General features: G+C 37.1%; 1 long non-coding RNA gene across 1 annotated transcript; it reads left to right on the top strand.

The window, feature by feature from the left end:
- The first annotated feature begins 21,685 nt into the window (after positions 1-21,685).
- On the top strand, positions 21,686-67,879 carry LOC129508957 (uncharacterized). The gene is made up of 3 exons (XR_008664252.1): positions 21,686-21,857; positions 66,551-66,609; positions 67,820-67,879. It is a non-coding gene; the product is annotated as an uncharacterized LOC129508957 (long non-coding RNA).
- The last annotated feature ends 4,210 nt before the right edge of the window (positions 67,880-72,089 follow it).

The following is a 72,089-nucleotide window of genomic DNA, read 5'->3' as shown; positions in this document are numbered from 1 at the left end:
ATGTATGGTGACAGAAAGTATATCAGTGGTTTTCTCAGGAAGGAGGGGAGAGAGTATGGGGTGGGGCAGAAAGGAGGGATAGAATGGGTTTTAGAGGCCTAAGGAAGCTTTTGGGGAGTGATGGAGATATTTATTATTTCCATTGTGGTAACTGTTTGCAACATATCCACTTATACAATTCAAATATCTATTTCCTGTCAATTGTGCCTCAGTGAAGCTGTTAAAATAAACTAGTTTCATAAAACTGCAATTATTATTAAACAAAAAATATATGAATTAATCAATCAGCTCAACAGGTTAGAAAGTGAGGCATTAATTTAGTGCTGTCAAAATAAATGAAAGAAAGAAGTATGAAAGCTGAAATGAAAGAATTATACATTTTTGAAAAATGAAGTTGATAAATAAACCAGAAAGAGAGTCTTTGTATTAGGGAAAAAATACTTCCAATATGCATAACAAAGAAAATGTTGGGATCCCTGGGTGGTGCAGTGGTTTAGTGCCTGCCTTTGGCCCAGGGCACGATCCTGGAGACCCGGGATCGAATCCCACGTCGGGCTCCCGGTGCATGGAGCCTGCTTCTCCCTCTGCCTATGTCTCTGCCTCTCTCTCTCTCTCTGTGACTATCATAAATAAATAAAAATTAAAAAAAAGAAAATGTTAAAAAGTAGCAATACATACGTTTAAGAATTAACAAAAAGGAAGACAGCATAGTTTTAATAAATTAGTCATAAGAAAAAAATTTATCAAACCCTTTAAAAATCATGTTGGAAATGTAAATCACTAAGATAATATTCTAGGAAAGTTAAAAACAACAAAATTGACTTCAAAAATGATTTTTAAAATGAAAAAGCAAAATTCAACCATGGGGAAACAAATCTCATAAAGAGTACATTTTTTTTTAAATTAGGGCTAGTTTGTTTTATTAGTGATTTTTTTCAAACCTTTATAAAACATGCATTTCCTATGAAATTTTTACTTTTTCTAAATATATGATAAAACCATAATAATTTTAAAACTATAAGATTGGCCAGGAGAAAATAACATATCAGTGGAAGCAAATACTGAAGGTACTCCTATAGACAAAGAAAATAAGTCAGTTGCAAAAGGAGAAAGTTATATGGACAAAATATACTTAAGAGATTAAATAAATATTTTCACTCTTTGAGGAAACTATATACTATTATTTCGTATTCACTGAATTAATACATAATAAAAAGATTGACCAGGTTTTGTGCTGTGTGTGACAATACAGGATGGGATACCACCTACACTCTTAGTTTCTTGTACTCTTTATGGGACAGTGAATTAGTACATTACTAGAAGAAAACTTGGCAAAATGAATGTGTTAAAATCTATGTATATCTTTGAATCTTAATTTCACTATTAGCAATTAATCTTAAAAAATATTGTTAGTAAGGTGCAGATATAAGGGTACACATTTGTTCATGGCATCATAGTGTATATTTGCAAAAGTTTAGCAAAAGACTAAATACCTTCTAATGGGCATTGGTATAAATTACAGGAATCCACAAACATTGGGATGCTATATAGCCATTAAATCATGATATAGATATGCATTTTATGGGCATGGTTAGATGTCTTTCGATAATAGCAACTGAGGGTGCCTGGGTGGCTCAATTGGTTAAGCCTATGCCTTTGGCTCAAGTCCATGATCTTGGGGTCCTGGGATCGATCTCCACATCCGACTCCCTGCTCAGTAGGGAGCCTGCTTCTTCCTCTCTCTCTCTTCCCCTCCTCTCTCTCTCTCTCAAATAAATAAACAAATTTAAATAAAAAAATATTTTAGTGAGAAAGGGTATATTTCTATTTTTAAATATTATATGAGATGTGTACACACATACTTGCTGATCATCTTAAATTTCTAATATGTTTTAGAACAATAGGAAGGTGGTTGTAAAATATTTTCAAAAAAGTTAACAGCGTTATAATAATTGATAAGGTTCAGGTAATACTTCTCATTTCCTTTTTTTATACTTTTTAGTCCTTTAAAAAAATAATGACTTAAAATACTTCGTATTGTCATGGGAAAACTACTTTATTTGGGGAACCATTAAATGATATATTTGAATAACCTCTTACTCTCTGAATAAACTGGAGTAGTCATTTCTGAGTTCTGCCCACAGGGGTAAATAAGTCTGATTTGATTTTGTGCGTCTTGTTAACCCATCCGTGGAATTAGCAAGCCAGCACTGAGGAAAGGGAGCTGCTAGGTGTGGAGGCAGCAGTCAGGGGTGAGAGTTTGGTGGAGATTGCTACTTGCTGAAAGGCACTAATGCTACACTGCTGAATCCTCCAAAAGCATTTGAGAGAAAATGAGAAAAAAAATAAAGTTTAAAAAAATTTCTCTCCAAACCATGAATTTATCTAGGTTTGTGAGTATATGGTGTTTACAGAAATTAAAGTTTCCAAGCCACTATTGATTATGAGTTATTTCTTCTTCCTTTGAAATCCAGTGAACCTACAAGTATGGGAATTGGTAGAAACATGTTAAGAAGTCACTGTGACATGCGGAATAGGGTCTACTTGAAGGTCCATTAAAAAAGACTTTGAAAGCTACTAACAGATTCTGATCCCATGGTTAAAAGATTGCCATTTTATTAACCAATAATCACACATTCTAAACCCAAGCTCTAATTGAAATCAGACAGTCATTGAATGATCATGTGCTTCAGTTATAAAAACAGCCATACAGGTGAGCACAGGGAGAGGATCATTCTTTGTTAGCCTATAGATGTGGAAACATGACCCACTTACCTGAAACAATTAGAGAATAATGCAAAATAGCGTGGTAAGTGTTCAGTGGCACAATTTAGTTAAGATATGAATTCAAAAAGTTAATAGTATTTTTTTTTAAATTTATTTATGATAGTCACAGAGAGAGAGAGAGGAAGAGACATAGGCAGAGGGAGAAGCAGGCTCCATGCACCGGGAGCCCGATATGGGATTCGATCCCGGGTCTCCAGGATCGCGCCCCGGGCCAAAGGCAGGCGCCAAACCGCTGCGCCACCCAGGGATCCCAAAAGTTAATAGTATTAAGCACAGTAGACTCCATCCAAAACTTGGGTCCTCTAGAAGGCCTGTAGTCTCATATTTCCAAGAGAAAAGCACCAACATTCACCCAGAGAATGGCCTGATGGGGAATCCAGGACTTTATTGGTGACTGCCTACCGCTTATGTACCAGAGTTCATTGGCAACAACCCAAAACTCCATGTGTCTCAACACCTTAACTAGTCTTCATCACCACTGGTGGTATTCGTGTTTAGTTCTCTCTGAACTTCTGCTTGAACTATTGACACTGTTGCCTAACTGGTATACTTGCCTCTTGTTTTGTCCTGTCCAAATCAGTGGATCCAGTGTGACCTTTCTAAAATGTAGCTCAGACCCAACCAATCTCCTCCCTAAAATATTTCAATGACTTTCCATTTCCAACAGCATGAAATTTAAACCTCTTAAGATGACACACAAATTTCTTTGTAATCGATCCTCTGCTTGTCTCTGCAGGCTCATCTCTGTTGGTCCCCTGACACTTCACACTTCATCTCTTCATCCTGAATGATTTGTTATTCCAGGCATGTACCAAGGCCTTGTCACCTTGAGGCACTTCACACATCAACTCCCTCCTCCTCCCACTGCCATCAGCTATCCCCATGCTGCCTTTATTACCTGGCTAACTTCAATTCATCCTTTAGGATTCAGCCCAGACGCCACCTCTCCCCAGAAGATGTTTTGTCTGACCTCACATCTCAGGGGTTGATAGCCTTCCATCTCTCCTGTAACACCACATGTGTACTCTATTTTAGGTTTCATCTACGTAACAGTTTACCTGTTACCTCACGTGCACTATCAACTCCCTGAAGTTGGGAATTACATCTTATTCATCACTGTATCTTTTTTTTTATCTTTTTATTTTTATTTATTTATGATAGGCACACAGTGAGAGAGAGAGAGAGAGAGAGAGAGAGGCAGAGACACAGGCAGAGGGAGAAGCAGGCTCCATGCACCGGGAGCCTGATGTGGGATTCGATCCAGGGTCTCCAGGATCGCGCCCTGGGCCAAAGGCAGGCGCCAAACCGCTGCGCCACCCAGGGATCCCTCATCACTGTATCTTAAGCAGATTGTCACCCTGTGTCCAGTATATGGTGAGTACCCAAAATATCCAAACTGAATGAATACCCAATTCCAAACTGAATGAATGAGTAGTGAAGAGATTACTTTACTGTGTGAACAAAATCATTAAAATGTGCATGCCATCATGAATATGAAATGACTATGAAAAGGAATAGTAGGGATACCTCAGTGGCTCAGTGGTTGAGTGTCTGCCTTCTGCTCAGGTTGTGATCCCAGGGTCCTGGGATTGAGTCCACATCAGGCTCCCCGCAGGGAGCCTGCTTCTCCCTCTGCCTCTGTCTCTGCCTTTCTCTCTCTGTGTCTCTCATGAACAAATAAGAAAACTAAAATTAAATAGAATAATAAAAAGCTAAAATTAAAAATTTTTTAAAATGAAAGGGAATAGCAAGTGATAAGAAAAATAAGACTGTGAATTGAACACCAATAAAAAATAAATTTATTATTAAAAAAAATAAGACTGTGAGATCGAACTTTTTCAAAATTAGGTTTTATATAGTGTTCAATCCACACAAATTAATACTCCTATTTGCTTATGTGAACATATAGGCATATTTTATATATACATATACAAACATATATATACACATACACTTCCCATCTTCTTAATGTACCTTGGACTGGGTGCCCATCAGAATGATAACTCAATATACCAAGGAAACTTGTAGTTTAAAGAGCAGTCCATATTGTTCATTAATGTTCTCTTATGTTTAAGTCATTTCAAGATTCTTGAGGTTAGAATCTGTTATTATTCTATGTAGTGTCAAGCACTGTGTTAAACCCTCAGTAGTTACATTTATTTCAGGAAATTGACTTGATCTCATGGGTAAAGGAGTGATTTCGTTTTCGAGAAGCAGAAGTGTGGCTACATGGAATGCAGAGAAGGTCCAAAACACAGAACCTGGTATTTCATGAATTTAGGAAAGTTTTTCGAGAGAAGCTTAACACACAGGAGTTGACGTTTTATTAATAATTCCTTTCGTGAGAGACTCATGCAGCTTGGGCTGTTTTCAGCTCTTTCAAGTCCTCTCTTCTGCTGATGTAGGGAGAAGCAGCAAATTCAAAGTAAAGCTAAAAGAAGCCTGGAAGCTCAGCCTCTGGGCAGTCATTTTCAGTATTTATGAGTGCCTGTAAATGGCTAGTGAGCTGGTGGTAGCACCATTGATTCTATTTTTAACAGTTGACTTCCTCACAATCAATGGGATTGACCAAACCAACTGTCAAGTCAGCAGCAACCAGGCGATGGCCACACTGTGGTCCATTAATGTGGCCTGTGGTTCCAGGTGGGTGTACACCTCTAATAAAGCCTTGAGCCACGGAACACATCCCCTGGCACCAGCGTGCACAACCTCTTTTCTCAGTGCCAGCAGGCCCCATTACCATAGAAACTTGTTGGGGAGAGACCCAGAAGTAAATTATGCAGCTCTTTAGCACCCTCTGGTGTCCAGTCTTCCAAAAACCCAAAGTTCTCCTGGGTTTTTAAAAATTGGGCAATGATTATTCCTCCCCAAAACTGTGTACTTCCTTATGATGTTCAGCATCCCAGAGTGAGAAATTCTTTTATCACATGACATCGCCATTCTTGTTGGCTGAAGAATACTCCTCATGGGAAAAATTTCCTCTCTATTATCTAATTAAGGGGAACTAGGATTGCCTAGACAGTACATTTTGGAATAGGTAATATGAAAACTGCCTGCTTTAAAATCTGAAATTAATTTTAGGTTATAAAAAGTAAAATTTTCTAGAAAATAGTTTCTTTATGTAGAAGTCATTTACTATTCAAATTACTTCAACAAGAGGATGGAAGATGCGCATAAGGAGATACTCACCAAAATGACATTGATTTTCCTCTTAGGACTTTTTCTACCATCCTTATCTATGGTCACATGTCATAAAGGAGAAATACTTTGGAGTGGGCATCAGGTCAGGGCCCTAGGATTGATGAATCCTTCAGGTTGAAATGTGACTTTGCATAAGTCACAATATCTATGAACCTCAGCTTTCTCAAATATAAAACAAGAATATAAGTACAGGATGTTTTTCACATCTTGAGGAGGAAATATGGAACTCTCAGATGCTATAAGGTTGTTAGGGCTCAGGTGTCTGCACTATCTGAAGATGGCTGATGGATACCTAGATTTCATTATCTACTCGTGCGTAAGTTTGAATCTTTTCATAATAAAAAAGCTAAATGACTTGCGGTTGGAATCAATTTTCCATGTTCTCCTGAATATCAAGTTAATGAGACTCTATACCAATCCTGACAACATAGGAAGAATGGTTGATTCTCATTTTAGACTCTCTCGTGATTATATATTTTAAAATCAGTGTTGGTGATTCAATAAAATCTCTCCTTTTGTAGAGTGGCCTTAAGCAATGTATGAAAAGAAGCAAATTAGAAAGAAGGATTTCTGCAAGAAAGTGCCAAGTGTTCTTCATGTGTTTTTATCATAACTGTGCTCACTTATTAAGATCCTACTAGGTACCAAGAGTTTTAGATACCTCATTTTATTTAATCCTCCTAACATTCTTGCAAGGTAGATTTTATTATTCTCATTTTATAGAAAAGGAAGCTAAGCCTCAGAGATGCAAAGCAATTTGTCCCAGTTATCACGCTACCTGTAGAGCTAATATTCAGACCGAGTTTTTTTTCTGAAGACAAGCCACATTTGGTTTTTGGTTTTGCCCTCCACCCCCAATAGAAGTAGCCTCTTTTCATTTACAAAATAAAGTGGGAAAGGGAAGGAATTCCTGAGCCCATTGCGTAGAGCTCTTCAAAATTTCTTTTCCTAAAAATGGATGGTTGTAAGAAGTCCCAGAGGCAGGCAATCCAATGGTCCTGCTCTGTGTCCTTGGCAGTGAGAGACATGCAGGCTGATGAGGGGTCCTCCCTGTTTAGCAAGGCATAGTCGTCAGGGGAGCAACTCCATTGATTCACCTTTCCTCAGGTTTTAATTGAGCATCTACAACATGCCAGATATTTCCAGGACAGTAAATGAAACTCACGTTGTTTCTTTAAAATTCTTCACAGCAGAAGAAATATCACAGGTGCCTCCAAGGAAATAAGGGAGGACTTGCTAATTGCTCCCCGCCTTAAAAGAATGCACCACATTATGGATCCAGAGATCAGCAGAGTCACAGGAATTTGTGTTCACATCCATCTGTTCTTCCTCTACTACAGATAAGTTAGCTCTTTGGTCCCACACTGCCAACAGGTGAGCTCCAGTTAGGGTAAGAAAGAGTTGCAAGGTACATCTTATAGAGAATGAGAGGAATCCTGTGAGCAAAGCGTACATAATTACTGTTCAGTTATAGTGATTCATTACTGAGAAGTTTGAACACCTGCTTGGGTTTCAGATTGTCCCTCTGTTCTACGTCCTGTACCAGCACGCCTCACTCGAACTCACCCGATGGGCCTAAAGAGCCAGATGGTCTCAGACCAAAGATGGCTCACTTTATATGCCATCTCTGTGGTTTGGCTGGTGAAGAGAAAATTAGATAGATACCTGTTACCTAAGATTTCTTTCCTCCCTGGACCAACACATTTCCCTTTCTGGTCGTTTAAAAGATTCATCTCAATAGCCCAGAAAATAAGAAGTCAAAGGCATTCTCCACAGTCTTCTGGAGCCAGGGCTGCTATTGTGCCTTACTACTGGCCGTTTGGAAAAGAAGCCACTTTGTTGTCAGGAGTGCTGATAACCACAGGAGGAAGTAAACCCTGGAAAGAGAAAGCCACTTTCCCTGGACGATGGGTTAGAAATTCTTGGCACAGTGGGTCTTTAGCATTTCCAGAGTTGGAAATTCTCTCATCACTCTCATCATTACAGACCTAGAACTCAGAGATAAGAAGATAAAGAAGGAAACAAAGATGACGGAAAAAGGAGAAATGGACACTCTAGCAGGAAAAACACAACTAGGAAATTGAGAATGGAATGCACAAATGCGGGGATGTACAGACATTCTTCCTGTGAAGCTCTGGAGACATTGAGAATTCTAGCTTTTAGTAAAGCAAACCGTGTTATATTTAATTTTTTTCTTTCATTTTTTTTCTTAGCTTATACTGTCCCTCCTTTTCCCTTATAGTTCTTTATTTCAGGATCACTGGATTCTACTGTGTTTGAGGGGGGAAAAAAAAGGAACTATAAACCTAAATTATAGCCAATCAGACTGTACTCACAGCTCAACTACTAGACAAATTGCAGCTCATGAAATTTGCTATGGGTCAGGAGACTGAGTAATTTTATTTTAATCAGTCTTATTTGAAGCTGGAATGTCATTGCAGCAAATCCTCTGAACAGGATTTCAGAGGGGATATAGACTGGTCTTTTTTCCTCTCATCCCCCTTTTTTTCTTTCTTCTCAGTAAACTGTTTCAGGTCTCTGGGAGATAATGAGAAATAAAAGTTGAAGATAGTCAAAGTTTATTCCGGCTCTGAATGAAAGCGTGTCTGGAACTTATATTGGCCCCAGCCTTTCTTATAATGCAGGATTAAGCTGTCCAAATCCTGTCCCCAGCATTCATTTACATGGAGATGTCCCAGGCGGACCTTAGGTCCGGCCCCAAGAACTGCAAACACTGTGCTGATCTGTGCACCTCGCTGGCGGTTTGGATTTCTGGGACATTATTCCATGTCACAGGAGGCCTCGCAGGCTGCTGTAAAGTCGGATGGGCCGATATCGCTACAACACAGCTGCCTCCTCAGCAAGGGGGAGCAAATAAGACCCTTTCAGAGTCACCGGAGTATGGGATAGAGAAAGCATTAGCACTTCTCAGCAATCCCTGGGATTTGTAATGCCATCTTTGCCGCAGCTTAGATCACAGAGTCAGACCTCCAGAGAGGGGCAGGCAAATAGTGCCCATGTTAAGTCAAGAGGCAGGGTAAGGATATCATCCACTCTTCTCTGAATCTTTGCAGCCCAGTTTGTGGAAGCATCCATACAATGGTGAAGTGTGTGTTTCCAAGCAAGAGAATTTAACAAGAGTCTAATCTGCTGCCTGACATCAGCTAGCCCTATGTGAAGTCCCACAAAGGCTAGTTTTGAAGAGCCGTACCTTTAAATGTCCAGGCACATCCCATACACATAAAGATACTTCTGTGTGAGTCACTAAAGGTCTGGTACAATCTGTGCCCTTCCTCTTCTTGGTGATGTTCTCCTTTATCATCTCCAACTCACATTTCCTCACTTCCATTTTAGACCTAAGGAATTGATAACACTGGCGGAGTAAACCGTGATAGCATGATAACTCTGGCAAACTAACAAACATCCACCCAAAATACCAGTTTGACATTTTAGGAAGCTTATCCATATACTCATGTATTAACTTAACAAATGATTGTGAGTCTCCTTTTCTGGACCAACACAGAGGATAGAAAAATGAGAAGACATTGTTAATGATCTCAAGTAGCTGAGGCCCTCAGCTGGCCCATCGTCTGAGGTAGTAGGGGACAGACCAGGAGTAGCTCTGCCCTTCTGCTGAGATAGAAAGTGACAAGCGATCTAGCTGGAGAAAGTCCATTATACCATGAGATGATAAGACAATGTAATTCAGTAGTAGGTCAGTCCTTCGACAATGCTATCAACTAACACTTATTTAGTACTTATTCTGTGCCAGAAACTGGGTTAAGTGCTGTACACAGGTAACACATTTAATTCTCACAGCAGTGTTGTGAGGTTGGTACTGGAACACTAAATCAGTGTTGCTCATGGCCTGGTTCTCTAACCACTTGTGTGAGGGAACCTGAGTTGTTTGTTCAAATACAAATGCCTCGGCTTCTACTGAATTAAAATTACTGATGAGTAGTTCAGGAAACTTCATTTTATAATAAATCCTCCAGCAGTTTCTTATGAACACTAAAATGTGAGAACCATTAACCTTGACTTTCAGAAAGGACTCAAAAGACATTGGCAGTGAGGGTGGGATGTCTGCAAAGGCTGGAAACAAGGAGGATCTGGCCCCAGGGGTGACCAAGTGGGCTTGGCGGGATACTCCACTGGGTGATAGCATTGCAATTGTCATACCCGTTCTTAAAAGTAATTCAAATTTAATTATTATTTGTTATTTTTGCCCCTTGGGAGTTCAGGGTTTTTTACAACTAGTTTAGAAGCAAAAAAAAAAAAATTAACAAAAAAAATTATACTGGCTTAGATATTTAGCCTTGAGTTCCATTTCTAAGGAGCGTAAGAGCATGATGAACTTTCTTTCTTTCTTTTTTTTTTTGATGACCTTTATTGACATTACTATAAGAAAATAAACCTTTCCTTACTAAATTTAAAGGAGCTTTCCATGTGAATCTGTCTAAGTCCTCAAAGGTAAAGCCCAAATTTTTACTCTTTAATGAGTAAATTAGAATATATATATATATATATATATATATATATATATATATATATTAAACTCACTTGTTTTTAAGCTTAATTGGAACTCCCTGGAAACTAATAATGGTATATCTAATAAACTCTCATAATTTTCACTCCATGCCTGTGTTCTTTTATCTAAAGTCTGTTTTAATAAAGAGAAGAGATAAACAAACAAAAAACCAATGTCCAGGAACCATTTCTCTTTATTCGTTCACTTTTTACCAGGAAAGACATATAGGTTGTGCTAAGAAGGTTATTTAAAAAAAAAGAAAAAAGAAAAAAAGAAGAAGAAGAAGTTTTCAATTAGTTTTTTAAGAAATTGATTTTATCACAAAGCAAGTAATTATCACCAGCATTTAACAGTAGCTCAAATGATTTCTCTGCTTCATTGTAAACTCCTGAAGGATACATTTGTTTATGGTAGTCTGAGGCAGACATTACAAGATGTATAATCCTCAATTTGTATTTCTCCCAGCATCCCCCAAACACAAGTTTCCTCTAAAACTTTACTCACCGCTCTGACGTGTTTTGTTGACTGAAAATATTCTCTACAAAAACTTCATGGAGTTCGTGTTGAATTTCTGCAGTGAATGCATTTTTCATGATTAAAAGTCACAGCATGCTTGTCTGGGGAACACAGTTCTAGGAGAGCAGTCATTCTTAGTTATGAGTTCCTAAGTCACAGTTTTAAACTTTGATTCACTTCAAAATACATGGATTTAGCAACAAAATTATGGCACTATGAATTTTGGACAAAGTATTTACCTTGCAATTGTATTTTTATGGAACTTTTGTAGGTAAGTAAGGCATTCCAGATTCACCCGCATCAGCCAGAGTGTCAGTAGGAAACAGATGGCATACTCAATTTATGGTAATTCTAAGAGGATCTAACAAAAAGGTGTGAGCTGGTCTAGAGGAAGCACAAGTAATGCAGGAACCAAGGCCTGGCTCTAGAGGGACTGCTACCACTACTACTGGCAGGCCTATGGGACAAGGAGAAGATGAAGTTTCCAGGATTCAGAGGACAATGTTCTACTAAATAGGCCACCTTGGGAAAAGCAGTGGTCATCTGTTGAGGGACACACATATTCCAAGAAGGCTTGACAGGGAAGGAGCCAGGTAATAAATATTCTGCCACCTTCTCCCTCCTCTTTCCTTCCCATCTTCTCTGGAGGCTTTTATCAGTTAAAGTCAAATGGAAACCAGATGGCATGGGAGCTCTTTAATGTGGTCCATTACAGATAAGCCTTGAAGGACTGAATGGGAAGGTGGAAAGAGCTTCCAGAGGCAAATGGAAGATATTTGGTACAACCTGTAGTACTGTGGTCCTACGGTAAGTGTCTGACCCATTGGTTTCAATATCTGCTCTGACATTTAACACGTGAGTTACTTTAGGCAAGTTACCTGGGCCCATTAAACCCTAATTTCCTCCTCTGTACTATGAAGACTAATTACTGCCTTTCAGGGATTAAATGAGAGAATATATATGCATATCATCAAGCCCAGTGCCTGGAATAAAGAAAGAACTCAGGGAGGATGAGTTCCTTACTCTCCAGTCTCTTTCCAAGTGGCAACTGTTTTTTCTACAGCTATTCTTATTTTCTTCCTGGTTCCTCCTTTGACAGATATCAGGTGTACCAGAAGAAATGTCTTAGTAAGACATTAAGGAAGTTGAAGAAGACACAAATAAATGGAAAGATATCATGTGCTCATGGATTGAAAGAATCAATGTTGTTAAGACATCCATACTGCCCAAAACAATCTACAGATTCAGTACAATCCTTGTCAAAATCCATTGGCATTTTTCACAGAAGTAGAACAAATAATCCTAAAATTAGTATGGAATCACAAAAGACCTGAATAGTCAAAGCAATCTTGAGAAAGAAAAAAAAAAGCTGGAGGCATCATGCTTCCTGATTTCCAACTATATTATAAAGCTATGGTAATTAAAACAGTATAGTTCTGACATAAAAACAGTGAAGCAAAATATATCAGTGAAGCAAAATAGTGAACCTAGTAATAAACCCACACTCATATATGGTCAATTAATTTACAACAAAGGAGCCAACAATACACAATGGAGGGGAAAAGTCTCTTAAACAAATGGCATTGGGAAAACTGGACAGCCACATGCAAAAGAATGAAACTCAACCTTAATCTAACACCATATATAAAAATTAATTTAGCACAGATTAAAGACTTGAATATAAAACTCATAGGAGAAAACATTGGCAGTAAGCTCCTTGACATAGGTCTTAGCAGTGATTTTTTTTAATCTAACATCAAAAGCACAAGCAACAAAAACAAAAATAAATAGTTGGACCTACATCAAAAAGGCTTCTGCACAGGAAAGAAAACCGTCAACAAAATGAAAAGGTAACCTACTAAATAAAAGAAAATATTTGCAAATCATATATCTGATAGGGGACTAATGTCCAAAATATATAAAGGACTCATTCAACTCAATAGCTTAAAAAATCAAATTTTTAAAAATGACAAAAGATCCAACTAGACATTTTTTCAAAAAAGACATATAAGTGGCTAACAAATAGATAAAAAGACACTCAACGTTATTATTCATCAAGGAAATGCAAATCAAAACCACAATGAAATATTACTTTTCATCTGTTAGAAATGGCTTTTATCAAAAAGACAAGAAATAACAAGTGTTGGTGAGGATATAGAGAAAAATGAACCCTTGTGTACTGTTGGAATTGTAAATTTATGCATCCACTATGGAAAACAATATGGAAGTTCCTCAAAAAATTAAAAATAGAACTACCATATGATCCAACAATTCCACTTCTAAGTATTTATCCAAATAGAATGGAAAAACTGCTTTGAAAAGATATATGCAATCCTATATTCACTGTGTCATTGTTTATAATGGCTAAGATATGGAAACAACCCAAGCACCCATCAATGGATGAATAAATAAGTAAAATGTGAAATATACATGGGTGTGTGTGTACATAAATGTGTGTATATGTATATACATGCATACACATAATGAAATACTATTCAGCTATTAAAAAAAGAATAAAATTGTGATTTGTAACAACATGGATGGATCTCAAGGGCATATGTTAAGTGAAATAAGCCAAAGAAAGAAAGACAAATATCATATGATCTCTTTTATATGCAGTATCGAAAAAAACAAGCTCATAGGTACAAAGAATAGATTGATGGTTGCCAGAATGGGGGTAAGTAAGGTGTATAAAAAATGAGTGAAGAGGATCAAAGTTTAAAAACCAAAAAAAAAAAAAAAAATCAAACCCATGACTAGTTCCTTTAAATCAACCCTAAACTAAATGAGTAGACCATCAGTGAGACAGTGTTTTCTGATGATGCGTATCATGGAAGTGAATCCAATCAGACACAAGTTGATAACCTTGATTTTTGTTAAATACATATTTTCTATAGTAATGGATGACATGTTTCTCAGAGATTTCTAATTAGTAGTCAACTGATTATCATAGATTATTGAAATGGAAATCCCTTTGTTTCAGTAATGGATTCTCATGGAGAGAGACAAATCTGTCTCAGCCTGCTGCATCTCCATTCATTTGGATCTTTCTAAACCTTGGCTGTTTTAATACCTTGGCTGTATTTGCAAAGTGAAGCTAAGTCACCATCTTAAGAAGTTATTCAGTTTAGACAATTTTTAACTGATAAAATGATAAGACATGAAAAGAATAGTTTGAGAGGCAACACTGCGAAAAAGGTAAATTCATTACTTCAGCCTTCTTATTATATATCAATAACTGTTTCTTATTTGTACCCTAAAATTGCAATTGCTTATAGGGAAGACTAATTTATTTACTTCAATCCATTCATAATAACTATAGCTCACATTTCTTAAACACTTAAACATTTATCCAATTAAAAAATATATATTATCTTTGGATGCCTGAGTAGCTCAGTGGTTGAGCATCTGCCTTTGGCTCAGGGCATGATCCTGGAGTCTGGGGACCGAGTCCCACACTGGACTTCCTGCATGGGACCTGCTTCTCCCTCTGCCTGTGTCTCTGCCTCTCTCTCTCTCTCCCTGTGTCTCTCATGATTAATAAATAAAATCTTAAAAATATATATATTATATTATATTATATTATATTATTTTTATATATAAAATATGTATACATAATCTTTGGTAATCTTCAGAACAGCAAAAGTAAACAGATATATATCTGCTTCTCTTTACACATGAGGAAACTGGAGCTCACAGTGGTTACAGAACTACTCAGTAACAAAACCAGGTCTTGTGGAATATGCATAAAGTATGGAACATCGTTTTAACATTCACTCAAATTTTGATTAGAAAGTTACTATGAGGAGAGACTCCTAACTCTGGGAAACGAACAAGGGGTGGTAGAAAGGGAGGTGGGGGGGTGACTAGGTGATGGGCACTGAAGGGGGCACTTGATGGGATGAGCACTGGGTGTTATGCTATATGTTGGCAAATTGAACTCCAATAAAAAAAAAAAAAGTAAGTTGCTATGAACCAAACATTGTGCTGGGCATAGAGGTTAAAAAATATAATGAGTAAGCCATCATCACCTCTTCCCACAAGTAACATGTTCCCAGCCCTTTGCTAGGCACTAGATAATAGCTAAGAGCAGAAATACTTTCAGCCTAAACAATGATCAATTTCTATGTGACTCTGGATTCTTGTTTACTTACTTCATAAACACACACACACACACACACACACACAGAAATTTAACTGGTCTCTAAGTTGAGGTAGCACAACCAAATCTCACTCTATAACCAACCACAAAGAGAACTTAAATCCCAGAACAATCACAAGTACTTATAAATTTAATTCCCTCTTACATAGCTATTTTTCTTCTTCCATCTCCTTCTTTTACCCTTCCTTTCTTCAATATTTCATATTAAAAATATTTATAGTGCAGTGCCAATTCTTTTATGGGTTGAAATCAAACGTGTTGAAAAACAAAATTTCCATCTATGAGAAGTTTTCAGTTTACAGGCAAAACATGCAATCAAATCAACAGTCAAAAAATATAATTGTTCTGATATTTAAGTACAGGATTCTGTGGTAGCATAAATAGGGTGAGTTACTGCAGGAGATGATCCTCAAGGGTATTCAAAAATTGAGCAGGAGTATTCCAGGGGAGAAGAGAGCATCTGTAGATAGAGCAGAAGAGACAAAGAGCTCTCTGAGTGGTTGGGAATGACAGCTGCCTATTAATGAGTGGTAGGAAGATGGAGGGTAGAAAGGTAAACAGGAGGAAAATACTGAATAGCCTCCCTTGTTGTTCTGCGAAAACATGAATAACAAAATGTAAAGTTCCAGGGCCTTCTACAGCACTAATATTAGTTTAACTGGTATTAGATTTACTAATGAAGATGCTGAATTGTGAGGTGCTCAGAGAAACATACATGATACAGCAGGACTATATCTCTGAATGATGGTTTAAATTTATTTTAGATGTACAAAGGAGTTATATTTGAAATCGGAACATCTGTGTGGCATGGGTACTGCCATCAGAACAGATATGTGACCAATCATACTAGTTGCTTGCAGTAGATACATGCTAAAAATCAATACTGGTTTTGTAAGAAGGAAAAATGCCACTAAGGACTTGGGATCACTTCTCAAATCCTCCTGTAGAATAATTCTGAATGTTGTGAGGAAACAGGAAGGAAAGAAAAAAAAATCAAACCCTTACTATTGCTGTCACTGTCTTCATCGGTCTTCCAACTGATTGATCACCTGGCCTTTACTACAAAAGATGCTTTCCTGAAGCACTGAAGTTCAAATGTGGCTCCATTAGTTAACAAATCCCTATAAAAGTCCTCACTCACTAGTCCAGCACAAAAAGTCTCCCTTGACCGTGTTCAATTAGATCATTTGAACCTACCCCTCCATGTGCTTCCACTCCATAAGCAATCAGGTCAGATTAAATATGGCCCCTACATCTTCAGTATTGAGAAAACTTGGTTTAGCAGAAAGAATGTGAGCTTTGGTTTGGCGTAGTTCAGTGTGAATCTTATTTCTAACTCTGTGACCTTGAAGTCAAGTCTATTTTTTCATTTGGAAAATGAGATGAATAATAGCTACTTTGCAGAGCTGTTGTGAGCGTTAGAGATTATTTTATAAAGTGTCAAGCAATGTGCCTCACACATAATAACTTCTCAATAAATAGTGGCTGTTATTGTAATTCCTTTCTCTAGGTTCCTATTTAGCAGCTCCCATGCATTTCTGTACTCCCCAAGGTGCTGTCCTAGTTCCTGTTCTATGTTGAGTTGATGTCAATTAATTCTTTCTAAATTGTTACCTGGTAGGGAATAAAGGCCCTGGCTTTGACACTGCCATCAGCACACTTAATTACCTTGAACAAGTCACCTATGTTTTCTGGACTTTGGTTTGCATAGCTGTAAAGTAAGGGGTTTGATTACATGATTTCTAATGCTGCTACCAACCCTGTGATTATGGATTCCATGGGATTAATTGGCCAGGAAAGTACCCCTTGTTGATGCCTTGTGAATTTCTTGAGAACTATAATAATTTCCTATATTTAATTGTATCCTGAAAGTCCCTTACATGTCTAACCTTAATTAATTTATTACTTTAGTGACAGTTATGGTAATCAGTGAAGCAAACCATTGACTTTCCCCAAAGTCATGTTGATAACAGACAAGTAATGGAAATGGCCATATGTACATGACTTTGGTGTTTGATTTGGATCTTTCCATATTGGTCCAAAAGTACTTTCAAAGCCATGGTGAGGATATGTAGATGGAACCAAGGAAATAAAGGGAAGAAAGTCGGTGTGTTGTCTTGATGAAATTGCAAGGCCCTTTATTTTTTACCTCAATATTTTTTTTTAAGATTTATTTATTTATTTATAATGGGCATATATATATAGAGAGAGGCAGAGACACAGGAGGAGGGAGAAGCAGGCTCCATGCCTGGATCCCGATGTGGGACTCGATCCCGGGACTCCAGGATCGCGCCCTGGGCCAAAGGCAGGCGCTAAACTGCTGAGCCACCCAGGTATCCCCTGTCCTCAATATTTTGCAGACAGAAATGAAAAGGTCCAGAGTGCTGCCCAAAACTTGAGTTATAGCAATTGGTTACCCAGTTGGGATCTAATAATAAGACCATTTTGGCAGGAACCCCACAAATGTGACTATTTAACTACTGGCAGCAGGAGTAAGATATGCATGATATAGATACAATTATGTCTGTCAATTGGATTGGGAAGAAATAAATAGCTACTACCAATGTCAACATGGTTGACAACAAGGAAATAAATTACACAATCTGAAATGAAGACCAAGATCCGAACAGAGCCACTCCTAATATCACTGTTCCTCATTTGTCAGATGGGACACTCGTAGATCCCAGACTCTAGGCCATTTTCAACTGTCCAGGGCTTATATAGCCTGGATCAATTTGTTCCATAGAATTCAAAAGGACACTTCACCTCCAGTCAACATTATCTTTTGTGCCCAAACTCACCAAAAACTATATACTTTTCTATCTACTTTAATATACTAAGTGCTTGTAGCAAGTTTGTTTTTAATCTTTAATTTAAAATTTAAATTAAAAATGTTATTATAGCTTTAAAATTTTGCTTTAAGTGGGAATTAAAAGTCAATTTATACTTCATGTATTACATATTTGAGATTTTTTTGCAAAGGTTTATTTCTATTAAGATCATCTTCTTGTCATCATCTTGATAATCCAAATAAATGAATGACACATAATTCAATAAATGAATATTTTTAAATGTTTAAATATTTTTAGTATTCATGAATTTAAAATGTGAATAACTTAAAATATTGAATATTTTAAAATACTGAAATATTAAAAATTCAAATAAATATTTTTGAATGAATAGATGAATTACAGAATGAGTTACATTGTGGTTATACAACAGGGAACAAAACCAGCCAAAGTCTCTTCTTTCATGGGTATTTTGGTCTAGTAGGAAAACCAGAAAATAAAGAAGCCCATAAAATGAATAATTTTAAAAGAGTTACTATGAAACAAACAAATGGGATACTGAAGAGTAACTAGCTCCTTAGCAGCATTTAACAATGTTTTAAATAGGCTGCCCGGAAAAGCCTCACTGATAAGGTAATGTTTAAATTGAGATCTTAAATCTGAAAAGTGGCTAGTCATGTAGCAGCCTGAGGAAGAAAGCATTATGAGTCCTTTGAATGGGATCTTGCGCCAAGAGTGAGGAATACCAGGAGGTAAGTCTAAATTCCTGATCTCAGGAATGTCACCGTATAAATGGGGAAGTGGGATATGTACAAGATAGTAAAAATCAGTCCTGGGAAGGTTACTGAATGTCTCATCAAAACAAATGTGAGAGGTCAGCAAAGACACTGGCCAACACTGAAATAGCAGAGGAGGGATTATGACTTAGGGAAGGTCCAAATTTCAGTAAGAGGGAATCATCACTCAGTTTTTTTGTTTTTTTGTTTTGTTTTGTTTTAAGAGAGAGAACAAGAGGGAGAGAAGGATAGGAAGGGGGCAGGAGGTGGGGCAGAGAGAGCAAGAGAGAAAATCTAATCAGGGTCTAGGCCCAGTGAAGAGCCCAACATGGGGCTCGGTCTCACAAACCTGAGATCATGCAAGACTTGAGCTGAAATCAAGAGTCATGAGCCATGCAAACTCCTCTCAGAAGATGATTTTTAATTAAAGGTCTGATTATAATTTAAAATAGGATGCGTATATTGTCTCTATCTATAACATCCCTCCTTTATTCCAACTTTAGAACCAGGAAGGCAGTGTAATTTGTTTAGTTATTTGTTTGTTTGTTTTATTGCTTTGCTTATAAGTTCAATTTCCTGTGGAGTGAACTATTCACAGTGAGCAGTCAGCAAGTGTTCTCATTTGCTTACCTGAAAAGCTTAAAGCAAAGATACACAGTCCAACCACCCTTGTTCAATGCAATTTATAAGTGAGCTGCATGAAGGACAAGGTCCTAAAGAGGTAAGTTGAGCCCAATTCCAATGGATCCCAGAGCTGTCTCATAGAGAGTTGCCTTGGAATGACTGGTGTAACAAATAACCAGAGATGAGTTGATAGGTCAGTGCAAATTAACTGCTGCACTTTATTGAAAATCTCCATATATGAAGAATAATACTCAAGAGACCTCAATTAGTACAGTCACAGGATGAGAGGACTCAAGGAGTCTAGCCTTAGAGTACAGAAACCAAATATAGTTTGGATGAAAAATCTATCACCAGCAGTCTTGGAAGAGATATCTTAGCTATGCTAACACTTCTTTAAAAGTTGAGACAAAAACCAAACAGAGCATTATATTCCTGTGCTGACTTACAACTCTACACAAGTCTCCTTGAATATTTGAGGAAGGGTGGTGAAGCCTGTACTTAAAAGTGCCTAAGTTCACAGGTTGGTTAGGTACTATCTCATGATTGAAAGTGGATCCTACAAGCAATTGTTTGGCTGTAACACATTTCTGGATTTAGAATTTTTTTTCAAGTGCAGTTAGAATGTTGTCACATGAGAGCTGCTCCTAATTCTGCACAGTGGCCCATATGATTCAGGACCACAAAAGGGTGATTGATGGGTGGTCAGGGTTCACTTCATTATGTCAGCATTGAACAGCTAAACTGTCCCTTAAGAGCCACACATCTCATCAAGCTGCCTGTAAGCTCCTCTTTGTTTCTCATGAGTCTGTTTTTGTTTTTATTTTGGATACCATGTCAGGTTATAATGAGAGAAGGCAGATCCTTTTTATTAGATATAAAACCAATTCTCTGCATTCTAATGAGCATCTCTTGATTACAGTACCTAGAACTTGTTGAACAACCCATACATTGCCTTATAATTTTTACACATTTGTGCATTAATTTGATGAACATCAGGATGACCAACTAACCCACCCCTAGCCCCAGACTGGTTGTGCCATCCTTAGTTTATCTCAGTTAAGGTATGTTGGTCTCTATCAATTTCTTATTTAGATATAAACATCTCATGGAGATCTAAGTTACTTTTAGCTAGTCACCTTTTTTCAGGTTATTAGTTAATAAGATCTTCTCATACAATACAATATAGCCAAAGACCAGAACTGAAGGGCTGAAACATTTGATCTGGGGATGAAGTCACTGGGTTGGGCTGCAGCCCTAAGAAAGCATATCAAGACTACATTTGGTACTTGTATAAAGGAAAACAGTTGGGAACTAAAAGTTTATTTTTTGGAGTTGAGGGGACTTGGGGTTTAGATAGGATAAAAGGGGATGGTGAGAGAAAAGGGATGTAGGAGAAGACAAATACTAATCACAAAATCTGCATGAGGTTGACCACTCCATCAGTCCATGAACCCAACTTCTCAACCCTACTTTCCAACAGGAATGAATCTAAGGCTCTCTCTCCTCTCTTGCCAAAAATCCCTGGGATCATTAACCCTTTCCTCCCTTGTCTCATTTTGTGTGTTTACCCTTCTCCATTCCTGTGTCCAGGGAGCTCTCAATCAATATGAAAGATTTTTCAAAATAAATGTGAGATCGTTCAAAACATAAAATCTCTAAGAAGATAATAGGATTTTAAGTGATATCTTGCCTCAGAATATGCAACAGTCTATGTGGGTGAAGATAGAATATGCAAATCTATGCAATCTCTATTCAAGTATACCCTTGGACCTAATAAGCTTTTACACCTACAAATGAACATTCAAGAAGAGTTGAAAGAATGTGTGGCTTTTGCCATCCTGCATACTCTCCTACCCTAATCTTGAAATAATAGGTCAATCCTGCAGCACCATGCCAAGAGAGAAGCCACAAGCAAATTTTCTTTTGTGCTGCTGAACTTTTCCAGAATTGGTGGGCAGTTTGCTTAACCACATGAGAAAGAAGCATGAGCCAGATGCAGACACATGCCAGCAAGAACCCAGGAACACCATTGCAGGCTGCTGGAATTCACAGACTCCAAATCTGCAAAGGAAAGCAGTGTTAGTCCATCCAGCTGCGCTGACAACAATGTTAACGAAATTCCCTTTATACAATGGTTTTGCTGAGGTCAGGTGATTACCTCACTAGGCCCTGCTTGCGAAACTGCAGCAGTCAGGAAAATGTGGGTTGGCTAGAAGCTCATCAGCTGGATAGCTGGGAGAACCAGTTTCAGAAAGCTGTCAGTTGAGAGATGTTTTCAACATATCAGGGATATGATGTCCAGATAGCAGATTGCATGACAACTAGTGCAGCAAATAGATTGATTTTTCTGCCCCCCTAGAAGAAAATGTTTGACACAAAGAGGCGACCCAGTGCTTGGACAGACTTTCTGCATGAGGATCATGCTGGACTTAGCACACTCGAGTGCAAGCAGAAGGCGGAATCCAAAATGCCAGGTAATCTCATTTTTTAACTGGAAATCAAAGATTAAGTCCAAAATACAAGAATGTGTTTTTCAACAAATACTCTTTTAAAGAAACCAGTCCTCTAATATCTTTAGGGATATACATAAAATATAACACCTTAAAATATAACACTTGTTATATGTCTTTGCAATATATGTTTATCTTGAAAATCTATTTTTTCTTTTTCTCTTAATTTTCTAATATCACCTTACTTTATTTTTTTTCAAATGAGAACATAATAATATCAGACTTCAAATAATGACATCTTTAATTCTTTTCAGAGCTATTTTTTATTGCATAGTTTTTTAGACAAGTTATGGTGCAGCACAGTTGATAGAATTCTAAGAAATTAATTAATCAAATTAATTAAACTGCCAGATGCTTAAATATGAAATTCTGTAAATTAGATATTGTTTTTGACAGCCACCAAAATAGAGTGTAATGATCTAATGAAAAATGTTAGTTCTTTTTCTTCCCCACCTTATCTGTTTTTGAATTTTTAGTGTACAACTTTGGATTTAGTTGGGCCAGAAATAAATTATTGGATTCAATTATGGAAAAAGTCATTTTCAGCCAAGAAGCCTATATGGTGGTAAAATGCCAGCTGTATGTCTCTTGGTTGAGTTGATGAAAACTGACTCAGCAATGTTCTTCAAAGACACTTAGAATCATGTGTTTTAGAGCTGTAAGTAATTTCAAGACTTTTTCTAGTTCACTGTGCTACTTTCCACAAGTTAAAATAATATTTCTGTTTTATTGCACCTCAGGTTCAGAAAGGTTAGATAAGCTCCCGGAGGTTTTAAAACTATTCTAGAGAGACCTAGAATCCAGGTTTCTGCTTCATAATACAATATCTTTGTGGTATTCCGATATAACAAATAGGTATCATATATGTTACCACTCTCTTTATCCATATGCATGGCAGTCACTGTTAATCAGGGATGACCTGCTTTCCTGCTGAGGATAGTAGCAACCCCAGAAAACATCTTGTCTCATCAAAATAGCGGAGCAACCCACTCTGGAGAAAGGTTGAAACCAGTGTTGAACCAAGCTCCCTTAAAGGACATCCTTGAGGGGCTCAGAGTCAAGCCTTGTGACAGGAAATGTTTTTAACTAGGTCAAAAAAAAAATAACAACAATCAAGCTCATTAATTATAACAATTGTACCACAGTAAGTGTAAGATACTAATAAAGAGGAAACTGTATATATGGGCAAGGGCTAGAAGCGGATATATAGGAACTCTCTGTACTTTCTGGTCAATATTTCTGCAAATTTAAAACTGCTTTAAAAACCAAAGTCTGTTGTTGTTTTTTTTTCTTAAGTCTGTAGATGAACTGACCTATTCCTATTGTTGATCTGTATGGATCATCACATGGTAGATTCACACATGGCCATTACTAGGAACCATAAATGCAACTGTGATGGACAAGTTAACCATACTTGCATTATCTGTTGAGTGTATTTTGAGGATGTGTTTGGAACAGGAAGCCTAAATACACATCTTTCAAATTAAACTGCCTTTGATGTGTATCCATGGTGCAAGTATTTTTTTTCCTTGATGATGGAGTAATTACCAAGGCATAATAGTTGTTGTCAAAATACTTTTTTTTTCTTGCAGTTTCCCTAAAATTAGCAGGCTTAAGCTGTGTATTACAGAAGACAGTATACTTCAAGTGTGTGTACTATGATTCAAGGCTAAATAGGTCCCAGAGGAAAAGTTTAAGAAAGTGATGTTGTTTAGCTTGGCAAAGAGGAGACTAAAGGGTGCTCTGAGAGTTGTGTTTGAAATATGATGATCTATTAAATGGAGGACAGTAACCAGCTGTTCTTCATCTCCAGTGAGAAAAGAATAGGGAATTGACTCAATGGAAGATGTGGATTTGGGTATAATAGTCCTTCCCTAATTAACCCCACTCTCTCTCTGAACCTTATTTTCTTTCATCAGATACTTGGATCTTAGCATATAGTATAAAATTCTATGTGTATTAATAGTCTTGCTTTGTCATTTACCCAAGATGTTTTAGGTTTTATCTGTCAGAGAGCATGTTATCTGCTATGAGCTAAACATAATATATAAAATTTCTTACCAACTCTTCAGTAAGCCACCTGATAGCATGAACCACTTCCCTAAGAAACAGGTTAAGAAATGCTTATGGTCTATTTGGTATACTGAAACTTTCTGAATATGAAAACAAACCTAACCTTACTTAAACCTTCCATGATGAGAGCAAAGAATTATCACAAACATCTCTTCTCTATTAATCACACCACCATGCCCATCACATATATGCCCCACAGAGAGCTTTTACCCATTTCCTGAGCTTTAACGTATTACAACATTTATCACTCATGTACCATATTCTACCTCATGACAAGTATTTCTTCAGGACAGAAGAGACACCTTGAATATTAGGTCATATCTTTGTGTAATATTAATTATATCCAAATCATATCATTGAGTAAATACACAGCAAACCTGTTATGCATAATATAATGATAAAATATAGATGCAAAAAAACCTTGATGCTTCCTCTTCAAGAGTTTACCCTTTAGAGAGGAATGAAGAAACTCAGGTATACATATCTCAGTTTGAGGCAGAGGTGGAGTAGGCAATGGGGCTTTTCTGAAAATAAAATTCACCTTTGGAAACAAAGTGGAAATCATTGATTGCATCTTTAGGATCAGAGTGAGGCCTTTAAAAATAAGGGACTCAAATTGTTTCTTCCAAAGACAAGTCAGGAGTCAGGGACTTTGGTAATCCTCACACTCAAGAATTACATCCTATGGCAGAAGCCCATTTCAACACAACTGTCAAGTAGAAAAGTAGGCATTATTACAAGAGCTTCAGAAATTAGGACAAGCTTATCCTTCTTTGTATTTCTTATTTTTGTTTCCAAAGTCTGTCTTCCTATACTCAATAAAACCCATAATGTGAAAATAATTTGTGTGCTTTAGAAGCCACCAGAAATCAGAACTGAAGGAAAATGTATCCACAGCCAACATGAGACCTAGGAGAAAGAAAACCATGGGAGAGAGAGAAATGAATGTAAAAACCTAGAAAGAAGAAAAGTTGCCTGAGTGCCATGCCTTTCATGAATAGAGGGTGTTAGAGAGAGTCTGAGATGTAGGACTCTGTGCTGAGAGGTGGAAAGTCGACCAGTGGAGTTGCCAGAGCTATATAGGAAAATACAGGTAGCTCTAAGATTGGGGGTGAGTTATAATTTAAGTGTAAACAAAATACAACAATAAGGACTGGAGGAATCATGGAAGGTATCTTGTAAAAAGTGGGGTTTTTTTGTTTGTTTTTTTGTTTGCTTGTTTTTATTTAGTTATGATAGTCACGCACACACAGAGAGAGAGAGAGGCAGAGACACAGGCAGAGGGAGAAGCAGGCTCCATGCACCGGGAGCCTGATGTGGGATTCGATCCCAGGTCTCCAGGATCCCGCCCTGGGCCAAAGGCAGGCGCCAAACCGCTGCGCCACCCAGGGATCCCTAAAAAGTGGTTTTTGACCAAAGGTAGAGAAAGAAATTTGACAAATAGATGTAGGGAGAAGACAATTTTAGGAAAATTCCAGAGTGTTTTACCCATTCCACAAGTGCCAGCTTAGGCTTTATGTAGTAGGAAATCAGGCGCAAATGTTAGCTTTTTAAAATTTCAATCTTGCAACTGCTCTCTAGCCCTAACTGGAAACCTCTGAATAAATTAAGAGTAAAGAATAGGGGATCCCTGGGTGGCACAGCGGATTGGCGATGCCTTCTGCCCAGGGTGTGGTCCTGGAGACCCGGAATCGAGTCCCACGTCGGGATCCCTGGGTGGAGCCTGCTTCTCCCTCTGCCTCTGTCTGTCTGTCTGTCTCTCTCTCTCTCTCTCTCACATGAATAAATAAATAAAATACTTTTTTTAAAAAAAGTAAAGAACAGACATAAAGGGTGTTGGATCATTTGTATAGCAGACTAGTTGAAGAATATAACACCTGTGCTAGTGCTTGAGAATAGTCTAGATCTAAAGCTGGCAAGGATGGTGGTGGATAGATGAATTTTCTAAGATCCCAGAGTTGGGAATCTATCTATTCTGAAATGAGACCTTATCCATTGTCACCCTGTGATGGCACAAGCAGAGATGTCCCATATGGATAGGCCCACCAAGAAGCAACCAATAGGAACAGGTGGGCAGATGTTGTCAGACAACTTAATCATTTTTAAAACAAATCTATTTTTTCCCAATGCACTGAAATGATTAATTTATTTGAAAACTTGTTGATTTCTTCACTGCTTTGCTTTTTCTATCATTTGAGAGCATTATAGGAGGATATTTAACTGTTAAATATATGTAATTGACCACTGAGTACTTTTTTATCTGATTCTTATCCAGAAAGTTTATATATACATACACATTTATGTACACACAAGTTCTATATTCAAAGTCACAGTGAAGAGTTGGACTTTTACTTGATTTCCGATCTTCTCCCCAAAATTGCAGACATTGTGGGCAACATTTTTATTATTGTCTTGACAGGAGCATAGATTTTTTAGAAACTCTAAATCTTGTTCTAAGTATCCACCTGGGTCAAAGCACTTGACTTAGTCTTCAGGTAGGAAACAAAGGCAGGAGGAAATGTAGATAAAATTAAATGTTCTTATAACCTGCAGCCCATTGACAAATACTTGAGGCAGTCAGTATAGGTTCCTCCAGGAAGTTCCTAACCGTCTTAATGTTAATGCCTTGCTAAGGGTAAAACAACCCTAGTTTGACAATAGCAAGGCCTCTGGTATCCTGTGAGTCTTCTTTAGCATAAGAAATCCTTTTGGAATTTCCCTTATCTTTACTTCTCCCAACCCCAAAGTATGTAATCAGTTGCTCCTCGCAATAACAGGGTAGCCCTCTTTCTGCCCAGGGGTCCTGTCCCCATGCTTTAATAAAACCACCATTTTGCACCAAAGACATCTCAAGAATTTTTTCTTTGGTATTGGCTCAGGACCCCAGCAACACACCAATCTCACCGAAACATTCAAAAACAAAACTCATTCTCAGTCTACACTTCCCTTATAGGTTGACATTTTACAGATTAACCTTCTTTCTTGTCCTCAACCTTAGTCAAGGTCTTTTTTTTTTTTTTTTTTTGGTGTGTGATTGATTTTAGGATGTGAGTCAATAGCCGAGTTTAAGTGCATTCCAGGCTCCCTGCTCCCCTAGTGTCCTTGAGCAGGATCTTGTTAGCACCTGAAAAGTTTGGCACACACTAAGGCAATTAGCTTCCTTTCACACCTAAATTTACCTCCACCCCATGCAAACTTGCAGCTGTTCTCTTGCATTTGTTACTCAAATGATCTCCCCGGTAAACAGTGAATCATGAGGCTGAGGCAACATAACCGTATTGGCCTCCTAAGGAACTGGTCCTATCCCTTTAAAATATTCTCTTCACTACTTTTACTTGGGGAGTCATTTCTACATTTAGCATGAAAACTTTGAGCATTTTCAATAATGATTTTCAATGTAATAATAGTGGAAAACAAATGAACTCCTTTAAATTGTTTACTTCACAATGTTAGATTTTTCATTTCTTTTTAGCTGGTGATTATTTATTTCATCAAACATGTATTTATTTAATAGTCAATGTATTACATACCATGTACAAAATAGTGCATTTTTTATTATGTGGAATAAAAAGTAATTAAAATCTTATTTTTTACCTGTTAGATACGTAGGTATATACAAACAAACTATGCTTACACACAATATAAATAGAACAATAGCTTTCATTGTGATATTTGACAGAGCTATATAGAGTTCTCAAATGGATCCTATAGAGTTCTCAAATGGATCCTAAGAGTTCTAAATTAGGTAATATTTTTAAGGATTGAATCATCAAGTTTGGTCAAAGAAGAAACTGAAGAAGAAAGGTCTAGGCCAGACCTTGAATATGAAGATATTTGCTCATTTCATTTTTTTTTTTTTGAGGTTCAAATTCAGCATCTTTAGTTAGATGCCTACAGACCAAGAGTGAAATGTGGAGAAGTGGGGCATTCTAAGCAAAAGGTTGGTTTGAGTGGATTCATTTAGGTGGAAATCTAAACTAGTATAATGGTAGCAAGCATCAACTAATAACTCAGTATGAGGAAGGCTTTCCTGCTGGTGAATGTTCAAGGGTGAGAAAGTATAAGAGTCAGAGGATTTTTAAGATATAAGAATATACAAGGAAAACCAAAATTAGAAAACTTGACTATCCAAGAAAGGCATAAGGGTCTCTTAATGTCTGAGAAGGGAATCACAGGGTATAGCCTTCCATGGGATTTGAACAATAGCAGAACGTTATAGAATCAGTGACTAAATGCTACTCTTTCTGAGAAATCACTGCCTAAACTCTGTCAAATTTTTAAATTCTATCCCTGAAGGTCTTGAAGACTGTTGGCCTACTGTAGTGTGTCAGAGTCTATAAATGTATCCCTCTTATCTAATTTTCTTGTATTAAGTGAGCAGGGTTAATCATAGCCACTTAAGAAAGATTATAGGTACCAATGTTGAGAGTATCTAAAGTTATTAAATTTACAAAATATAGTAGTTATAAGGATGGGGAGTCTGTAGATAGTGAAACTAAAAGGCAGCAAAGAGGGTGACTGATAATACAGACTATACAAGCAGTTGAAGGTAAGCTGAAACATCAAACTTAAGAAAGATTCAGAAGTTGTGAACACTGTATTCAAAACTCTGTGTCATTAATTTTTACTATCTTAAAGAAATTTATAATTACATGTGTAATAATGTCCATAAGACATTCCTATATCTTTTTAATATTTGTTTTATATGAATCATTCTGTATTCATATAAATTTAAGTAACTAATTTGCTACAGAGGTTTATAAACAATGCATTGAAAAATGTATTTTATATATTCTCAGAAAAAGGTTATTATTACCTTGTGTCAATCTTTTCCTCTATCCTATCTTCTTGTTTTCTCTTTCTTCCTCTCCCCTCCTTTTCTTTTTTCTTTCATTCTTCCTTTCTTCTTCTTCCTTTCTTTCTTTTTTGTTTCTTTCTTGTTTTTCTCATGTATGAAGTATAATAACTCATGTTTTAATTCTCTTATTTTAAACACCTAGCTGAAAAGTAGGTTAATATGCATGGTAAGAATTTAAAGTTTCTTTAAGACTTGTAATAAAACCACAGCTCCTTTGCAATCCTGAAAATTATCTTAGCCTTTCTGTGTCATCCTCAGACCTCTCTTTCTACATTTATAGCTGTCCTGAGTTTCTTCCAGGGGAGTACAAAGGCAAAGAGAATAAAACTCTAACTCTGCAGAATCTAGCCTTAAGTATAATCCTTGTGTCATATCTTTTTACATTTGAAATACCATTAGGTTAAAGCTTAAACAAAAAATCCGTATCACCCTCCCTGTTCTGAATTATGGTCCCTTTATCAAGCTTATTGGGGAAATTTCTTCATCATAATCAACATCCTCACTTTTCTCATCTGCAAAGACACCGCATAAAAATTACCACACATTTAGGAGCTTAAACTAACACACACTTATTATTTCAGTCTTTGTGTCTCCAAATTCTGGCCATGGCTTAGTTAAGTCTTTTGCTTTCATTTCACAAAGTTTCAATCAAAGTATCTTTTGGCTAGATTGTATTATCACCTGGCAGCTCAATTGGGGAAAAATCCACTTCCAAGCTCACTCTGTTGTTGGCAGAGTTCATTGCCTTGTGGTGGTTATATGGGACTGAGAGCCCCAGCTTCTTGCTAGCTGTCACTTGAAAGCCATCCTCAATTCCCCAGCTCCTGCCCTGTGGCCTTCTCCAGAGACAGTTCACAACATAACTCTATGCTTCCTTAGGCTAGTAGGAGAGCATGAACAAGTCCACTAGCAAGGCAGAGTGTATATGACATCACATATTCATGGGAGTGATATCCCATCACCTTTGCATATTCAGCTGGTTAGAAAAAGTCAACATGTTGCATCCACACTCAAGGAGAGAAAATTATACAAGAGCATGCACATCAGGGGTTGGGGGTCATCAGGCTGCCTTAAAATCTGTCCACCACAGAGTGGGTATGGTTTAACATTCAGAGAGTCTTCAATCTTGGAAAACAAGCAATCAGCAAGGTTTCATCCATCACAGCCCAGCTGATCATCCCATCCATTTCACAAAGATCCCCAGAGGTAAGAAATATAGTGCTATAAAATAAAGATGATATTGGAGGGCAACCTGTTAGGTGACTGGTGAGTGATGAAGTTGCTGTTCATCTCGCCATTATTTGTGGTATGAGCTTCTGACTTCTAATCCTAGCCATGATTCAGGGTCTATTAATGATGACAGGCCTAATTCCTCTTTAACTTCTTCCCCAACTTTCAAAATGTAGATGATGATATACATCAATCTTAGAAGGGCAGTATGAGCTTTAGCATGTAAAGAATTCAGCCCAATTTTGTATAGAAATACTTTTGAGTAAGAAATCAGCAGAAAGCAGCATAAATCTTTAAAGAACTGGCACAAAACAGTGTTGGGGAGGAGATAGAGTTCTAATTTAATATAGAGAAGTGAAGGCTAAGGGGTGATTTAATTGCAATCTACAAATATAGGAGAAACCTTTGTAAGAAAAAAACTATTTTGCATATTCAAAGAAGCCCAAATTAGATTAAATTAAGGAAATAGGGGATTTTTGTTTAGCCAACACATTTTTTTTAAAAGGCTTGAAGAGATTCTACAGTCTTCTACTTTAGGTGGGCTTTTTTTTTTTTAAGGTGGGCTTTAAATCTAAGTTTGGCACGTGTTTTAGTATGAATTGGAAATGTCCTTGACTTTTTTTTTTTGTCTTTTCTTGGATGCTATTTATTAATACATCACCAAAAGTGTAAATTTCCTTCTAAAGTAAAGAATTAAGCAATTTTTAGTTCCTTATTCAAGAAAAAATGAGGTGAACTGTTTTGAATTTTGATGATATGAGCCAGTTAGCTTGAAGAGTGGTGTCATATTACACAGAGGAAGTAGCTGAACCTAAAAAGGTATAAAGGTATCTTTTGGTACCCAAATTAGGTCTGAATTCTTTTGTTTGCATCAGTGGAACATTTGAATTTGTAACTGTACTTTTATATAAGATAGATAACTGTGATGAAAAGGCTTAAGTTGAGCTAACAACAATTTAGGAAACATAAATAGAAAGAAAGGAAGAGAGGGGGAAAACAAACAAATGAGTTATTATACCAGACTGGTTAGTAAGTGGTAAGACTACTAAATGTCAAATAATGCTTAACATCATAGACTCTAACAAGGAAGATCATCTTGTCTAATCCAATCTCACAGTATATGCATGATTCACTTCAATACTCTTGACAACACTGATTTTTTCAAATCATTTCATTGGCTAAAGTCTAGTCAGTTAATTTGTTCCAATGTTTCATGCTGAGAAAATTCTTATGTTGATCCTTACTTTTTTTTCATAGCACTATTGTTTGTCCTGTGGACCAGTACATAGGGACTGTATTTTTTTTTCTTTAGCATATATACCCCTTGCATATGTGAAGATGGCAACCAGGGTATTTCCTTAATATTCTCTTTTTTTTCACTCATCATTTAGGATTCTTCAACTGTTTAACTTATTAAGCAGCCTTAGGTTCTTTCAGGAGCTTACCCCCAGGTCTGATACTGCATATTCTAGAGAAGAGGTGGGATCATAATGGCCAAAATCCTTAGCTAGATATGAATGGAGTGTTGACTTGCCTATGAATTTAACTTCAAAACCAGTTGCTTAATCAGTTCATCACAAAGACACAGACTGGCTCATAAAATAACAGATGAGTGAGCACACAATAAAATCAAAGCTGCAAACGGCCATTAAACACTAAAGATATATTGTAGAGTAGAACTTGCTTAGGTAAGAACTTCCTGCCCAGTGCCATGCCATAAATGATTAATGCGTGCATATGTGAACTTTATGAAAAAGATAATGAATTGATTGTGTTCTTAAATGATGCCATTTTAGACCTGTTTGGCTTCCTCTCCTCCCTCAGGAATCAACTGACCACACTCTGTTAGTTTAAACAAATGAACATTTAATGTTGGTCATTCTGCCAACCAAGTTGGGGGAAAATGAAATCATTTATCAAGGAAAAAAGAAAGAAAAATAATGAAATGACTTCTGAGAAAAAGGTGAAGACCAAGAAAGGGAGGGTACTACAGAGACTGATTAAAGATATAATAGAGGAAGTCTTGTTTTCATACTGTAGTTTCTGCCTATTTTGGTATTAGGGAGCCAATTTTAATCATATCATGAGTCTTGTTCCTTAGAAACAACCTTCTTTGGCAACTCTAATTTTAATACTATCTCCTGTGAACACATCATCTTCTTGGTGGTCATCTAATGGATTGTGACTGATACAAAATAATCAGGGAATCTATAGGTGGAAAATGCAATTTGAGGGTCATCTGCTATAATAGATTAAAGACTACTTTGGTCATATATCTAACATTTAACATCAATCCATCGATTGACTAATATTTACTGTACTTAGTACTATTCTAATAACTGAGGGAAGTACAAGGAAAATACAAGTCATGACCTCTGTCTTCAGGAGCTTTTATAAGGTTTAAGAAGAAAAAATATGTGCCTAATATATATTATATTATTAATTTTATGTATTTAATGTTGATATATATCTATAATACATTTAATATTCACACACATATATATATACATATATACACAAAATGACCTGAGTATTATAATAATGAGAGCTATGGATTAGGAGAACAGAGAGAACCATCACTGTCGGACGAAGTATATTGTAAAGTGGTCTTAGAAGGCTGGGAAGGAAACCAGTCCTGTTTTTTCTGTGTGATTTTACTACTTATGTTAGTATCTCTTAAAGCCATCATGAACTACACATACATAATATATTCATATATTTATAATACATTATACACGTATAATTGATAAAAAATAACAAATTTTTCAACATAAAGATATACTGCCAGATAGAGGTTTCCATTCTAGCACAGTCATTGTACTCACACTCTGAGGATGACAGGGAGGACCAGGTGAATGGGTGGGAAAGGGAATATTAAGAGATGGGTGCAACTTCTTTGGTGGTAGGTGATGATGTATCACCTTCAGCTGGCAAAAACGGTAGGTACAGAAATTCCCTTGGAAAGTTTTCTGATGTTTATTATGTACTGAACTCTCATGTGCCAATCTCACATCTCCTGGGAATAAGGCAACTTGAATGTCAACTCTAAAGCCAACTCTAGATTTCAGTCCTCTAACTACTAAGACTTATCCATTGTCTTGCCTTTATGAGAAGTTAGCTATGGGAGAGAGGGAATAAGGTCTGGACTAAGCTGGAGTAAGTTGTTTTACTATTTACCATGTATAGAAAGAGTAGACGGTTTCAGTGTTTCAGATGGGGACTTTAGTACAGGCAGTAGTGGGAAAGCATTAACATCAGCTAAATTAGTAAAGCCAAGAGAAGCTAGAACTAGGAGGAAAGAGGACAAAACAACCAGAAAAAATTAGCAAAACTGTGTCAAGTACAAGACCAAGGGTATCCAAGCACATAAAATAAATCTGATTAGGTGATGCTGTAACTCTGTCAAAGCTGCCCCAGTATGTTCTCCTGTGTTTCCTTTATAAGCAACCTGCCAGTTCTTACAAGGGTGTGGCATAGTTTTAGAGGAACTAAAGAAAGACAAATGAATTTTATTTTATTTTTTTAAAACATTTTATTTATTTATTCATAGAGACACAGAGAGAGGGAGGCAGAGACACAGGCAGAGGGAGAAGCAGGCTCCATGCTGGGAGCCCGACGTGGGACTAGATCCCGGGTCTCTAAGATCATGCCCTAGGCTGAAGGAAGTGCTAAACCGCTGAGCCCCCTGGACTGCCCGACAAATGAATTTTAAAGGATCTATACTTGTGTCTCTAAAAGAAAAAAATGTATTAACATATGCTTATCTTTCAATATACTAATCACACTCACGTAAATTGAGTGTAAAGACAATACAAGAGAAAATTATATTAAAGTTATGTATTACAACTATATTTATAATAAGAAAATATTGGAAACATCTTTATATTCAACAAAAACGAAAATATCTAAGAAAATGATGGTATAGGCCTATAACGTAAATCGCAAGATTAACATATTTAAAGTCCATCTTTCAGTATAAAAAATATTATTCACCTAGTACCAAAAATCTTTTGAATATACACTTGCTTGCTTTCTCATGCAGTTTCTTAAATGAATAGAGTAATACTTAATGCATCATCATTGTTATAGATGAATATTTTCCTCCCATATAAAATTAGAAATTTCTTGTTGGCAGGGATAATGTCTTCCTCATCTTTCTACCCTTATAGTGTCTACTCTGTGTCTGATACACTGGACTAAATTGAACAATTGAGAATGCAGGAAATGGAAAGTGTTACAATAGTAGGAATCTTCTTTTTAGTTCTAGATTTTAGTATATTTTTTTATCATACCCTGTTAAAAGCTATCTGGTTTTATTTTCTTTGCTGATATCTTTACCTGTATTCACACCAGAAGTCAAAGGGGAAGTTTTTTCCAGAGATATAAATGATCCTTTATTGGTTTTGATTATAGAAGTTGCGTAAGGATCGATCAGTTTTTTTTTTTTTTCCCTTGAAGACCCATTTGGCTATCATTTTTATAGTTGTGCTTCTGAGATGGAGTGTGAGAGAAGGAAGAAAGGTGGGTGATAACCAAATGTACTGGAAAGGGTTTTCTAATGGGCAGGAGGAAAATTGAGGAAAGACAAAGCTGCTTATATTTCTAATCTGAGATGGATGTGTTTGAGCAACATTTACAGATATAGTGATCTTCCAGGCTTTCCCAGAAACAGTTTGTCAAGCTTATCTAAAGGCCTGTTACCCGCTCCAGCCCTGTCATATCTCCCTGACCCAAGATGCATAGCCCTTGTAGTCTCCCAGTGGTCACTTAACCCCTTTTGAGGACTGCCTTGGCTGTTAATCTAAGACTGTTTCTACCTCCTGGGTTTCTACTTCTTTCTTTTTCAAATGACTTGAAAGAAATACAGATTCTATCATTTATTTTTGCATTCCAATATGCCTTGAATATATATTACCAATACGTATTCCTCTATTCTCCAAGGGAAGAAAATGATTGTTCTCACACAGAAGGTATAGAGGAAACTCCCACCACAGTGTACTGTCATATCAGATAATCATTTAATCACTGACTAAATCTAAGACACTGAGATCAGAGGATTCAAGAACTCTGGGAGACTATAAAAACCTTTCCAAATTAAGCATTTATTGTTACTTCAATGCTTTCTTGCTACTTAATTTTCCTGAGTCTCATTTTAGGAGAAATTTGCTCCTTTAGCCTTGCACACTTCATCTCAATCAATACGCTATTCTCCCTAGAGGTCCCAAATTATTCTTTTCAAATGTCTTTTTTATCTACCCTTGGAAACAACACAAGCAAATGGAGTCTGACTTCCAGCTGTCAAATCAAGTGTTGAGGCAAACCCTGTGAGCGCGAATCACTCCATCTTGCCTTGTTCAATCTGGGTAATGTGGCACAGTCCCAAAACCTCCCCTACCACCAAGAGAGAGAAAGGAGTAAAAGGCAGATTGAATAATTTTCAAAAGTTGGAAAATTTGTTTCTCTCTTTTAATTATACATTATTTATTCACACATAAACTAGTTCCTAAATAGTGAATCCTCACTTATGTTCTTTGGACTTCTTTGGGTTAAGATTTGGAAATAGGATGTTTTAAGTGGGCTACCTTGTTTTTGTTAAGAATTGAACTCAAACTTCCATATGTTTCCATCCCGGGAATCCATGCCCTGGAAAATGTGGTAACAAGGTTTCACTGATTCTTTAAGGGACCAAAACCTCCTGGTTAAGACAGGCTAATAAATGTAAGCTATTGATCACATTGTTGACTATGATAAAGAAAGGTCTGTTTTCACAGCAGCATTATTTGGAAATTGTAGGGATCATTATAAATGTTGGCTTACTTATATCTTGACTTATATGTTGCTTTGGTTCAAAACAAAGTTGTATTTCCTTTAGGGCCTAATTTCAAGGCAATTTAATGAATTTTTCACACACAAATATACACACACGCATACACACATAAGTGTTAGTATTTTATAGTCAAACCTAACAGATCAAGTCTCCCTGCTTTGTTTGAAGGTCCAATTTTTCCCATTCCTGTGTAGCTTTCAGGAGATCCTATACTGTGCAAGGTGCAAAACAAACAAAACGTCTTCATTTTTACCCTGATGATAATTGTAGAGCGACAGTGATGATGTTGGAAGTTTTTTAAATAAAAATACCTAACCAGGTTGAGACATTACCCAGATATGTTTTGTGTGCTCTCCATAATATATTCACATTTATAAAAAAAAAACAAACTGTTAAAACAGGGACAGAAAAAAAAAATCAGGGACAGCAACTCTTTATTTTCCATTCTTCACTGTCCCAAACCCTTGAACTCCATCAAAGTGCACCTTGAGCTCCACCTCCCACATTGTGTTCCCCACTGGTGCCAATCTTCCAGCTAACTCCATTTCCCCTTTGTAAACGCTCGATGTGCTGACCTATTTAAAAATATAACTCAGGTGCCTGGCGAACCATGATGCCTGCCAGCTCTTCAGATAAAGAGGATCCACTTATTAATCTGCTCTGTCTCCATCTGCCCGCTCAATTGGGATTGACTGCTTGCTGTCCAGACTGATACCAGGGAAATCTGATTGAGGACAAGAATCTCTTTGTACGTTTCCCCCACTGATACGGCACAACAGGTCTGTTGCAGCCAGGGAGTTAAGCTAATGTGACATGATGTCAGATGGCCTGCCATTGTACGTCAGAAATTAAAAAGAAAATATTCTTTCAAACTGGAATTCCTTATGTGATTTTTATTTCCTTGGGCTTTGAGCAGATTGAGTATTGAATTGCTTGACTGGAGCCCACGGATAATTTAATACCTGCAACATTCGTCCCTGGGTGAATTTCAGCCACATTTGACTTGTTCAGCATGGCGTCTCAGTTCTAACCATTTCTTGGAACTCTTGTAAATATTGATTGATGAAATCCCAAAGAAATACTTTTTCTAGCTCTGATTCTGAAGTGCTCCAGAAGGAAAGACTTGATCTCTGTTTTCGACTTTCCTACTCCATATCTTGTGGTGTGAGAAGTAAATAAACATTTTGGACCTTCTTTTATCCTTCTCCAGTTAGAACAGTCAATTCTTACAACTTGAAAAAGAAGTGATGTGATCTGATCCACCAACGTGGGACTAACAAGAAAGCAAGTAAGCAAGAGTAGCAAACATATAGACTCAAACCATATCAGTGGAATCAAAATATTATTGATTATTTCCTGGGAAGCTTTCTGAGTCTCCCAATTTGAGGTATTGGCTACATAAGGTTAATTATCCAGAAGAATGTAAACATAGTTTATGGCTAAAAATGAATGTAAACGTAGCATATAGTATATGGAACTACATGGTTAGCATCTCATAAACAAAGTATTCAAATTTTAGTATGTGGTTGTCCTTGTGTTAAAAAAATCAAGTAGAACCAGCTTTAGGTCACATCTAGAATCAAAACTGAATGGCTTATAAAATTCCTAAAAGTCATTCATTAATAAAAAATCAAGAGAGAAAAGAGACACACAGGTAAGAGTTAAAGACCTTCCAGAAATTCAGGCTCAGTAACAGGGAACAAAATATTATCACTTTCTTAATATTCAGCTTTTACTCTTTAGTCAAGGCTAATCATTTGTTAATTTGTGTAAGCTCCAGTGCTTAAAAATTCACATGTGAATGAAATATGTGGCTGATCCTTACTCTTTATAATAAATTAAACAGTATGAAATGTAAATACTATTGGAGGAAATAAAATCTCATTCGTTCAATGTAAATAACACTGAATAAATTAATAAATTGACTATCTTCTCTATTAGTCACGTGATGAGAGTGTATGTGTGTATTTATGTGTATGTGTTTGAACACTAAGTATTTGAAGCACTGGAGAGAAAAAGAACTTGGTTAAACAGATATAAGAGAGTAGCTTGCTACAACAATAGTTTTTTTTCATTTTTTTAAATCAAGAAATTTGGGGTATCTGGATGGCTCAGTGGTTGAGCGTCAAGAGGCTTTGGTACAAATTGTGGTCCCAGGGTGCTAGGATCGAGTCCTGAATCAGGCTCCCCGCAGGGACCCTGCATCTACCTCTGCCTATGTCTCTGCCTCTCTCTCTGTCTCTCATGAATAAATAAATAAAATATTTAAAAAATCAAGAAATTATCTTAGCAGTAAGAAGTGTATTGTAGATTATTTCCTTAAGTTAATATAGCTAAATTTCTTCACCATAATTATTTTAGATAAAAATATATGAAGAAAAACAAATCTACAATAAGATTAGGGGGAGAAAGCAATTCTGTTTTTTTGTTTTGTTTTTATTAAGGTAAAATTAACATAACATGATTTTAGTTTCAGGTGTAAAATGTAATAATTTTACATTTGTACATATATTTGATCATTGGCAAAATAATCACCACAATAAGGCTAGTTAACAGCTGTCCCCACACATAGTTACAAAATATTTTTCTTATGTTGAGAACTTTTAAGATCCACTCTCATAGCTACTTTCTAATATGTATTATTAATGATAGTCACCATGTTGGACATTATATCCCCATGACTTATTCATATAATAACTAGAAATTTGTACTTTTTGACCTTCTTCAACCACTTCTCTCCACCTGCACCCTGGACAACCAGCAATCTGTGTTCTACATCTATAAGTGTGTATTTTGTTTTGTTTTGTTTCATTTTCATTTTGTTTTTTTTTTTTTTTAGATTCCACATATGAGATTATACAGAATTTGTCTCTTTCTGTCTGACTTTCTTTGTACTCAGCCTAATACCCTTAAGGTCCATCAGTGTTGTTCTAAATGGCAAGATATTTTTATGGCTGAATACTATTCTATTGTGTGTATGTACCACATTTCTTTATCCATTCACTTATCAGTGAAAATTTAGGGTGTTTCTATGTCATGGTTATTATAAATAATACTGCAATGAACATGGGGGTACAGATATCTTTTTGAATTAGTGTTTTCAATGTCTTCAAATAAATACCCCAGAAGCAGGATTGCTGGATCATATGGTAGTTCTATTTTTTATTATTTTTAGAAAACTCCATACTGTTTTCCATAGTAGCTATACCAATTTACATTCCCACCAACAATTATAATAAAATATTTCTTTTATTCTATACACCTGGCAACACTTGTTATTTTTTAATCTTTTTTATAATACCCATTATAACAAGTATGAGGTGATATTTCATGTTGTTGTTGTTGTTGTTGTTGTTTTTCTCATGTTGCTTTTGACTTCCATTTCCCTGTTTTAATCTCACCATATTGACTGAAAATTTACTTGGATGTTGAGTTTTCCTTATCTCCATAGATCCATATCCATTTTTCTCTAATCTAGAGTAGAAAAGATAATCCATTCAAATGAATATTCTTTATACTAAATAGGAGTTGGGTCATGCACTCATGTACCTTTTCTGGATAAATTAAGCTGAATAGAAAAAACATGAAAGAAAATTATCCTCTAGAGTGATACCTAAATTCATGTATCTGAAGTCCACTCCAAGTATGCAGGTTTTCATTTGTTTTCCTCTGGTACTTGAGTCAACAGAGAATCCCCAGTGAAAACAGTATCAGTCCCCAGCTGAGGAAAAAAAAAATCACAAAAACAAGGACAGAGAAATCACATCCCTGGAATCATGGAATTCTATGAGTTCTCAGGAAAGCAGAGGTCTGTGACCAGGAAAGAGCATTTAGAATGTTCTAGAACAAAAATATTCATATTGCAAATTATGAAAATGCATAAAAACCTGTAGGACACAAAAAATGTACTGTATTTTATAGGATGAAGTTAAAATATGGTACGTTGTTGGGGCACCTGGGTGGCTCAGTCAGTTGAGCATCCAACTCTTGATTTCAGCTCAGGTCATGATCTCAAGGTCTTGAGATCTGTGATCTAGCCCTGAGTCAGGCCTGTGCTCGGCAGGGAGTCTACTTGAGATTCTCTCCCTCCTTCTCCATCTGTGCCTCCCCCCAACTCTCTCTCTAAAAACTAAATAAATAAATCATTAAAAGATATATAGTATGAGGGCAGCCTGCGTGGCTCAGCGGTTTAGCGCCACCTTCAGCCCAGAGTGTGATTCTGGAGACCCAGGATCGAGTCCCATGTAGGGCTCCTTGCATGGAGCCTGCTTCTCCCTCTGCCTGTGTCTCTGCCTCTCTCTCTCTCTGTGTGTCTCATGAATAAATAAATAAAATATTTTAAAAAAAGATATATGGCATGATGTTCATTATAGCACGCAAAAGTAAAAAACTTCATCTGTTTCACATTGTATGCCACATATAATTATGCACCTTGATAGTCCATAAGAATCAAAGACTGGCATGAAGGACTTAACATGACAAGCTTCTTTTTGAAGGCAGGGACATACCAATTTAAGCCAGGTAAGTGAAACATAATTTTTTACATAGATCTAGAGGAAAGTTTATTTTCCAGATTCCTAAGAGATGGAACCGCTGAAAACAAGTAAATGTTATTTCCTAGAAAGGAAGAAGAAAAATGAGGAAATAAAGCTGTTCATTATTAATTTGCCTTTTGCTTCAAGGAAAATATTTACAGGCAGAGTTGCTTGTATATTAAACTGAATATTTTTCTCATCCACATTGTAATAGTCTTATTTTTTTTCCAGATTATGTTTCCTTCTTATCAAAAAGCTTTCTTGAAGCCAGTCAAGGTGGGAGGCCAGAAAGTTGATAAGGAGGTCATTATAACAACTCATGAAAGATATAAAACAATCCATTTCAAAGAGTGGAGACTATTTCCTATCAACATTTGCAATATGAGTGATTGTTTAGCAATTCCTCTTTCCGTTTTCCTCTATTCTTGTCCCCCACATGCTCTGTAGTAGAAAACTTTGACCTTGCTAGGAGAAATAATAATGTATCTGCACCATCCGTGTGATTAATACCGCCCTCTGAAAGGAGCACCTCAACTGGCAAAATACAACTAAAATGCATGAACACGCTGAGGAACTCTTTGCCTTGTTCACCTTCTTTCTAAATAATTCATCAGTTTAATGATAATGACATTCAAATATCATAATTACAGCCGACTCTTTAAAAAACATCAATTCCAAGGCCAAAAATGGAGTAACCAGCCCCCACTTCTTTTCTCACCATTAGCTGTTAATGCCAAAATATGATCTTTATTCATTTCACTGACATAATATAAAACCAATGTAGATTTCCCATTTTTCATAAAATTTTCATCTGCACTATTAGTTTCAGTGATAGCAGACTGCAAAATGTTGTTAAGCTACAAGATGGAAGACACTGCGAAAACCTCAGCATGTTAAGAAGCCATAAAATTTTATTCAGTTCATTTACTGCTACAGTCCAGTAACCCTATAGTAAGAGTGTGCTATTTTTATTGTGTATTTATTTAAAGGTTGAATATTTTGTTCCCCAGACCAGATATCTAACTGAGTTAATCTGGACCCCTCATACTCTGCATTGTATTCTACTTTGGGGTTTATCATCTCCGCGAAAGTGTTTTTGTATTTCAGCTGTTGGGAAAAGAGATGGTAACACAATATTGCAAACAAAAGCTTAGCTCTGGATAAGGGGTCATTTGTGCTCAGAATTCGACCACTGGTGTATGGGTGTCACGTGATGCTGAGGAGAAAGATTTGCTTCGCCCTCCTCTTCTTCCATCTTATGTCTCTTCCAAAGCAAATCTCAGGGCAGAGTGCAGTGAAGCACAATGTAATAGACCTTGTGTTGGTTGGTCTGGAAGTTGGCTTAAATGCTGCTTAAATGCTCACAGGATCCTGCAGAAGTCAGCCACATTTTGCATTTATTGTTTTGCTAGTATGTCTTAGCAGTTTGACATAAATAGGTAAGATCTTTTTCGAACAGCATGATGCAGAACCTGTTTTAGGTCTACACTTGAAACCATAGCCATCTAAAGCTAGCTTATCTGTTTTCATACCAAGTTATATCATATCATAATCACAGTCATAATCATATCATTACAAGAAAGTTGCAGCATGAAGACACAGGATGCTATGCGTATCTGTTTTGCCAACATTTGGAATCTATCTCAATATCCTGGACTTCTCTAACCACAGAGCAATGACAGTTACACCAGTGGTAGCTCTACTGTGAAAAAAAAAAAAATCTATCAAGTAAAACACAAAGCAGAGTAAAAGGGGCATTTGTTCCTTCCTGCTGGCCTCTCACTTAGGACCAGAGTATTGGTTGTACTAGGTTTAGCAAACTCGAAGGAAACCCATTGCTGTGCATCGTCACTCGGGCCCCAGGAGGAACTATTTCCTACTCAGTCCCAATTAAAGGCCACATGGAAACTCCAGGTGCAATAAACAGATAAACTAGCAACAGAAACTACAATGGCAAACAGACCAGACAAATGATCTACAACATCCATAATATATTCTCACTGTGTCTGTGACTTGTTAGGAACCTAGAAGACAAGGCTGTCCTTACTTGGTCCCCTCATCCATAATACAGGTTGATAAGAGAACCTATGCCAGTTGCAGTGTTTTCTATTGAAAGTGCAAAATATGGGGTTGATAAAAGCAAAGTGTGCATTTTTAAAGGCACATGAGAGATTTAAATCACCTGAGATAGTCTGTATTTATTCATTCCAAAGAGGTACGAAGGCTCTGTCTGGGTAGCATTAAAGAGTAAAGGTTCAAAAGGAATATGTGAGAGTCCCCAGGAGACTGGAAACATAAGAATGCATTAAAATGAGATGGAGAAAGTGTCCCAAAATAGCCAAATAATGACTATTCCTAGTTACTATCTTGTTAGCATCGATTGCGGAATATTTGAGGGCCTGGGAGAATCAATGTATATGGTAAACAATCACCTCCTAAACTGAAATGTCAGAGATACAATACAGAAAGAATAATGAATATAAAATCTAGACAAAACTAATGACCAAACAAGATAAACAAATTAAAGCAGATAAGCCACGAAGGGTGAGTGACTAACGATTCAGTTAGGCCTAATCCCAGTGAAAATCTGTCCAGTTGAACAGCCTTTGCTATGTGGTATCAACACAGGCTGACAGCTGAGCCCCACATGCCTCCCTTTAGCTTCTGAGATATGAAATCTGGGCTACAGATGTAAGATGCTGGAGCCAGGTATTCAGGCAGTGGTGGGAAAAGCCATTTCCAGATTTTACAATTTCATGATCATCCATCTATCATTCCCAGAGACAAAAGGTTATGTTTTTCACTTACTATGCACCTGGTGCAGAGGTCTTCCACTCAGACTCCCCCTAGAAATGGTTTCCAGTTTTTTTATTTTTTCTTTGCTCTTTATTTGTTTTCGCTTTGCTTTATATATATATATATATATATATTTTTTTTTTTTTAAAAAGGAGGCTAGAAGTCTTACACATATCTCACTGTTCTCTGTAACTTGGTGCTCCTTGCCATTTTTCTATTTTGAATTGGTCTGTGAACCTCTCTCTGCAGCTAAATGAGTCAGCAGAGATGGGGTGTTGGTGGATCTCATTGGACATGGGTCAACATTGTTCTGAAATAAAAGGAGCCAGAATGCTTTTTTTGGTATAGTCCATCACAGAAAAAGCTGGGCTTCCAGACTTCTGTCATTTAGCAACTACTTGACTCCCAAAAGAGCATTATTAGACAACACTGAGATGTAGACATGATCTGGTCTCCACTGTGTCCTTTTACCTCCCCATCCCTTCCCCTGCTGGTATCTTGGTGTCTTGTGTCCTTAACCTGTGACTTCCACTGTCCTCCTCTTCCCCATCCCATGCCTTCCTCCACTGTCATCACCACTCCACTTGACCTTACTCTCTTTTTTCTGGTTTCTTCAGAACTGACCTGTTGAGGTTCTCATTTCAGGGGAAATTTATTTTAAATACGTATTGTCACAATGGAAAAGACCTAATATTAATTGAAAATGTGTGGATAATAATGTGAGAGCATTTCCCTTCTTAAGGATATTTGCTTTAAGCAAGATTATCTCCCTTATACAGATATAGATATAAGCAAATTACAATGTATAAATATATACACCTTTACAAGTTGTATATATATATACATATATATACATCCTAGATTTAGATATAAACACATTTGTATCTAAGGGTGGAAATTTCAGACACAATGCTATGCAAGTGGCAGGAATGTACTTAGATCAGAGATGCTTATCTGCACACCTTGTGGGAAAATATCTATTCTGCATACAAACAGAGCTTTCCCAACTTGATATTCTGTAAAATGTTATTCTCTCTCTCTCTCTCTCTCTCTCTCTCTCTCTCTCTTTTTTTAATAAAGGGGCCTAGGGGTTACAAAGTAGTAAGACTTCTACTTAGTAGCCTCGGCAGCAGGGAACTTTAAAGTATAACATTTAGATGGCAAATAAAATATATCCTTTATGATAGTCTAGGTTGGCATTATTCTAGCAATTTCATAATGAGATACAATTTTGAAATCTTTCATCTTTGGTTATGAAATCGTGGCTAATAGCTAGAGAGATAACTATCTTCTATCTTGTTATTTATGTGCATCTGCTGGGTGTTTATATATATATATATATATATATATATATATATGGTAGGGGTCATCTAATTAGAAAAAGGGGAGCAAAAGTTGTACCTCACCTTACCTGAAGTGATCAATGACACCACCTTGGCCCTAGGAGGCATTTAGGTCAGCCTCAACTCATTGGCCATTACTGTGGATACTAGAATTGGAGTACAATACTGCCTTACAGGTCAAAGTGGAATCTATGCAATCACTAATAAAATCTGTTGTACCTACTTTAACGCCTTGGGCCAAGTAGAAAGGTCAATACAGAGACTTAAGAAGAAAGCCACCTGACTTTCTAAGGTAGACTCCAATGGTTTGATCTTTGTTTCACTGGGAACAAGAATGGGGAGATACAGTTGAGAGTTGTATATTGCAGATTGACACCACCTCTTGCTTGGGATCCCGTTGGATTCCTTAAGTAAATGCTTTATGACATAAACTGAACAGATTTGGCCTCAGCCTCTGTCATTTGAAGTGGTTGATGGAGTGGTCTTCTGATGGAAAAAGAAACTTCCAGAAGCCGAGATGGCATAAAAATAAAGGGTATCTATCCAGGGGAGAATTATTTTCTCCATGGTTCTCACATATTTCTGCACATATAATGAGCAAGCACACTGATTGCCTCTGTTCCAGATTTTCTTTTTGAGGATGTCTGTATAGTGAACTATTTTGGAAGACAGAACTGGTATCTGCCTCCAGAACAAAGGACAAATTTTCTTACTGCCTTGGAAGACAGAGATAGTGTCTCCCTCCCAAGCAAAGGGCAGTCATGCTTCCTGCCCAGTATAATAAAGATAATGTCTCCCTCTGGGACTAAGGGCAGACTTGCTTAATGTCCATTATAAAAGACTTGGCTTCCCTAAGCTAAGGGTTTTCCTCCAAAAATGTGACCCACTGCATGTGTAGAGGTCACTTGGCCCTCTTTACATCACCCTATGGGAATTGAGACTTAAAGAACCATCACAAGACTTGTTGATCTTTTCACTGCTGCTATTTCTGTGAGCAAAAAAGTCTTTTGTCTCTGGCACAGGAGTGACATGTCTTCTGCCCATATCCTTAAAGGTATGGCAAGCTACCTTGTTACCTTGCAAATCAGGAAAAATCACATCTCTTTTACAGGGCTTGACAGCCCCTGATGGGATAGTATAGGACCGTCTGCTTTCAGCAAAGCTCAGTCATTTTAAGGATTATTAGTATTTCCTATAAGCTGGGGCTTCTATACTGGCAATCAAGGGATATCCAATCTGGATATAATTTTGAAGACCATCCCTCATTCTACAAATAAGAACAATTGAGGCTCAGGTATATTTACCTAAAATATTTATTTAGTCGCAGAATTTGAGCAGGTGCTCACTTTGTCTTATTTCCTGTTTGATACTTTGCCCAGCATATTTCATTAACTGTGTAATAAAACTGAAACTCTAAAGTCTACTTTAGTCACAAACAGATATCTGATAATTTTTTTAATGAAAAGTTTACACTTGAGTGTAAAAACGGTGAAAGCATATTGCCTATCCTATCTCATGAGAAAGTAATGGGTTCACTTATATCTTAGGTTGGCATAGGCCTTGGGCTGGATCTAGCAGTGATTTTCAGATCTTGGATGAAAACACTTTTGACAAGGCACATTTTCCTCTTGGCTAGCTGCAGCAACATTTGCAAATGCTCTGAAGTATTTGTTGGGCCTTAAATATGTCATGTGCATGGACAACAGGAATTAGCACTTTCTGTATTCATCCAAAATATAGGATTAGTTTCAGCCATCCTTTATACTCTTGGGGAAATCTTCCTTGAAGTGACAATAATTTAACCTCATTTTTCATTTTCTTTTGAGCCTCTATACTCTTATCTCTGAAAGCCAATAGCTTATTTTATGTTTTCTTCTCTTGGTTACTGTACTCTTCAGAATAGGCTATCTTATGTATGTATGTGTAACAAACAACCTCCAAATCTCAGAGTCTTAAAACAAATTTTATTTCTTGCTCATTTTATATTTCCACCACAAATTCTTCTGGAGGTTTTGTCCTGTTTTTATCCTTACTCTGGGACTCATGCTGGCTGAGCCTCTACCACCCTGAACATTGTAAATTGTCCTGGCATCAGCTCTTGAAACATTTGTCTTGAAGTAATGTCACTACAGCTCACATTTTACCTGCCACAGGTAAAATGGTCACACCCAACTTAAGGGGTCAGGAAAGAACAATACCGTCATATGCCAGGGAGAAGCAGAACCCTATGGCCAGCAGCCTTAAGGACCACCACACTTCTTTGGACTTTGACCGCGATATTTGCTTAGGGCTTGACTGAATGTCCTTTCTCATTCCGGAGCTTCAACTCCTGTTTGGGCTATTCTCCCTACTTATGTTAAGGACCTCTTTCCTTGCTTTAAAATGTTTTGGTATAATTGCAATGAGGAATTATTGTATGATGCTGTTATGTAAGAGAAGTTTGGGTAAAGATTTTTAAAATGGTGAAGTCAGAGGTGAATGGAAAGTTAGAAAGAGGACTGCCAAACAGCAAAGGGAAAGGGTGATAGTAAAGGAGATGTAGAGAAAAAAGGAATTAGCAAGAGGAAAGGGAATGAAAAGAAGGGAAAGGAAAGAAAGAGAAAGGCTTTGAGAAGAGGAAATGTTGAAAGGAAAGAAAGCCAGTGGGAAATGAATACTGAGAGCAAAACTTGCACATTTCAACATGCTTAGAACTCCCTGGGAAAAAAAGGTATGAAAACCTATAAGACATTATTTAAATCTTATGATGTTGTGCCCCAGGGCTGAAACCAAGTCCTGGGCTCATCATCTCCAGTTCCCTGCTGACTTAAAGAGAAAAAAATATTTTTTAAAGTGGCAATAGAACAAAAGTTCTGAATCTCAAAGCAACTAATGAAAACACACACATAAACTCTTCAGATTTCTCCTCTTCCCTAGGGCTCATTTTTTTCTTAGAAGGAAAAAAATGTGAGAACCCAGCTGAGATCTGAATTTTCTCCCCAACTCTATAGAAAAAGAGGTAGAACATTGCTGGCCCCAAACTTCAAATACCAGGAGACCAAAATGACACTTCAATAAGTGGAAGAATTCTTGAATATATTTTTTGGTTGCAGAGTTTTCTTCTCTATTCATCCTCTTTATCCCTCTGATGGGTAGCTTTTTAGGTATGTGTGCCTGTGTGTTTGTGTGTGTGTGTCTGTGTGTGTGTGTGTGTGTGAGAGAGAGAGAGAGAGAGAGAAAGACAGAGACAGAGATAAAGACCCAGAGAGAGAAAGAGAGACAGACAAAAACAAAATTTGACGGGATGAATGGTGTCTGGAACCTACTCAGACAAACCTGAGCCAAACTAGCTATGGCAGAAGTATTTACACCATGGAAATCAGCAATGTCATGAACACAAATCAGGATGGTTGGTTTGTTTCTCAGACAGTTGTTGTATTACCAGCACACCCCTGGAAGAGATAGACTATTAGACAAAAAGAAAGGAGAAAATAGAGCCTATCTGAAGAAAGAGAAAAGAGGGAAGGGAGATCTAAGAAGGAGAAAGGAAAAGGAGTGGATTTAGATTTGGAAGAAGAATTTAAAAAGTTGGGCTGCCCTAAATTCTATCCCAGGAAAGCCTTCCTTTTTTGTATAAGTAAAGATTTGTTTGTTTATTCTGAAAGTTTTGGGTTCTTCTTCTTCTTCTTTTTTTTTAAACCAGTAATAGGCAAGTGACCATCAAAACAAAAAACATGCCTTCATGAGAAACAGACCCAGCCCTCTGCGGATACAAACTGGGGGCACAAAGGAGGCCTATTCCTGAAGGGTGAACATGAGGCAGATCGTCTCTGCTCTGGCTACATGGTCCCGGTCTGAGTTTTAGAAGCATTACTTTTTCCACCTGAAAGACAAACAGGTTGCCCGCTCAATCTGCTTTCAGAAACACCAGAGCTCAAGTTCAGGGATGTTCATAAAGCGCCATCGAAGTTTCTATTCTTTAAGGATTTGATCTCTATATTTAAAATGCAAAAATCTGACTCATTAACACTTTAAACATTCACTTCTAAGTTTGAATAACCAGCTGATTTTTTTAAAGATAGGGACAAAAGAGGATGGAAACATAAAAATGCCGAACTTGCTTGTTTTATTTTCTTTGCCCTAAATCATTCAGCACCTCCCCCCACCCCCATTTTTAAAAATCAAGGAATAACAAAAGGAAGGGAGATACATGTAAACCTACAGGAAGCTGTTGATTTTAGTATTCAGATTAAATGAGTAAAAAATAAGGAAATTGTAGGTTCTTGTTTTGTTTTGTTCTGTTTTCCTTCAAACAGGCTGAGGAATTTCATCAAGGCCAGGATTAGGGATGGGGAATGGGATGGGCCTCTGAAGGATGTGTATTTTTCCCAAATCTCTCCTGACTTGGGCTCATTGAAGTTCCATTCTGCAGGTAAAGACCCTCCCAATTAAGAATTATCAGAGGAAAGAAGCCTAAAAATTCTTACAGCTGGAGCCAGAAGACTTCCAGAGTTTCTGAAGGCCAAAGTTCTCTCTCCCCTTTGGAAAACAAGGAAGCATCTACTCCAGGACCTGGTTCCTAAATTGGGCTGTGTTCCCAGACTAGGGGCACAAAGGAGACCAGAGCACTGTAGCTGGCCATTTGGATTAGAACAAAATAATAAGCACCGATGGCCATGGATGCATATGAAAGGATATCAAATCTCCAAACCAAAGGAAGCTCCTCTTTGGTTCTAAGATTCCTGCCTTACAAAAGGCAGCTAGACCAAATCTCATTTTAACCCTGATATTTTGGGCTCTCTGCAGGATGAGAAGTTAGAAACATTTGTGTATTATTACATATACCAAAAATTCTGGGGTAAGAGCCACAGCTTTGGGGTTACAGTGATTTAGAATCACTTGAAGGTCCTATTTCTTTGCTTCGAGGCTGGGCAGGTCAGCATCAAACCAGAACAGCAACAAAAAAAGGATAGATTTTTTATCTTCCTCTACTAACCCATATCAATGTATAATGACTTCCATATACTTTTTTACATTTTCTTTCTTGCTTTCTTTTTATTGCAAAAGCATAGTACTCATGCTTTCTTTGTTATTATTTGGAGAGGTACAGGGAATTCGCCATGGACATTGTTTGTTTTTTTTTCAGTAAGTGTATTTGAAGGAGGTGGTAACTCACACAAAGCCTAGTAAAATAGTGGGTTATAATAATACTAAGCAATCCAACCTGAACCTTTGCTCCTGGAAAGCTATTTGGATTGTTTTGATGGTCTCTTTCTCATTCTGGAATTGGCTGCCACCCTGTACATCTCCACTCCTCTGCTCCCAGCCAGGCCAGTCTCCCAGTGTATCATCTTTTTCCATTTAGATGTATGCACACAAACAGGTTTTCCTCTCTCAACCATTTGCAAGGGCCTCCGTGCACCCCCCCCCCTCCCATTTCCAAGCCCTTGTTCACAGTTCTTCTGCCTTCCTATGAACCCTCCTGGAGTACATTCTCTACTTAGAACTAATTAGCCACTGGGGCACCTAGGTGGCTCAGTGGTTGAGCATCTGCTTGATTGTGATCCCAGGGTCCTGGGATTAAGTCCTGCATCAGGATCCCCATGGGGAGCCTGCTTCTGCCTCTGCCTATGTCTCTGCCTCTCTCTGTGTATCTTTCATGAATGAATAAATGAAATCTTAAAGAAAGAGAACTAATTGGCCACCTATATTCTGCCTTGAACTACAATTTAATTCTGTCTCTATGTAGGTCTTATCTCCTTATTTCCTTATTTCTGTTATGAGAACCTCAGGAACATTTATTCATCTTTGGTGCCTGGCATGACTCTAGGTATATAGTAGATCTGTAACAAACACTTGATGAAAGAGAGAAGGAAAGAATCAATTCATCACTCAGATAATCAAGTCTTTAAGTGGTGGAAGGTTACTATTTCAAAGGTATAATTATTGTCTCTCACACAGTCTTTTGTGGAGAGGGTATAAAATCTCCACGTGATTAGGGAAGTATTTGTCCTACTTGATTACTTATTTTGAATGAATTTCACATCATTTCTTCAGGTCTTCTGCTCAGATTAGAGCAAATTCAATTGGCACCTTGATTTACACACCTATTAGGCTCTTCCTTAGTGTTGGATATTATGTATACAAAGAAAAGTGGGAAAGTCTTTACCCTCAACAAAGTCAGGTTGTAATGTGGAGGATAGGAAATAAATTATTGCAGTCCTACAAAAAAGCATGTATAACAAGCTGTTGGAAACAGAAAAAGGGACACTCTTCAAGATATGTCTGAGAAGGGGCAAGAGAGAGACTCCAAGAGAAAAAGTTAATCATTTGTTTATATTCTTTCCTTACATATAAATGACATAAACATATAATAAATATATCATTTAATGAAAGAACTAAAATTCTGTAGTCTTTACTGGTTTAAATAATTTTTATTTTTCAAATATGTAGCCCACATGTGTAAAAAGTAAGAGCACCCTGATTAGATTAGAAAAAAGGGACTTTCTCCTCCTGTCCCTTCCTCTTTTTAGCCTTGACCTTGGAAAGGGGCCTAGAAGCACACCTTAAAAACCATTAATTGAATAAATACTTAAGAGTGGTCATCTAAAAATTCTATTAAATTATGAAGACTGAGTATTTGAAATTAGAGCATGTCCATGTAATATATCATTAGAAAAATAAAATCCTCCCCTCGGTTATTATGAGACTAGAATAATGTTTAAAAATTAATAAAATATATGGAGAAAATCCCTTTGATCATTAGGAAATAGAGGGATGAATCTCATAATCCCAAGAAGTAGTATAAAGTAAATAGTGAGATAAAGTAAATAGTGAGTAATAATTACTTTGAATAAGATATTTGCAGATAATAACACTAAAATGGATCGTCAAGGAATAGCTCCATAAGAACAGCCCTCCAAATATTGAGTTTGATGCCAAGAATAACAATCATTTCCCTAAACAGGGGGATGACAGAGTGATAGTCCACAACTCAATGAACCATGGAGCCAACTTGGACACATTTTCTGTTTCTGATTGCTCAGAAATTGAGAAATTAATATTAAACATGGCCACAGTTTTTTACCCCAAGCTGAAATTTTCCTTGTTTGCATGACATGAATTTTAAATGAAGTTGCCTTTTCCTGTGAAATGGAGTCAGTCAGAATACAGGTATGTATAAGTCACATGTTAGTTTCAGTTCTTGTCCTCCCAAATCCCCTCTGGGTCCCTTTCAAAGTTTTAGATGAAGAGTTCAAGTTGGATTGGGTGTGTACATAGTTCATGAGGTTCTAAAGGAATGAAAGTTGTTTGTGTCCTTTCTTCAAACTGGAATTAATTATATTCATTGGAAGGTGGTATGTGTTTGAGATTTTGTCCCATTATCCTGTAATTAATAACTCAGGGAAAAAGGCATCAAGATGTCAGTCTGAAAGTGAAAATCACTAGGAACAACTGCCTTTTTTATATTCTCCTGTTGTGTGAGGTTAAAAACAATAACAACCTATATGGACTCTTGAAAAAAGAACAGGAGTAACTGAAAAGAAGCTTGTTCTCTGTAGTATAAAGTGCCCAAAGGCTCAGCAACTGAAAGAAGCTGGGCTTTTTCTCTTTTTTTTTTTCTGTTTTGTTTGTTTTTGTGTTTTTCCCTTTGGGCCATCTGCAAGTGAACCAGTCTAAATTGGTTTAATCAATCAATAGGAATTTGCAATTCTATACTAAGTGCAATGAGAGATAGTAAAGGACTATAAAATAGGAAGAGGTATTCTGTGAAATTGAGGCATGCATGAGGCAGGCGCCAACTGATCCTTTGATCCAGCTCTTAGACATGTCCTAAAGGGCTGAATACCAGACGTGTCACCACTTCCAATACTTCAACATTAGCTACCAGAGAGGAAAGATTATACCCCTGGTTAGTAATTATAATCTGGATCTTTAGAATTATAGGGCTAAGTGATAAAGATCCACATCTATAAAATGAAAAAAAAAAAAGCCTTTTTTAGGTAACTAAGAAAAACCTGCTCAAATGTCATATTCTTTTGGCTTATGTAAAATAACAATTTATTGGTATAGGAGAGGAAAAACAAATTTCTACCTTTCTAGGTTCTTTGGACTCTTCAATTAATTAAATTGACATGAGACGCATTAACAGGAGAAAAACAAATTTGACTGCAAATATACAGAAGCCTAATAAAAAATATCATAACTAAAGACAAGTTGGTTCAGGTTGAGGCTGAGCCAAGGAATCGAATGGTGGCCTGGGGCTTCACAGGGGAAGAGGACAATCCAATACAGAGCAATTCACAGGACAACAAGATGAGGAACAGATGTTTGATAGTTAGATGTTTCCCTTGCCGGATAGATGGGTCCCTCAGAGATAAAATTTATCTCTGATAACAGCTCTTATTTTGAGAAAGACCCCTAATTTAGATTCTTCTAGGTAGTTAAGGGGGGGCAAAAATGTCTTCTGTGCCTGCAGAAACTCCAGCTAGTCAACGTGCCAATGGCACATTTTTGGGAGACCTATTCCAAATCCCTTTAGGGAGATATGGCCTTGAACTGGATATTAACTTTTCATTTATAAAGATCATCTTACCCCAACAAGTATGTGAACTCACTAGAGATAGGACAATACCTTCCACTTTGGATTTCCCACTGTCCTAGGCACAGTGTGGCTTTTTTCATGAAAAGAAAGTTAATGTCTTGGAATGCCTGTGAGAGTTTTACAGAGAAAAACTGAAAGTGTGAAATAGGGTCTAGAAATCACAATAACACATCCAACTAAGCCCGTACCTATTGTGTGCTTTTATTATCAACGATTGCTTTAGGCTCTGTGGGCCCCTTTTATCTGAAAAAGAGGTGGTAAAAGCAGTGTTTTTATATCCCACCCAATACATGTTTACTTGAAAAATTCTTTTAAAAATTGAACTGAAATAAAAATACATCTTTTGAGAGTTTAAGACTTTTGGTAATCAGTCCCTTTCAATTTGGACTTTCAGACCAAAAACCTCTGAATAGCTACATCAGTACAATGAGTATTGTAGACATTGATTTTGTTAATTTCCTCCTTTAGAGAAGATCTCGTTAGTTTATCGTTGTTGTCTTTTTATTTTATTATTCTCTTATTGGCTAAATCATCAGAGAAAATCTGTGAGTGCATGAGAGAACTGGAGGTGTATTCAATTTAATCAAAGTCTAAATAACTTGGAAGTCTAGGAAAACAATATGTACACACACACACACACACACACAACTTAAGATTTTATGTAGAATTATTCATATATATGCAGGATGCCAGGTGTGGTATCTTTGAGTTTTACAAAGAGGAACCAACCTTTGGCAGTTCTACTCTCTCATTCCAGTGCTTATACTCACTAGTCTTGTGACCTTAGACAACACATCTCTGGGATCCTCACTGTATGATAGGACATATAGGAGGCTAAGTGGTTTGCTAACCGTACTGACACCACAATTCAGGGGAAGTGTATATATATCTGTATGAATAATCCTGGTTTCTGAAATCACATTTATGGAGAACACTTATGGAGAACAGATTTTGGCTGAATATACTATTGTTACCTGACTTCACTGCAAAATCCTAGGCTTGCTACTTATTTTCATATCACTTCCTTCAAAACTAGAAAAATAACCTTTTTTTCCCTTTGACTCTTGGCATGACTGCTGGTGACAACCCATTGCTGAAGTGCTTGAGTAAATAGAGAATAAGAGATTTCTTAAACAAGTGAATTATTTAAATCTGCATATGCAATGAGACTTGTTAGGCAAAATTTCTGCTCACTAAGACCCCCAGGCTCTTAAGAAGATATTTGATATGTAATTTCCTAAACTGCTTACTGTAGTTTTTGCATCTTATTGTTTATTTTGCACGAAATTGTATTGTCAGTAGGAAGGTTCCCAGAGAGAGTTTTGATTGAAATATGTTTGGATGAGCATTAGGCTTTATTTTTGTGTGTGTGCATGTAATAATATTAAATCTCCAAGTTACTGCAAGTTGAATATTTGCCAAGATTTGAATCAAAATGGTTCCTTTTCTTTTTTGTGTGTTTTCATTACGTTTATTTCCTATAAATAATGCACATTTTCTCCTTAGTCAAGCAAAAAAAATGTAAAAGTAAATGAAATGTATTTAATTAGTAGGCACAAGCATTTCTAACATATACCTGCTCTAAATCTGAGATAAGAAAGGGTCCCCTAATTTCCTTTGTCCTTCCAGCTTTGCTCTCATCTGTTTTTAGGTTTATCTTTAGAGTCAGTGGCTCCTGGCCTCAAAGTCAACTCATTTTGGGTCAAAGGAGAGCTGACACAGACCCTGTATATTCAAGTCAATAGGTTAGCAGATACCAAGCACAGGCAAAAGGTACAGAATTGTCTCTGTCACTATAGTGAAGCCAAAAGACATATGGCCCTGCTCTTCCTGTTACAGTGGGTAGAAAAGGTTTTCACATGTGAGACTGGTTTTCAAATACAATTGGCCAAACAGTTGTAAAACCAATTGTACATAGGTGAAGGATCAACTAGAGAACTTCTAACACACACACACACGCACACACACACACACACTCATAAGCACACAGAACGTGCATCTAAAACACAAAAATTCATTCACAGAAAAATGAAATATTCCAAATATCCTGACTTTTTCTGCTCCTCTACTTTTATTTTTCCTCCTTTCCTATCCTTTGATTTCCTTCCTTTCTTTCTCTGTATCTCCACCTCTGTTTCTCTATGCTTTTCTCTCTGCCTCTTCTTTTTCTTAGGAAAATTTTCAGAAGCCAGTTTCTTAAGACTCCAACTAGTCTGGGCCTTTTTCTACCCAGTTTCTTGATAAGAGCTGAATTTTGGATGATATCCTGTGTATCCTACAAAAAGCTAATATGATAAAATACACTCCCTGGTGAGATTATGCTCCAGATGGTCTTAAACTGGCCTGAAAACTTGGAGCTCATTTTTCCAAGTTTGTAGAGAAAGTGCAAGGAAGCAGGAGGAGAAAAGGATCTGCTATCTTGCAAAGAGTTTAATTTCAAGTCAAGCTCAATTTTAGTATTTTCAGCTTCTCTGTTCTGTGGTAATCTCTCTATATGCCTCCCTTTGATTTGATAATCCATAGTTCATAATAAAAAGAATAGGCACTTAACTAGTCTATGATGTGCCAGGTATCTTAGTCTTGACCCAACCCACCCCTACAATAGAATATACATTCTTTGGGAAAAGGAAAGATACTGTGACCTCTTGAGTCATGACTAGGCCACATTTAGGAGCCTACTAAAGACTCAAATATTTTCTGAGTGATTATTAGTTCACTAATGTCCTAATTACAAAGGTTTTTATATTATGAGTAATATAGGAACAAATATCCTAAGCCAATTATCCTTCATCCTCTGTTTTAGAGTCCTAGGTAGACAATTAATTTCTAAAGAAAAAGGAAGCTCCCATTGCTCTGCTCTGTTTCCATAGTTTACAATACAATGGCTCCTTTGCTCCTCCACCAGGAGAGATAAAAAGTAATAACCATCTTCATTTTAGCGTGGACCTCAAGCCCTTCACAGTTGCATTTCCTCTCTGGGAGTAGGTCAGTTTTCTAGATGACTTTAAGCAAGAAAAAATACTTAAACAAAAACCTACTTCTACTCTGGAGGGACTGTAGAGTTTTAAAAATCATTTGAAGCAAAGTATACACTTAGTTTGTTGCTAGAATTAAAATACTAAGAAATGGAGTGAATTGTGTTGAAATTTGAATATTGTGCTGATTAGCTTTAGGTTTGGGTTATTTTTTTTTAAAGATTTTATTTATTTATTCATGAAAGAGAGAAGCAGAGACATAGGCAGAGAGGGGAAGCAGGCTTCATGCAGAAAGCCTGATGCGGGATTCAATCCCAGGACTCCGGGATCATGACCTAAGCCAAAGGCGGGCGCTCAACCGTTGAACATCCAAGTGTCCCTGGGTTATTCTTGATTAGGCTCTTCTCCATTACCCTGGTAATTGAACACCAGTTCCAGTAATAAAGGTACAAGGTTGTTGTCATCCAACAACAAGCCAGGAGGAAATGAAGCACTTGGCAATAATGATGTACCTTAGAAAGTCCGAGTTTTCCATTTTGGGGGTCAGCCTGATTTTTCCTGGGATTGGGAATCTATGGTAATTTTTTATTATGTGTTTTTCTTTCACTGTGAGTTTTAAGACTGCTCGAGTGAGCTGTTCCAATATTCTCATCTCCTGATCCCTCATTACTTTGAGCCAAAGATTTATTGTTCTTTACTTTGGAGGGTGTTGCTTGTATGCAATTATGCTGGCTTAATTGTAGTTCATTCTTCCCTATATATTGTTGTGTGACCTCGTGCTCACTTTATTGTGGGCTGTCGCTGTCAGGCCTAATCCCTGGAAAGATGTAAGTACATCAGAATTCATTACAAAAAGAAAGAAAAACACAAGTTGGGGTGGAGAAAAGCTCACAAATGGGGAGGCAGCTTAACTTGCTGCTACTGCCTTTAGAGACAGAAGAACAAAAGCCTGAGATAAAATGGTCCCCAGTGCAGCCCTAATCCAGGTCTGCGACCCAGTAGTCACCAGTGGAAAGTTCTATCAAGGAAGAGACTCAAGTTAAGTTTGGACTAAGCTAGAGAAAAAAATGGTAATGCATGTGTCTTCCTGCAGTCTCTCATCCTTTTCTGTTCATTGGTTTCTGGACTTTCCCTCCTACCATCCACGTTTGCCCTTTGTCTCATTACAGTCCACTCTCTGCCACTGGCCAGCTCCTGGCGTTGGAGGCTTTTATTCTAGCCCTTTCTCTATAACGCCAAAATCTGATTTCAGGAAAGCATCAGAAACTCATTGACTCTTAGGTGAGAGTCTTTCTGAAGAAAGTGACAGTGGTGGGTCCTGCTGTAGGAAAAGAATGAATGTCATGGGGTACAATTTAGCAACAGAAGAAGACAAGATATTTCTGGGCAGAGAGACCTGACAAGTACCTTCCTGTCCTGAGCCTAAGCTGTCATAGAGCGACACCTGGACTCTTCCACCCTACTTCACACACAAGAATAGACACACACCTCTGGACATGTAATCGAGATAAGGGGAAATTAAGGAAATAGGGCATTGTGATCTGATTTCAGAGGCCACTGAAGGTCTTGATATCTCCATCCTTCAAACTTATGGGTTTTTTTCTTAAGATTTTATTTATTTATTCATGAGAGATACAGAGAGAGAGGCAGAGACATAGGCAGAGGGAGAAGCAGGCTCCCTGCGGGGAGCTCAAAACAGGACTTGATCCCAGGACCCCAGGATCAGGACCTGAGCCAAAGGTAGATACTCAACCACTGAGCCACCCAGGTGCCCCCAAATTTATGTCGCTTAACTAATATCTGAAACTGCAGTGTGCCATTTATAGTTTCTATTGACAGGTAACGAGAAAGCCTAGCCTAGTGTTTGGCATGTAGAAAGTATTCAACAAATGACTGAATCACACATAAATTAGTGGATTTCCTTATCCCAAGGCTTCTATTCAAAAGAAATTGCTTGGTGTTCTTAGACTGCTGGCACCTAAAGGGGGTTTTGCTCACATGTCAGTGTGATGAAGGCTCTGGGAGCCAGTTTTGATATGCAATGGTTCCTTGAGGGGTATCCAAGGTAGGAGGAGTGGGAAAAGACAGGGACTCAAAAGGCACACTTTCAGATCTCATAATTTGCTTTCAGGTTTACCTCTCCTGTGGTCCCCAGCCGTCACAATCCTGCTCTGGTTTCTGTCTCCTCTGACTTGAACCTGAAACTGTGCCAGTTAGTCCTCCAGCACCTGTGTATGGTTGCTGAGTATATGATCACCAAAACACTGATTAATGTTAAATAGAAATGATATATGTGAAATTTCATAGCATAACATCTCAAGAGGCACTCAAAACTCACTTGATTCATTTGAATCAAGTCACTGTCTCTTGGGATTGTTGCAAATCCAGTTGTCCCCTAGCTTGTATTTTTTTTAAATAGTTCTAGTTCCAATTTAATCTGTGAGCTATTTAGGGGGAAATTCCCAGAATTGAGCCTAAGACCCAATAGGGGTAAGGCAGGAGGGAATAGAAGTGGAGGCATAATACACCACCTTCTGGTCAATGATGACCAGCTAGTTTAACCACCCGGAAGGCTGCAGGACCTCACCAATGGTCAAATGAAAAGCAAATAATAGATGCCATGCTAAGCTCATTCACAGGATATGGGGCTGTGGGAACTCCTGCCTCAACTTCATGAAGCTTCAGTGCAGAGATGACTGGTCATTCTCAAACACTAAAGAAAAGGTCTTTTATGCACTTTCTCAGCTCATTCCTTTGTCTCCTTCCCACCCAGTACATCATCATATGAGCTCAAGTCCCACTCAGGCTCATTACTCTACACATCACACAAGTAATTCTGCTCTTCCCTTTTCTTTTGCTCTAAGTTTTCTGACTCCAAAATTTCTATACCACAGCAACTTTATTATCCTCTCAGATGGATCATGTTCCCTTTCTCCTCTGTACTTTACCAGTAACAGCTCAGGTATTCCCCCTCAGATGTCATTTCAGGATGTAACACCTCCCCTTCCATTTTATTGTTTTCTCCTTCATCTGTTAAAACTCTTTCCCACTGAGCATGGTTTATTTTCTCGCACTCCTCATTTTCTTCCTCATTAACTTTTTTATTCTCATCTTCATTCTTGCCATCATGATTCAAAAAGTGGGATAATCATTGTTTGAGATTTTAAAGTATTTAAAGTTAGTGACATACCTGTTTTAAGGCAAGGACATCATATGGTTTGAAGTGGAATAATTAGGAAGAATCAAGAACCACTGCCAATAACATATAAACCCTTGAAAAGACTCTTAAGTCTCCACCAAAATATCTGTAAAATCATTACCTATTTTTTTATTCTCTAATTAAAAAGCCATGCCTCAGTATTAGCTTAAAATACAGATAACAAACATTTATTATTAAAAATTGTTTTAATTTTAGCATTTTTTTGTTCCATTGAATTACTAGTATTGTAAAAGTGTTGGACTTTATATAATTTTATTTTACATTGTTTCATTTTGAACATACAACTTAATGGATTAACTAGGCATTGGAATACTTTCCCAGAAATCTCAATCACTATAATAAATACTGTCCCAATAGAGAAATATAAAAGATTTTCAAACAACTGATTTATAAAGAAAATTTCAGGAAATAATCTCTTAATAGGTGTTTTCTGTGGAGCAGATAGAGCTAATTTTCTTGATATCCCCTTTGCCCTGATTTGATTGCTCAAAGATTTTTTTTCTTAAAAATTAGATTATATTTTATGGTATAGATATATTAATGATTTTGGACAAGTTAAGTATTAAAAAATACAATAAAAGCAAAGAAATTATTGAATAAGAAATGTCTTCGACTTCTTAGTTGCCAAAGATAAACTTATAGTTGGAATTTCTAAAGCATTTAGAAACAGGGAAGACAAATTCAACATGAGCAATGGATACTCAAAGGTACTGAAGAAAAGTGAAAATAGATTTTAGAATTTAATGGCCAAGGTAGGTCAGAATAAATAATATGGTACCTGTCTCAAAATGAAGTCCTCAGAATAACTGCAAAAATAGCATTCACCAAGCAGTTCCCTATCATCTTGAGTTTAGATGTTCCCACAAAACCTGTGGGAAAAGTAAAAACACTTTCAGGTGGAAATTTTAAGGGCTAGTAAACAGAGTTCAACACATTCTCTTTCCTCAGGTGAGGTGAATGGTAACATCTCTGCCTTGGTCCCGGAGAATAATCTCCAACTGACCTATGTTGTGTATTTTGTCAAACAGAAAATCAGCTTTGATTGGAGGTTTGCTTATTATTGCTGTGAAAACTAGCATATCTTGACTAATAAAAATGTTCATTTAAAATATAAAGGGGGGGATGGATGGATAAATAAATAAATAAATAAATAAATAAATAAATAAATAAAACACAGATTTCAGGGGCCCATACCAAACCTCTTGAATCAGAATCCTGAGTTGGCAAAGCCTAGAATTCTCAATTTTTAGACAGAATATTAGCCTTCCTAAATTTTTTAAACTATTGGTGTTTGGAGCTGTTAGTTTTTTTTTTGTTTGTTTGTTTGTTTTTTTTAAATCCATATGAGGGATGTCTGCCTGGGTGGCTCAGCAGTTGAGCATCTGCCTTTGGCTCAGGGTGTGATCCCAGGATCTGGGATTGAGTACTACATCCGGCTCTTTGCGGTGAGCCTGCTTCTCCCTCTGCCTGTGTCTCTGCCTCCCTTTCTCTGTGTCTCTCATGAATAAATAAATAAAAATCTTAAAAAAAATCCATATGAAACGTATGCCAGGTTCAAATGGTGAAAGGTCTTACATGCTAGACTCAGGACTTTGGCTTTCATTTTGAGGACAGTAGAAAGACTGTATATAATTGAGTGTTCATGAGGTATTGCAGTAGAGAGTTCAAGTGCAAAAACTAAACAAAACAAAAATAAAAAAATAAATAAAACAAAACAAAAACCATAATTTGAGATGATAGCCAGAAATCAGGGTAGAATGTCACTAGGGGAAATGTTTTAAGTTGTTCCTTGATTATGAGGCTTTGAACACAGAAGAATAGCCTCTTAAATAAACATACATGTTAGAGATATATCATGTGCAGAGGCTACCTTATCTGGGAATTAGACTGAAAAGTTAAGGTATAAACTGAAAAACAAAACCTCATATAGTGAAATCTATTGGAAATAGCTTAAATAACCAATCACTGGAAGCTGAGAACTTGGATACTGAGAAGTATTGGATGACCTTTTATTTTTGACTTTGGTTTTAGGCTGAGGACTATATTTCCTTAGGATAGTAGAGGTCAAGTTGCTGGGATAAATAAAGGGATAGTAGATGAGAGGGGGGCACGGAGAGAAATGTATCTTAGTTTATATGTTTCTATACCTTGGGCTTTCCAAATATGAAGAAGGAAATTAAAGTAAATTAATTGTAAACTTAGTCATTCTACCGTATCAACAATGCACACTAAGCATAATTATGTATAACTGATAAAAAAAAAACCTCTTCCTTCTTTCTAAACTCTCTTTTCTGAAATTCTGTTCAGTTTGGATGATGCTGATGCACTCTCTATCACATCCCTACCTCTATCATGCTAATATTTGACTCAGGCTTGGCCAATGAGGGTGTTCCATTTTCTTTCCACAATGATGGGTTCAGAATAGGCATAGAACCTGCATGGGGTCACATTGAGTCCTGCTCCTGACTTTGCCAAAGCTGTCAAGAGAGAGGAATATTCTTCACTTCAATGTTGATGATGGATTTTCCTTTTTTCCTAATGTGGTTACTTTTTTTCTTTTTTGTATATTTTGAGTTTGAATTGCCAACATATAGTATAACACCTAGTACTCATCCCATCAAGTGCCCCCCTCAGTGCCCGTCACCCAGTCACCCCCACCTCCCACCCACCTCCCCTTCCACTACCCCTTGTTCGTTTTCCATAGTTAGGAGTCTCTCATGTTTGGTCACCCTCACTGATATTTCCCACTCTTTTTCACTCCTTTCCCCTATGATCCCTTTCACTATTTTTTATATTCCCCATATGAGTAGTTTCTTACTTTGCTGAATTTATATATATTCTATTCCCCTGGAATGAAGAGAGTATAACATAAAGGAAATTCATCTCAGGAAGAAAGGGAGATTAAAAAAAGCCTTAGCTTCTAGGAAGAGGACAGGAAACATGCCTAAGTGGTTCAATAGGTTGAGCATCAGCTCCTGTGCACTCTCTCTCTAAAATAAATAAAATCTAAAATAAAAAAAGGAAGAGGACAGGAAATAACAAGTACATTGTTATTGCTTCCTACCCCTCAAATAAGATTCAAATGAGGGAGGAAATCCTTTTAAAAATATCATGAAATTTGAGGGGAAAATCCAAAGCAGGAAACGCTTGCATCTTGTCTCCCATTTACAGTTGGTGGGAGAGATTGATTCACAAACTGCTTGAAACCAGCATTGGATGGACCAAATAGTAGTGTAGTGGAAGAACATGTCTGGTAAAAGGGAGCTGTCTCAGCACTGCACAGGTTTATACCCCCAGCCTGTGCATAACATGGAATAAACTTGGGTGAGTGAGACAGTAGGGAGCTGGAAATTGAGAATCAACAACCTTGGTCAAGCAGACAAGGGACATCCTGGCCAAGGCCAATGAAAATAGCATGGAAACCAGCCACTTCTACCTATCTCCTTAAAGATTCATGAGTTTTCCCTATAACCAGGCACCATTTAGGGTAAGAGAAAATAGTTGGGCCAATTTCTGAGTTGAGAGAAATGTTTGAACCTCAAATTTGATTGAATATTTTCTGAAACATCTTGAAATACTCTAAAATAGAATGGTGTCCAGTGCCAGAGACTTTTTTTTAATCTTATTTTTTTTTTTTTACTTGAGGATAGTTGATACACAATGTCACATTTGTTTCAGGTGTACAATGTAATGATCCAATATCTCCATACATTATACTATGCTCACCACAAGTGTACTACCTACCATATGTTACCATACAACCCCATGATAATATTGTTGACTAGAGACTGTATTATTTTTATTAAGTGTGTGTGGAGTGGAAAGAAGTGCCATGTTCAGCATTAACAGAAACTCCAGAACAAAACTAGAGTAGTTACACATGCAACATACTTTTAATTCTTTGCATCTCTGAGAGGCTGTCGTGTCTATCCCCCACAGCTATAACCTAGGCTGGTAGTGACTTTCTTTGCTATCACGTAGGAATATTGCCTGAGAATGAAGACCACAGAGGAGAAAAATGATCAAGGAATGGAGAAAACAGACTGAATCCCAGTGACATCTTTGCCACACTGGGGACACATCTGACATTGGACTGCTCATGTTCATGAAATAATACATTCATATTTTACACCAAGCTGGTTTGAAATGTATTGCAACTTATTATAAAGGCAATGTAACTCTTCACTAGCTGGGTAACCTCAGCAAATTACCCTCCTTTTTGAGAATCAGTTTTCTCATCTGTGGAAACATCCCACAGTATTTTTAACATGATAATTTAAAACTAGATAATTGATGCAAGTAATTTAGCGTATTATCACTTAATTTATAGTAATTTCATGATTATTAATGGTATTCTGTTATTTACCAAGACATGGTTTGATTTTTTTTTTTTTTAAGATTTTATTTATTCACTCATGAGAGACAGAGAAGCAGAGACACAGGCAGAGGGAGAAACAGGCCCCCTGCAGGAAGCCCGATGTGGGACTCCATCCCGGGACTCCGGGATCATGCCATGAGCCAAAGGCAGACGCCCAGCCCAACCGCTGAGCCAGCCATGGGTCCCCTAACACAAGTTTTGTAAAAGATATAACATTCCTTGCATTCTTCTGCCAAATACACATAACTTCTAGGAATATCCATTGTTTGCTTTCTACTTGAAGTAACTAGTTGGTTGAATTCAATGTTTTTCCATATCACTGAAATCTGAAGTGCATTAAAAAAAAAACAGTTTAAAATCTTTTTTTTTTTTTTTGGCTTCTCACTGCAATAAAACATAATTTGGCTGAAGTAATGAGATTCAATTGCTCATAAGTAAACTACAGCTTAAACAATGACAGTTGGGCAGTATTTGTTGTCAAGTCTCCTGTTTCAGAGGCAAGCTTTGTTATTGACTCATTTTTGATATATTTTCTACAGATTAAGAATTTGGGGGAGGGGGCCAAGAAAAAACTGCCAAAGTGCTAAACAGACTTCTAATGAAGTGCAAACCCTTGTACATTAAATTCTGATTTCCCTTTCAAGTACTTCTCAACCTTAATTTACTGACACTAACTATCAAATATTTTTTGTATCATTTATTTTCCAGTTATCCAGGTCCTAGGCTCAAATATTTTGATCGGCATAAATTCCAATTAAGTCTGATTACGTTTCTTTGGAAAAGTTAATTAAATTATTCCTTTTAGTGTTCTGGAAGGCAAATGCCAAGCCATGTGGATTGCAAATGACCTTTAGAACATTTAGAGATTTGCATGCATGCAACACACTGGTTTACTGACATTCCCCATCTCTGCTCTCTTCAAGACATAGAAAGAACAAGTAGATTTCACTCAAGTGACACTTCTAAGTGAGGAGAAATCATTTTCATCACCTCCAGTCTCCTTTTATGAACCCATTTCTCTCTTTTTAAACATCCTGATCATCTTGTCACTTGATAGCCATTCTTTTCTGGAGTGATTATAAAAATCAGAATTGAGAATCCGTTCTGTAACATCTTTCTAGGAAAAAAACAAAACCTGTAAGTTTGACTAGGTAAATAGGGAGTAAGAACCTACAAACTACTTATGGTAGATGAACATGTATGTGGATCTTTGGAGTCCTTTCTTGCCTCGCTCAAAGGGAGAATAGACCTGGCTTCGTTTCTTATTGATGTTTAGGGGCATCCTCAGAGGTGGTGGTTAGCGGTGGGTGAGATTTTATGTTAGAAAAATGTTAGAAATGGGCTTCATAGGCAAAATAGCTGGACATGTTTACAAAGAGATGGAGAGAGTGAGGACATCCCTTTGGTACTCTACCCACTTTCACTCTCACTGTGACTTCTGATGTTGGCCCTTGCAGACCTCTACCACGGCAGACTGTCTTTTCCTCTAGTCTCTCAGAATTCAACTTTCTGAGTGAAAGCTAACTAGTGTTGAAAATTGATTTTCTCTGATAAAATAAAATATACTTTTTTTTATTCAGATAGTGATAGATGCTAATAATCTGTCTACTCTTCAAAGTAGAACAGATTTTATCTTTCAACTTAACTTTTTTTGACTATTTAGTGTAAAGTGATCACCCTCCCTCTGTGGACCTCTATAAGGCTTATTATGTTCCATCTTTCTTACACGCTGCTTCATATTGTTACTTAATATTTTTGTGAATGAAATAGGCTATGTCACTATTTTTTTAAATCAAATCAGAACTTACACCTTCAAATGATTATTGTCCCTTGAGCAATTATACAATTATTTTAATGATGCTGCTATAGCTCAGAGGCTGTTTGAACTCTTTCTTTTGGAATTTTCTTCAAAGCCTTTAGCACTTTTTTTTTTTTTAAGACCTCGATAGTGGTAAATCTTCATCTCTTACAGATGGATTCAATTTTTGGGAATAGCTAAAATTCATTCAGAGCCAAGTTTAGTAAATAAGTTGCGTGATCAAATTGAGTAATGTAGTTTTTGGTTAAAAACAAGATCTGATTATAACCTAATGAGATGTATGTACTTGTGTGTTCATACGCTGACACTTAGAGGAATTCCTAAACAGATGTCTGAACGACCCAGGGCAGTTTTCTTTAAATAGTTGGTCAGCCTTTGATGGTGACTAGACTCACACTGGACACTCAGAAACTACGACTTAAACACCTCCTCTATAGATGAAATAACTGAGGCTGAAGGAGGTGGACTCAACTTGCTCAAATTCATAGGAGAAAGAAAAACAGTGTCTGATAACTGCAATAATCCAATAATGGAATAAGGTATCTTTGGAGGTGATGAATGATCACTTCTGAGTGTATTGGAAAAACACAAATTGGAAGGATGGATTAATTATGTTGTAATAAGTCAGGCATGTTTTCTATCTATCTATCTATCTATCTACTATCTATCTATCTATCTATCATCTATCTATCTATCTAACGGGAATGTTAAGACTTTGGTTGGGATGGAATTTGAGGAACTCCCAAACCATTCTTTACATACAAAGAAATCATGGATCTGGCATCCAGCTCCAAGAGTCATCTTGAGCGGAGAAAAATCTCACTCAAACTCATCAAACCTCAACTTTAAAAGGAACCATGGAGTTTATTAGGCTCAACTACTCACCTAGGGGATCAATCTGATGCAGTATTAATCACATTCATACTTTGTCTATTTTAAACATTCTAGTGTTGAACAACATAGTATATTGAGACATATACTGTAGCTCCATTTATTAAAATTTTCTTTCTTCCATTAAGCTCAACTTGTGGAATTGCCCAGGCATTGTTTCTACTTCTGACCGCTCTTTGACCACCAGGTACGTTCAGAATAAATCTAATCACTCTTCTATATATTTGAAAAAAATCACTGAAAACTCCCTAAGTCTTCTTAAAGTTGAATTCTCTATTATCCTCAAATATCCTTCGTATTAAGTAAAAACCTTAGTCCCATATGAGTGGCTTTTATAACTTGAAATTCTTTTAGGAATTTGATACATTAAAATTGTTATGACCTTCCTCAGGGTAAAAAACAGTTTCTCCATTTGTCTCTGGAAATATGCAGACTCTGAAACTGGATTGCATTTTCCTTAAATGGGGATTGTATCCTCTATCAATGCAGGGCATTCCAAAATGACCCAAAGAATCGGAATCTTTTCAAGAATTTTGCCTTGTATTTCAAGGCTTTGTGTTCAATAATATTGAAGGCCAACCAAATTCTGACTCTGGCCTCTATTTCATAATATTTTCTTTGGATTCATAGTGTTTCCTTTCCTAAACACTATATTATTTTTGAAAGGCTTCATACTTCTAAAAATCTTTCACTTGCGATTTCATTTGATTCCATTCCCTAAGAAAGTCAAGTGATATTACCTTTTTTTTTCTTTATGGATAAACTATCTAAGAGTTGAGAAAGTGGAAGTCAGCTATCAGAGGCTGAATAAATTGTGTATTATTATTCATGTGGTTAGTAGACACTACTTAAAAAAGGAAGGCAAAAATATAGCAGGTTTAAATTGAAGAGTTTTTAAAAATGTATTTTAAAATTCTTGTTCTCGGGACTTTGTTTTGATACTGCATTGGGAATCTGAGAATGGGATAATATTATGCAAAACCTCGTTTGAAAAAGCTACTCTAAAAACAATTTAGCTGTATGTGCTATATAGCAGAATAATTTTTGTTGTTGTTGATTGCTCTGAAGTTTTAAAGTTATCTTTATATTAAATCAACCTATAGGGATTACTTAGCCTTTCTGGACTTCTATTATCTCCCCTCTAGAAGAAGGGTTTGAGAATTAGCTCTGTTTCACTCTTTATTTTTGTAGATTGATTCTATGTAATCTGCAGTTGACTGGCTGGAGATAATTTTTTCAAAGGCAAAACTTTTCATTTTCCCACAAAGTTATTTCTAAATCTATGGACAGATTTAGAGAATAGATCTTTACACAACATGGCCTGTAAACATCTCACTAGATTCCAAACTTCAAATTTCTATGCTTTCACTGAATATTGTATGTTTGCTATGTTCCAGACACTATTCCAGACCCTGAACATATATCAGTGAAGGAGACACACAAGAGATGCCTACTGTCCTTATGGAGGTAACATTTCTATGGGTGAGACTGTGGGATGCATTGCATAAATCAGTAATATTTGGTATGATGTAAACAAAAGAGCATCCTGTGCACCTTTTTATTGGGGAGCAAAAATATTTCTCTGGAGAATGGCATTTAATCTGAGATAGGAATGATATGAAAGAGTCAGCAAGGTAAAGGTCTGAGAGAAATACAGATAAATAAGAAACATTTTTAAAATGCAAAAGGATAAAGGGAGAAGTTGTTTAACTTATTTTATTTATTGTCTTATTGCTATTCATCTACATATTAGCTCCCTTTGTATTCATTTCTAAGAACACATTGACTCAGAAGAGAAGGAAGGTAGCAGCCGTGTCTGGTCATGCATGCTAAAATGTCATATTCAGCTATTGAAAAATGCTTTATTTCTGATGATGTTGGTATGGTCTCTCTCAAGAGAAATAGGTCCACAAAATTTTTGGCTAAATTTTCTTTCATTTTCTTTCTCTATTCTTGTACAGACCTTAATTCCATGAATATCCCTGGCACAAAGCCTCAAGGTATATGTTGCCTATGCTATCTCTTGACAATTCCATTATTGATGATTTCAGCAAATTCTTCAATTGTATCCTGTTATTTGGGCCTGTAATGGTTAATTGTATGTCAATTTGGGTGACAGTGCCCAGATGTCTGGTAAAATATTATTCTGGATGTTTCTCTGAGGGTATTTTTACATTAGATTTATATTTAAATGCATGGAATTTGAGTAAAGCAAATTGCTCTTCATAATGTGGGTGGGTCTCATCTAATCAGTTCAAAGGCCTGATCAATCCTGAGCAAAAGGAAATTCTGTAGCAGACTACTTTTGGATTTCAGCTGAACAAATGACTCTTCCTGGTTCTGCAGAGGTCTGACTCTGGACTCAAACTGCAACTTTTCTTGAGTGTTCAGCCAGACAGCCTCCTTCATCAGATTTTAGACTCCGAAGGCCTCCACAATTACATAAGCCAGTTCCTTAAAATGAGCCAAATCTATTGATTCTGTTTGTCTAGAAAACCCTGACTGATACAGTGCCATCCAAACTGTAATGCCAAACCCAAGCCTCTTCTCAAAAACAGAGTCTCTTATCCTCATTTGTTCTTTCTACTGACTCAAGGTAATCCACACTTGAACAGATTATAATAAAAGTGAACTCTTGATATGAATCTTAACATGTTGCCATTCTCAATAGTATTTTTATGATAAAGTTCTTGGTAGAGAGGGCTAAGCTCTGTAGAAAAGTCATACAGCAATGACAGGACTGATGAGATCCATGCTCCAAGTTCTGTTTTTAATTAATTAATTTGTTTGTTTGTTTTAAATATACTTCATATTTTTAGAGAGGATATGGAGATTTCCCATAAACTTCCTGCCCCCACACAGGCATAGTCTCTCCCGTTGTCAACATCCCCCACCAGAGTGAGACATTTGGTATAAATTGATACATTGGCATGTCACCCAAAGACCACAGTTTACATTAAGATTTATGTTGGTGTGGTTTATGTATACAATGGAATATTACTCAGCCATGAGAAACGACAAATACCCACCATTTGCTTCAACATGGATGGAACTGGAGGGTATTATGCTGAGTGAAGTAAGTCAATCGGAGAAGGACAAACAGTGTATGTTCTCACTCATTTGGGGAATATGAATAATAGTGAAGGGGAATATAAGGAAAGGGAGAAGAAATGTGTGGGAGATATCAGAAAGGGACACAGAACATAAAGACTTCTAACTCTGGGAAATGAACTAGGGGTGGTGGAAGGGGAGGAGGGCGGAGGGTGGGGGTGAATGGGTGACGGGCACGGAGGGGGACACTTGACGGGATGAGCACTGGGTGTTATTCTGTATGTTGGTAAATTGAACACCAATAAAAATTAATTTATAAAAAAAAAGATTTATGTTGGTGTTGTACATTATATGGGTTTAGATAAATTTATAATGACATAGATCCACCATTATAGTCTCATGCAGGTAGTTTCACTGCCCTAAAAACCCTCTGTGCCCTATTTATTCATTTCTCCCTCCCTGCCAACCTCTGTCAAATATTGATCTCTTTCCGTTTCCATAATTTTGCCTTTTCCAGAATGCCAGAATGCCATATAGTTGGAGTCATACAATATATAGCCTTTTCAAAATATTTTTTTTTCTTTATTTATTTATGATAGTCACACAGAGAGAAAGAGAGAGAGGCAGAGACACAGGCAGAGGGAGAAGCAGGCTCCATGCACGGGAGCCCGACGTGGGATTCGATCCCGGGTCTCCAGGATCGCGCCCTGGGCCAAAGGCAGGTGCCAAACCGCTGCGCCACCCAGGGATCCCTAGCCTTTTCAGATTGGCTTCTTTGATTTAGCACTATGCACTTGAAGTTTCTCTACACTTTTTCATGGCTGATAGCTCATTTCCTTTCAGCACCTAATAGTATTCCATTGTCTGAATGTACCACAGCTTATTTTTATTTATTCATTTGCCTTACTGAAGGACCTCTTGGTGGTCTCCAAGTTTGGGCTGTTAGCACGAAAGGTGCTATAAACATCTGTGTGCAGGTTTAATGTGAACATCAATTTTCAGCTTTTGGAGGTAAATACTAAAGAACATGATTGCTAGATCATATGGTTAAGAGTATGCTTGGTTCTGTAAGAAACTATCAAACTGGGGGTGCCTGGGTGCTTAATCAGCTAAGAGTCTGCATTCAGCTCAGGCCATGACCTCAGGGTCCTGGGATTTAGCTCTGCATCAGGCTCCCTGTTCAACAGGGAGTCTGCTTCTCTCTCTTTCTCTCTCTGCCCCTCCCACATGCTCATGCTCTCTCTCCCTCTCTCTCAAGTAAATAAATAAAATCTTAAAAAAAAAAAAAAAAGCAGCTGCCAAAGTGGCTGTACCATTTTGCACTTCCAACAGCAAGAAATGATTGCATCACATCCTTGCCAGTATTTGGTGTTGTCAATGTTCTGGATTTTGACTATTCTAATAGATGTGTAGTGGTATCTCATTGTTTTTTTCATTTGCACTTTCCTGGTGACAAATGATGCAGACTATCTTTTATATGCTTATTTGGCAATTGTATATCTTCATTGATAAAGTGCCTGTTAATGTCTTTGGCCTATTTTTTAAATAGAGTTGTTTGTTTTCTTATTACTGAGTTTTTAGAATTTTTGTATATGTTACCCAATATATACTTATACATAAGTATATATTGGGTAACATATATTGCATTGGATAATATCTGCTAATTAGATATGTCTTTTGCAAATATTTAAAACCAGTTGGTGTCTTGACTTTTTGATGTTGCGTAGTGTCAGACCTTCAATTTTGTTCTTGTCTTTCAATATCGTATCAGCCAAGATCTGTTTTTAAACCATACCTTATAGGCCAATGCTTATCAAACTGAGGCCAGCCTGACTATAGCATCTTTATGCGTAAAACAGAAAGGATATTAATGAAAATACAGTGACCTTAAAATTTTAGGGCAATGCCTTATGTTTTTAAGTGAGATTTGATATTATATAAATCTAGGTGTATACTTAACGCCTGAGAATACTGGTCTATGTTTCTTTTCTAGATGACTATATGGCTTAAGAGTGGAGGTTAGGAGGGTTTCTCTGTGGAAAGGAGAGGGAGGGTGAGACCTCCTGATATCTCAAGAAACAAAGATTCATGGAAGATAAGTGACTTGTTCAAGATAACTTAGCTCATGTGATGCCAGAACCGATGCTCAAGTGTTCTGTGGCCTGTCCTCATTCTTTACTCTGCCATGGGAATGGGAAACACTGGACATCCACAGAATAAGTAATCAGTTTAAAGTATATTTAACCAGAAGGTACATTTTTTTTTTTAAAGACTCCTACTAAAAGGGAAGAGCAGAATGCAATCCATGCTGTTCCCAGACTCGCCAGACACATACAAGACTTTCCTGGCAGGCATTAAGAACCTTGTGACTTGGGTGATAACAGAGACCAAGGGTTCTTGATGTGTAGTTCCCCAGGACTGACCTCACCTCCTCATAATCACCTCTCCAATCAATCCTCACTGATCCCCCGGCACTCTCCATTCCCTCCACACACAGGTTTTCAAAATGGCTGAGTGGAGACAAGGCTCTAAGTGGAAACATTGCTTATGTGAATCTTATTTGTTTCCTTAAGGATAAGTGCTGGATGTGAGATTGCATAATGATTCAGAATCTAG

The sequence above is a fragment of the Nyctereutes procyonoides genome, unplaced genomic scaffold (assembly GCF_905146905.1).
Source record: "Nyctereutes procyonoides isolate TBG_1078 unplaced genomic scaffold, NYPRO_anot_genome, whole genome shotgun sequence".
NCBI classification, from domain to species: domain Eukaryota; kingdom Metazoa; phylum Chordata; class Mammalia; order Carnivora; family Canidae; genus Nyctereutes; species Nyctereutes procyonoides.
The sequence above is the reverse complement of the archived record's forward strand: the minus strand, read 5'-3'. Positions and strand labels throughout refer to the sequence as shown.